The sequence below is a fragment of the Corvus cornix genome, chromosome 3 (genome assembly GCF_000738735.6).
Source record: "Corvus cornix cornix isolate S_Up_H32 chromosome 3, ASM73873v5, whole genome shotgun sequence".
NCBI lineage: Eukaryota > Metazoa > Chordata > Aves > Passeriformes > Corvidae > Corvus > Corvus cornix.
In genome coordinates this window covers 48,823,531-48,892,611 of record NC_047056.1, presented here as the reverse complement: position 1 = coordinate 48,892,611, position 69,081 = coordinate 48,823,531, and the positions used below count along the sequence as shown (strand labels likewise).

The 69,081-nt window shown below is 40.2% G+C and overlaps 1 long non-coding RNA gene across 1 annotated transcript; it reads right to left on the bottom strand.

Moving 5' to 3' along the window:
* Positions 1-29,961: 29,961 nt before the first annotated feature.
* LOC109144940 lies at positions 29,962-66,656 on the bottom strand. Its single transcript, XR_002046002.2, has 3 exons — positions 66,516-66,656; positions 31,959-32,040; positions 29,962-30,072 (listed from the first exon to the last, which is right to left on the bottom strand). It is a non-coding gene; the product is annotated as an uncharacterized LOC109144940 (long non-coding RNA).
* Positions 66,657-69,081: the final 2,425 nt, after the last annotated feature.

The window sequence follows — 69,081 nt, the reverse complement described above, 5'->3', positions numbered from 1 at the left end:
AGATAAAAATAGGCATTTAAGTAACCTGGAAAATTAGCTTTGTAGAGAGCAACTCTAGGCCATTTATAATCACAGAAAATTAAGACAGCAACAACTTCCCCAAAGACTTTGTAGGTACTGGACACGTGCAGTATTTTGTGCATTACTTATTGTACTTCATATTGCAAATCCCCTGTAACCTTTTGGGAGGCTTTCCCTACAGCCTGCCACCTATCCCACGGCAACAGAAGAGCCTGCGATGACTGTGGTGTGGAAGACGTGGTGTCGGTCAGGGCTGCTGCTGAGAAAAGGAAATCTTTTGGAGCATCCATAGAGTCTGAAGCTGGAGAATTTTGGCTGGAGGGGTTGCCTCAGACATGCAATTTACTATTTCAATCTGTTGAAAACTCATAATAAGAAGATTTAATTGCATCATTTGGAAGTACTCTTTTTGAAGAAAGGCATGTTGTCATAACAGCTTAGCTCGGAGTTGTCCAGTTCAGAGAGCTTTGGGTATCTATCAGTTCCGTAGTATCAATGACACTGACAAATGGGGGAGGGATGTCTTTCTGCCTTTCTCCCCTCCTATTTCTTTAGTTTGAAGTTAAGTCTAGGGGCAGGAATTTTATGCTACAGGCTTTATGCCCTTTAATTTTTGCTCAGCTCCTGGCAGATACTGCTACCTCTGGACACCCTTCCACTGATCTCCCATCTCCCCTTTGCTGCCTTTGATAGGACTCAGGCACCCAATTGTGGCAGCAGCTGGAAGGTGGGCAGGACAGGTACAAGGGGAGGGTTTGACAAAGGCTTCGCTGGAGGGAAAAGCAAATCTCCCCAGTTTCCACTGCCTGAAAAATCTATGCTGCTACCTCAGGTCTCCTGGGCACACCAGCACCACAGAGAAGAGCACATCAGAGTTACAGCATTCTCCTGTCCTGCCCTGCTGCCTGACAGCTATGCACACAAAGCATAACACTCCTGGATACCCTGCTACTATCACAATCGAGTTCAGACACCCCTCATGCATGCCCTTCCAAACCACCTACCCCAGCAGCCCTTGCATCCCTCTCCAATGTACTCAAAACAGGCAAAGTTTGTGTTTATCTGTGTCTTTCCATAATGCTGTTTGTGGAAGGGCAGATTAACCATAAACTGAAATTAATTGGCATCTAAAATTATTTGAAAAATGCAAATTAGTCCATCAAATCATTTGAAATGTCATGCATGGTGCAGCACAAAATTTGGCAGGGAGACGGAGTGATTATCACAGGTAGGCGAGCCAGCAGATGGCTGAGCGCTCTGAAACAGTGGCTGTGAGAAAAGGATGTTGTTCATAGCTTCTGGAGTGCCTCTTTCCATGTTAATAAACAACTTTGAATACAGTAATGAAAATGCCAATCAGCTTTTTGTTGTACTGGGGCATTAACATAACACTGATATTCTGCATAAACACAATACTACCCTGTACTTACCTCTGCAGGGTCAACTTAAACTTTAACATTTCCAAAGCTGTAAATGGGAGCTAGTAAAGGGAGGTGTGGTTTTACTGGGAGAGTAATGATGCCAGTTATTTTCCACATTTGCTATTCCTTGGTGATTCAGTGAATTAGAAAATATTTTAACTGTAAATAATATTACTGCTCCTAAGGGAATGGATGATACCTGTGTAGAAATGTGCATAGTGTCTGGTTAGAGAGATGTGGTGCTCCTATAGAGCAGGAAAAAGAGCTAAAACCAGATGGGAACAACCTCAGAAAAGAAATTGGGGCATGAAGCAGGTGGCAGATGAAGCTGCCTGTGTAAGAAAGCCCAGATGGTCAGAGCTGCAAATGTGCTGTTCTGGGGAGGCTGGACCTTCATGCCAGGACCCCTGGCACCTGTATTTCATCTTACAGTCTGCCTGAATTCAGCCTGGGTTCAGACTGCCCACAAAAGCCTTTGGTCCCCTTCTGTCCCTCCCACAGCCTGCACCAGGAGGATGGGGAGACCTTCAGAGGACAGTCGTGGGTCCGTGTGACTGCTTGAAGTAACCTCAAAAATAGGGGAGAAAAAGCCTTCTTGGGAGGAAAAATACAAAGAAAGGTTGCTGCAGTGCTGGCCCTCATGACAGCCTTCCTGCTAGCGGTGCAGTCAGTCAGCAGTCTCAGATTTGAAGGTGTCCCCATGGATCAGACCACTCTCAGAGCAGACACCGCATGGAGAAACTTTCTGGAGTCATGCCTGACTCTGATAGAGACTGCAGTACCCCAAAAGAAAAACCACTTCTGCTTGAAGGCAGGAGGATAAGGTGGAAAGTGTCCCATATGACGCTTTTATTTGAAAGGGATAGTCCTTGCATTTCCTCTGATCCATAAAGCACATATCCCACAAGTCAGACACCCAATGTGATGGTTACCACCATACTTGGAGTAACCCTCCCTGGAGTAGGGGCAATATGTAAAGTATTTTTAGGTATTCATATCCATTGATATCTGTGGAGATACTCAAAACCTGACTGGACATGGTCCTGGGCAACCTGCCCTTGGTGACTCTACTTGAACAGGGGGGTTGAATTAGGCAATCTTCCAACCTCAACCTTTCTAACTCTTAATTTAGAAGCTGACATGAGATACAGTTATAAAAAACCACCTGCATGAGGTTTGGAAAATGCTTTGAAAAACAGAGTAGATAAAGTGTCAGGTGGTCAGCATGATATTCCCACAGCCTAGATTTATGACATCATATATTTGAAATCAGACTTCTCTATGTCTGGCTAGGTGAAAAAACCAGTTCTATCATCGAGAGCACTACAAAAAGACAAATTACTTTCTAAGGCTGAGAGCACATAATCTTCAAGTTCATTTCTAAGACTGGAATCTTGCATCAAAAGAATATAAACCTCATGATTTCATCGCTTCTCAATCTGAACAAAAGAATATTGTCTAACACGCTAACACGTGAAAACTTTGAGAAATCAGGATGCTGCTAATCAGTATCTCTTTAAGCAAAAAATGTATTGTCAGGAGAGTAGCAGATTATGGAGCTAACAGAAGATATATCAATATACAATTAAATTTCAATATTATTTATACCTATACTTAAGATTTATCCTTTCACTGTGGAACATGCAATTAATAATTCTCTTTCTCTATGTGATGTCCATGTAATAAATCTTCACTGAGGTGAAAGCAACCTAAGAGACCCTGTAGGTATTTCATGTCAGTTTATGGACTGTTTTGCTATTATTTTTTTATTGATGCCTAACTTAAAAGTTTCTGTCTTCATAGGCCTTCTGTAAGTGTGCCTAGTTTTAATTATCAATACAAACAAAAGGTGGCCTTGGAGTCCTGAATTTGGTTTTGGTTTTTTGTAGTAATATTCATAACAAAAATGTGAAAAATCATAAAAAGATCAATCTGACCTGTCAGTACTGACTGTTTCTAGGTTTTTTCCAAGAAGCTTCCTTAAAAAACTTTGCACAAGTTTTGCATGCTATAAACTGCTTAATAATAAACTGCTCTTTTTTAAAGACGTCCCGTAGATCCATCAGAAGACTGTTTTCAGATAATCAGAATTTTCTCTCCCTGTGACCATTTCCATTGAAACCTCAAAAAAAAAGATAGATAAGCAGTAAATATAAATGAAAGAGACAAGAATCAGAGGTAGCTATGAGATCTCATGGCATAACAGGTTTCTTTCTTACAAGTGACAACATTCTTTATCACAACTGCTTAACCCTGAGACTCAATTAAGGCTTTCAAAGTGCTTTTAAATTATTGATTGAAAGGCAACAAGGAGCAACCAATGGTTGAATATGACTTTACTCTGCAAAAGTAACAGTAATTTAAACTGCAACCCACAAATGGATGTTTAAAAAAGGGTATTTAATGGAGTCAGGGCTTGCCAAATAGGGAGGCAACCCTCAGCCTTGCAAATTATTGATTTCTCTCTCATTTTAGATGCTTTTTATCCCCATTGCTCAGAATGACATACACGATCATTGCTGTCAGGCAGTAATGAAGTTTCTGTTCAACACACTCTTTGACATGAAAAAGTCAATGCAACAGCATTTGTCAAAGGAAATGAGATGCTACTAAATCCTTTGAGGCAGCATTTGTCCCCTTCCCTACCCAAAGAAAGTGAACAAAGGAAGCTGGTCTAAGGAAATTGGAGAAGGGACTGGTGCTGGAAAGGTCTAATGTATATACACTTAAAAAAACCCCATTTTCTACTCTGGGTATGGCTACAATTAGCATTACTTTGGGATTAAGTCTGATAAATTCAAATTATTGGGTGTTCTGTGCATTTCTGAATTCTATAAGAATTCTGATGATTATAAGAAGGCCTGTGCATATCCAGGACACTCAATTATATTCTCTTGTAGAATGTAATTTCCGTCATTGCTTTATCCTCCATTAGACAGCAGTAGTGTTTGTGATTAGTAACCAACATCTGCTGCAAATTCTTGGTTTAGGATTTAGGTCAATGTATAGTTAAAATCAGGACTGTATTTTGAGGCCTTATGTTCTATTTTATCACCAAAATTGATGCATTGTCTATAACTAAGCTTAGCTTCTATGGGTTTCAGTTAGGTAATATAAACTCTAAAAATCCCATTTTGTTATTGGAATGTTTCCAGGCTACAGAGTAAAGAGAAATGCTCATTCTGATAAGGACCCTTACTGTGTTTGTATTTCAGTGATCCTCTGGCAAGGATAGAGTTAGGATTATGGGTGGGAATATAGTTAATATTTGAAAAATCTAGATACACAAAAGACTATTATACTGTAAGATTCCAGAGATGAATATAAAAATTTTTAGTTATTGCAATCTAGTTGAAGATTTTTACCCAAGGTTACAAGTTCAGGATTGCAGTTACATTTCAGCAGTTCACGATCCCATAAAGGTCCAAAAATCAGGAGAAGAACAAATTGGGATTGGGCATTATGTTCTGTTTTACAGTAGGCTGATACACAGAGAGTAATAACATTAGTGCCAAGGATGAAATTAAGGCTGGGGTTTGTAAAATAAAAAACAGCAACCATCCATTCTGCACATTCTTAAAAGACAGAAAGAAAATAGGTACAAGATTAAGGCCAAGCCCTTAATCTCATGCATTTACATGGAGTGTCTGTATCTTAAATTCTGAGCTGGATTCTGGGTTCGGTCTTTGGAGCATGTAGCATAAAAAGCTGTACTTGTTGCTGGGTTAGTTAAAGCCTTTGGCATGGGAAAAAATAGCTCATAAATGCCAATAATATTTTTATACTAATTGATTCCCTATGCATCATCACTGACTACTAAATTGAAGATGACAAGTGAGTGAACCCAAGTATTCATCCCTAGAATTTACCTGCAACTTGTTAACTCTTTCCTTACCTGTTACAAATAAAAATCTTCAAGACAAATTTCATGTGTGATTGTAGATATAGATTACTCCATGGGGATTTTCCCAAAGGTCAGGATAGGCAGGAATGCAGAGGACAGTAAGTCTGTCTCTTTCTGCCCAAAACTGTCTCCTTAGCCTGTGTACTTATTTTCTCCTGCTTTCATTCCTGTATACACAAAACAAGACTTGCATTGCTGTTATGAAAATGCCAGCTCTAAATATTTCAGTCTCTAATCCAAGAGAGTAAGAGCTCTCAAATGAAAGACACATAGCTACACAAAATTTAATACGGGTGAAACTTTGCTACTGAAATTAGGTCTGCTGCTTAATCTCATCTGAGTCATGGGAAGCATCGAACGTTTTGAAGGAAGAATCTTGAGGGAAAGTTCCTGAAAAGTCCATCAATTTAATATAATGGCAAAAGCTGTGTGAAGATATGATAGCTTAAAGTAATTCAATTGAAAGCATGCCCTTAGAACAAGGATGAGGCTGCTAACTTACTCTTTTGGTCTAATAGCACAGAGCACCTCAGAAATGCCCAAATGCTCAAATGCCCAAAATTCAGATTCAGCAAAATCCTTCAGTGACCCAAGAAGTTTGAGATGCCCTGGAGGGCTGAGGCAGAGAAGAGAGCTGTGCACTGAACAAATTCAAAGGGGAAAAGAATAAAACCTGGACTCACAACTCCAGTGATTTAAATATAGAGGAAACACCCTGAGGTTACTTAGAAGAAGGCTAACCCAAAAATGTGACCTTCATAAGTGCCCCAAATGCAACTAAGGAAAAAAATCCTGGTATTTGCAATACCAAGGTCATTAAAAAAATAGAGAAATTCATATGGATGCCCAAGGTATTTTTCAGTGTGTGATCCTCTTTCTGCTATTCATAACGGAATGAGATACTGAAATCATGTAGATACAGCTGCAACAAAGCTGCTCCAGCAGCACTAGTTACAAAAACACCACCTTTTATAAATGCCTCACACCTGTTATTTAAATCCCACATATTTAAAACCTAATTTTTTCAAAATACCTACTCCATGAAATCTGTCTCAAATTCTGTTTCACTTGACTATAAATTATCTCTATTATGCCATACATGGAAATTGAGCAGAACTGTTCTTTGTCTGTGTGCTTGAATTAAAAAGAGCCAGAGAGTCTTTTTCAGACAGCTACCCATTTTATCACTCCACTACCCTTACTTATGGTGAAAACTCTCTGAGCCACAAGTACAGGCTGTGTACTTCATACTATATACCAAGACACACTACAGTGGGAGAAACCTCTAATTTTGCTATGATACCAGACAGCACCTCTAACACAACTTAACGATGACAGTAGTGGTTACTCAGAGGATTGATGAAAGGAATGTATTTTTCAACCTCCTGGAAGTTAGTCTCAAAACATGTGATGGAAATTTTTTATCTTCAGGTGACTGTAGGCTGTTGGTACCATACATGGCAAAGGCTGGTTTTAATCAGTTTCTGTCACACTCAATCCTCTGCTATGGTTAACATAACAGAAGAAATGCCAGGGGCCAAAGAGTTACTGAGGAGTAAGTACCCACATGCATAGAACCCAGGTTGTAGCTCTTCAATACCAAAGCTGAGCTTCTTCCAGGGACCAAAATAAAGAGTCTTCCATTTTCAGGTCCTACAGGATTGAGGTTTTGCCACTCACCAGAGTATTATGACGGCATAAGACACTAATTTGTTTTTGTGCATGGATTTTACCATGCATTTGCAGGCCTCCATGTTCACAGATGTGAATAGTTATCCTAGATCTCTGAATATGCTACCAGACCTGTACAGTTTAAGCCTTCATTGCCCATATATGTGGATATATGGCCACCTGGTTTGGTGGATAAGCAGAAAAGAAAAAAACCTGTGTGTATGTAGTCCATACTGAACAAGCAAACTAAGCACATTTTTATGATTTAGTAATAGGCTGAGCAGTGAGTTTTGCACTCATCTGAAACCTTCAGAAATGCTGAGCAAGGTGTCTAGCTCTCTAGACCATTTTATGCATTATGAAAACAGCAAAACACCCACCCACCTGCTTGCAGCTGTCTGCATGTCAGTGTGTAAAGTTCACTTCTGCTGTAAAATCAATAAAGGCTTCAAACACCTAACTTGGGATTTTTGAGATACACTGAGAAGATTAAATAAGCAAAATACATTTTTGCTTTTTTTCTAAACCGAGGAGATATTTTGCCACCTTCATTACTGCAGCTGCACTATCACCCACCTATGGGAGCTGTAGACACCCAGGGGAGGATTCCCCAGAGACATATTAATTAATTGTATTTATTTCAAATCAATAGGAGAACACATCTATAATCATAGTGCAGGAAACTCACTACTCAGAGGAAACTGATAGCAGGAGTTTTGGTGAGCATTACTCACACCCCTCATCAGCACATGTGCCAGTGGTATGCAAACATCTGAACACTCAGCTTTGCAACTACACGTTGGTGACAACAGTGTTGAATTATCTGTAAGTATTTTATCCAACCAGCTGTGCTCATAGGGAAAAACGGTCTCCAGAAGCTGTGTTCCATGCATGTGCCATTAATATGCTATGTCTGGAAGTGCATTATTAGGTTTCATACCATGCAGTCATCTCAGACATGCTCTAAAAATCCACTGATGCTAGTGATTAAGTCTTTAATGCTTAATTACATCACAGCCTTGGCTGAAGGAACTGGATAGTGCTGTGGTCAAAGTCTTGACTCAGCCATGTGAGGTTAATTGCATAGGACTATAAAATATAAGAGTCTAACAAAGAAGTATCGTAGTTTAAATGCATAGTTGTTTTTTTTCAAGTTGCAGTTCAACAAGGTTGGCTGCAATATATTCTTTTCCCTCTTTATTGGAACAGAAAAGATTCAAGAGACCCAGGCACTGTGTCAGTTGAGTATCAGGCTACCTGGATCCTGCCTCGAAAGCATTTGACCACAGAAAGCAAACAGAAGCTGACAGTGCCAAATTTAACAATTTATGAAGCTTCCTGCACAGAAGCAGGCGATGCACTGTCACGTGCACGTTTGCTGTCCCCCTCGGGAGCTCAGCATCCCCTGCCACCTGTGTGGGCTGAGAGGGCTCCTGCCTACAAGAGCTCTTTCCAGAGACCTGTTTCTGTGAGATTTGTTACGCATATGTAAAGAAAACATTTCGATTATATGCATGGTTAGAGTACAGAGAGCCATTCCCTTAGGAGTCTTGATTTGTCTGTGTTTATAAAGAATCTGGAAATCCTCAGAGAAAAATTGTAAGAAGCAGTGCAAGATAATTCTTGTAAGCATCAGCGGAGGAAGGGGAGTCGCATTACCCTGGTTTCTGTCAGTTCACACTTCAGAATATTCTGATTATTCACACTTGGTTCAGTGTTGTATTGTAAAAACATAACACTTGGAATATTTAATCCTTTTTTTCCCCCTGAGACACATTTCAGCAGACTTAAATTCAATGCATAGTTTTCTGTCTCTGAAAGGAAATATTGCTGTATCTTTTAACATATTAACTTCACTAAACCCAGTTATGTCTAAGAAAGTATTCAAAATGCAGAGAGTGTCAGATTTATCAGTGCAGGAGGCACTTGATTCAAAGATTTTTTTAAAAATAAAATTATATTAAAAGTACGGAATAAATCACCTAGTGGAGCTATCTTATTATGGGAGAGGCTAAATAGGGTGTTGGTAGGTAGTGATAAATTGGAACTTCATTTTGGGCTTGTATTACCTACAGAAAAAAACATCAGAACTTCTGAGTCTTATTGCACTCATTCACTAATCCTGGCTCCCTGCTTAACTGCAGTGAAAAATATAAGCCTTGGGGGACAGGATCTGATCACATTTTAAGTACATTTCTATATACTCTACTCTAGGAAAGGCAGAAGTAATACAGTTACCCCAAAATGCGCTGTGCTTCTGCAATAGCATAATCACTAAGTGTAATTTAATTCTACTTCTGATCTGTTTTTCCTTGCCATCCAGTTCAGATGATGTTTCCTAAGAAAAAAACATGGTTTCCCTGGCATGTCTATTAACGTGGGACAATGTTAGAGACTTCTTCCTCTGCAGATGACCAGAACCTGGTCTTTTCTCTGGAGCCACAGAACATATTGTCCTCCCCCACCTACCCCCATAAAACATGAAAATACTTGGGGAAAAAAAAAAAAGAAAAAGGAGAAAAATAATAAAGGCACATTATTTCCTGAAATCACGTGTTTTAGGTAATTCTTCAGAGTGTATGTGTCTGACATACACATCCGAAATTGGCAAGAAATAACAAGAAAGCAAACTCAAAAATAGCAGGAAGCAAAGAAACCATGAAGGAAAGTGGGGGTTTCCTTCATTTCTCTTTCTGAAGTACAAACAGCTAAAGTTGTTTGTGATGGAAGACAGGACAAAATACTTGTTTCTTTTCCTAATACAACTAAAATTATCAAATTGTAAATAAAACCAATATTACTGCTAAACCATTGGAGACCAATATATTATATTTTAAAAGTCTAGTCACTCTGTGTGATTAGTATTTCCCAGAACAACTACACTACACTGTTACTGGCAATGGAAGGATGTCTTTGTAGGGAGCCTAAAATTATCTTCTCTCCAGGTAATCTTATGTGAACTTTTTGCACTCCAAATAAAAAACTTCATTCTTCAGGATTTATCAGTGAGTTCAGAGAGAAAAGCAGACTGACACTAAAAAGAAAAAAAAAAAAACCACTGTACACAGAAGGACAGTCAAATTAGAAAAGTAGAAAAATCACCTTTGATTTCTCCTTTAATTTGACTGTTGAATTTTGACAGAAAGTTCCCGAGAGCTGCCAAGAATATAGTTCAATCCAATCAGAAAGCAACAATTTTTTGCTTTGCTAGCAAAATACTTGTGAATGGTTCAGCTGAAATGATACATTCACAAGGAAAATTTCAGGGTTGTAGGAACTATATTTTCTGCCCCCTTAAAAACCCAAAAAAGTGACAATGCTAGGGCTTTGGTCCAAAAGTGTATCAGGTACCAGTGTAACAATATTATAGTATGGATGACTGAATTACAGCCTCTAGGAGTCTTCCTTTTTCAATTACTGGTATAGATACAGCCAAAATGTCCAATGGTTGTTCACATCTAAGCTCAATGTTCTGTGACTACAGTTATTACAAGGCTGACTTGCTCTGCTAGCATATTACAGGGAAATAATTCGTTTGAGTTAAGCACATCTCTGTTTCTCTTTGTAAACAGGCTCAGTAAACTACTAATGCCATATAATCCTACTCATGGCAAAAAATTTTGACTTGCTCAAAATTAAAGACTTACTCCTTTTCAGAGATACATATGTAGTTCTAAAAAGTCATGATTTTTCCCCAGTCCTCTTTTAGATAATGAGATGAGATTTGCTCTGGGTGATTTTTCCAGTGTAATGGATTCTGACATTCTAATATCCTAAAGCTGTAAAATATTCCTTGCTAACATTCATTCATCTGAGTCTTGCTGAATTTCATCCCATTTCTTTTAGATGGGCACAGTTTGAATCATTCTTCCTGAAATATGGTGTTTATAATCTTCAAACACTTGATCTTTATTCCTTCTAGTAACTGACTTCTTGGTGTGTGCTTATGTAAAAGTTCCTTATTGTGCCACTATAAAAGAATGATTTTGTTGCTTCTCTCCAAAATTGAAATGCCTCCAAATTATTTAAGTATTTCTGGTGTTATCCTAATTAATATTGTTCCTTAAGTGGTGACTAGACTTAGATATCTGAAAGAAAAAATTTAGTTTTCATGGGTAATGAAAAACTGTTTCTGGGAAAGTCACCAATTTCTCCTTGGCTGCAATTCTGCTATGTTATTTGACATCTTTCCTGGATAACCAAAGATGCCAAATATTTCCATTCTTCTGAATTTTGAAGCTTTCATAGTGTCTTAAAGTGTTCAGCAGAGGTGTTTTTCTAATTTTGTCACAGTTTTATTAGACAAAAAAGTGTAATTTCTTGTCACACTAAGATCAATAATGTAAAGTTTCCACATGTTCCTTAGAAGATGCTATTTTAGAGTAAGGCAACATATATACACTGATTACACAACTGTGGTTTGGATAAATTTTTTCATAACTAGGTTTATTTTTTCCTCCATTCTATTGCACTAATCTGCTTTAAAATAAAAACACAGCCATCTGTAAAAGATAAAAAAGAGGTAAACATACCCTCTCAGAATACCTTTTTTTTTCTTCTTCTGGGTGTGGGGGGGTTTTAGTGACAGATGCCTTTTACATTCCTGACTATCCCACAAGAAAGAACAGCAAACTAATCCTACAGTGCTCGAAGTTGTGACGTTCACAACTCATCTGACTTCTATCAGGCTATTTTTATCAAAGATTGCAACTCAGTCTTCCTTACTCACAGTATCCAGTGAGTTCTAGTGCACACCAGTCAGAAAGAACACTGATGGTCAATGCAAGGGCCAGCCATCCCATCGTGTCAATGAATCACAGAATTACAGAATATGCTGAGTTGGAAGGGACCCATCAGGATCATGGAGTCCAACCCCCAGCCCTGTGCAGCAGCATCCCCAAGAGTCACACCATGTGCCTGAGAGTGTTTTCCAAATGCTTCTTGAGCTCTGTCAAGCTCGCTGCTGTGACCACTGCCCTGGGCAGTTTGTTCCAGTCCCCAGACACCTTCTGGGTGAAGAATCTTTTTCTAATAGCCAACCTAAATCTCCCCTGACACAACTTCAGGCCATTCCCTCAGGTCTTATCACTAAACTGAACTCAATTATACAATTAGACAAAAAAACCTGCTGTGAAGGACAGAGAGAACAAACAGCAAAAAAAGCTGGTACCATTCCCCTTGTTTTGCAATTCCCCCACCCCTTCTAAGTTTCTCAGAGTGTCCTGAAGAAGTAACCAAGGGGTAGCTGGCAACCCAGATGCAATAAAGCTGGGAGTGAAAAAACAGAAGAGATATCAAATATGTAAACAGTGGGTTTATATTTCTTGAGATGTAAATATCATTTCTAAAACTTGCCCAGAAGTTCAAAATCTAGCAAAGGACAGTAATGAACATCTTCAACACTGAACCACTTAATTAAATATGACATTAATGGGAACCATTTAATGTATTTCAGATCTGCTTTGAAGGCCATTTTAATTAGATTGTTGATCTGCTGCTGACAGCATCAGAAAACCAAGGCTTGAAATACAGACCCTCATCAGATGTTGCTGGATCTCAATTGCCATGTATAATTAATGAGACAAGTTTTTCTCTGGACACCACTTGTAGGAGGGTAATTTGATTCACATGTCAGGCACATGGGTATTCACTGGCAGCTCTCCAGACTGTGACCTGAGCACAAGGGCCTTTTCCTCTGATGGGCTCCAGTAGTGGGCTGCTGCAACTGCTGTGACAGCCTCTCCCTGTTTACAGGGCTAATAGGTAACTGGTGTGATTCAAAAGTTTGTTGTTTATCACTGCATGTGTAGAAAGAAGGTTAGATGAATTCTAATGGAAAGAAGAGTAAAGGTTACAAATACCTCTCCTAAACAATCAAAATTCCAGCAGAACTAAAACCTTCTACGAGAAATAGTACCCTACCCATTTTGATTTCATACATAGGATGCCATCTTCCTCTGTCTTTCCAGAGACCTAAGGAAATTGAAGGTCAGACTCTTTTGAACTCAAAAGAAAAAAAGGAAGGAGAGTAATTTTTCTAGGACTGTATTAGATGGATACTTCTGAATGACTTTGAAATGGTAGGAAAAATAAACCTTAAAAGCCTTAATACCTTGAATGGGAAACTATGCCATAATCTCATCATTTCAAGTACATGGCTGGTCACTAACCTTTAGAAATGCACACACATATTTCAATTTATAATGTAACATTTGACTGTCAAAAAGTTTTAAAGTCGGCCTGTCTGCAAAAGTTGAGGCATTGAGCAGACAGAATTTGTGCTACCATACTCTGTTACCTAGAAAATTCTGGCAGTCCAATGGCTTTTACTGCAAAGTTCCACTACTGCAATAGGCGTGATTTAAGGAACTCTATCTTCCTTTTCTAGGAGAGCAAAGATCAGCTCAGTAATAAATAAGAATGAGACTGAAAACAAAGTAAGTAATTTCAAAGGGTCATTTATACCTTCAGTACTGTGCCTTGTACTTGTCATCCAGCCTCAAGAAAGGTTCAGTAGGAATTATGAGCAGAGACTTTTGGAGAATAAAGCTTTCCATGCAGTGGAGGTATTAAAAAAAATGTCCTAAATGCTATTTCATTAAAAAGATCAATGAAAATATGGCATGATCCATTTATTCAAATGAGAACCTAGTTCATAGCAAATCCATTGTAAATAGTAAGCATTTCAAACTTCCCTTCAGTATTGTCTTATGGAACATAATGGATGAAATGTTCAAAATCAGTAGCAACATAGAGAAGTTCTGGAAATCTCCATTAAAGCTCATAAATCAGAAACAAAGGCTTATGAAATTGGAAAGCTGGCAATGAGACACAGTGCAAAAAAAGATGTTGACTTGCTTTTAAATACAGTTCTTAAGCTCTGAAACTCGTTGTCATAATATACAAATAATTAATTAGGATTCAGATAAGTGAATTGAGCTTCTGTAGCTAGCTAAGGCCTTTAAGTCCCATGACATAAATCAGAATATCATGCCATATGTAAGAAAAGGAGAAAAAGCAGAATATATGTAAAATGGAATGTGGCCTGTACAATTCATAAGTCTGAGAGAGTCCATTGTTCCTTGCTCTTCAGTAAAGTCCACTGCTTGTAATAATCTCTTTCTTCTACAAACCTGAATTCAACTGTTACTATATTGTTTAGTGCTTTGTTTCAGGCCTGGAGTGCAATTCTGAAGCAAATGTCCCCATCATCCCCAGATCCCACCCTAAACACCTCCTTCTGTGGCACTAGTGACTCCAACACTCCATTTTTATGGAGTGCACTTGACAACATTTGACCGTGGCTACGGTAAACAGACTTCAGATTTTAGGAAAAGACATGATGAGGGAGTGTCTTCAGTGCAGATGGCCACAGGGTCCAGTGAGATGAAGTGCTTGGCATTGTGGGCAGCAGCTTAAAAGCATCCATAATAGGTTGAGAAAAATAACAATCCTTTGGAGAGGTACTGGGGCAGGAGCTTCAGCTTTTTCAAATCCCATATCAAAGATCCCGTGTATAAAAGGCTACACTGTCCTCTTGTTAGCAACTTGCCAGGTACCACAAGTCTGGCTATTTAGTCTATTCACCACTTTCATCTACTCTTCTTTCTTCTCTTTCCCCATTCATTGCCTTTCTTCTTGCTCATTTGCATGTTCCTCTGCCAGAAGACTCCCTCTTTTGGATTTTCTTGTCCCCTTTCCACTCACTGTGCTTCTGCAGAGGATGCAGAGATGAAGGAAATATGTGTCGTACACAGGTCACTGTAACATGACCCTCAGAAAGAAAGGGGAGGAAGTAATTGTTCCCTTCAAGAAATGAGCAATAATTATGCTGTGAGTAAAAATGAAGTAAGGGCTTGAATTGACTTGTAATCTTTAAGATTAAAGACTTTGTGCACAGCAATTGATGTTTTCTTCAGATAAAACCCCAGGTCCTCCATTTATATGTTTTTGCTTTATCTCTTCATCATATCCCCATTTAAATTTTCCTGACTTCAGGAGTGTTGGATAATTAAAATACCTATGTGAAGAACTTTATTAAGCCAACCAAATATCACCTGAACTACTGAAAGAAGTTAGTGGTGAGCAATCATCAGACTAGCAGCTGAAATCACCACTCAGTTAACAGCTGTGTACGTTATTCTATTGACATTATTTATTTGAACAAAGATCCACATTTCAACCTGCATCTCAGCCTGGAGGAGGGATGGCTGAAAGAGATGGAGCAGCATGGGAGTAGATTGCATAAATACTTCCATTATTGCAATAAAATACTTTAGATCTGAAATATTCTGTCAACCATATTTTTAAAAAGGCAGAGGAAAATGAAACACCAGGCTGCCACATACCAGGTCTTCTCAGTTTTTAACTTGGCTGTCTAAACTAAAACTTCATTATTATTTAATTTGCTCTTTTTAATTTAAATGACAGTCTTTGCCTGTAAGGGGTAGCCTATATCAGTGTTTCAGGAGATTTTGCACCTCTTGCAGCTCCTTTTTCTGGGAAGGATTTCCCTCTGTAATCTTGCTTGGGTGTCTTAACTTGTATCAACCCTATCAACAACTGAAGGGACAAGTGGCAACAAGGCAAAGGATGAAGCAAGTGCACTTGATGCTGAAGAAGGTCAGACAGTATTAATCCCAGGAAGTGCCTGACAGCCTGGGAGACTGACACGAGAGTGTTAATCCCAAAGAAAACAATTCACAACCCTGTATGAGCATGTCATTATAAAACAGGGATAAGTGCAGCTTCTATGACTGGAGGAGAATGGAAGCTGACAGTGTGAATAACTGGAAGAGGTTTTTGCAGCCTGCCGATGTGAAATAAGGATTTCAGAGGAAGCAGGCTGTACAACAGTGCACTCATGATCTGGACAACCCCCTGTGGAAAGCTCAGCAGTTATCTCTGGCTGTGCACTCCTGTTTGCAGGCAGATACTTCAGGAAAGAGGACTGAAAATTCACCTGTAGCAGAAGACTTCCACCTCCCAGCTACCTTTTTTAGCAAATGCTGACGTGCTGTAAACTATACTCCAATAATGTTTCCTGAAGGAAAACAACAGTAGGTGGCAACAGTTTGTGGGTTTTGCACTTTTAGTTTAGTTGGGTCTGTTTGGGAGCATTTACAATCGAAAAAGAAAAGTATCTATATTTGGCACCTAGCATATCACTTATCATTTAACTACAAACTTCTGCCAGGAGATGAATACCTATTGATCAATATATACATATTCTATATACCTCAAGGCAAGTTTTAGTAAGCTATTTTTTCACATTGACCTAATTAGAGGAGTCTATGAAAGCCTTGAGCTAGGAAATGTCTATCTTCTGCACATGATGCAAACCTGTGAAAAATTCAAGAAAATCATAGACTTCCCAGTTAATTATGGTGAATTATGAGCATTTCACATCTGGAAAATGCCCTTCAAGCTAAACTGTTATATAACAATTTCCCATCCAAATACCTGCTTTCTTCTGACCCAGTGTTAAGATATTGATAAATTTAATGCCCATGATTGCAAGAAACAGAGAACTATAAACACAGATGTCAGCTGTGTGGCCCTGAATATGCCTTTTTTTTGAGTAACAGTATCATCATATGAGGTTTATCATTAAATAAATAAATATGTATTTTTAATGCATGTTCAATAGCAGTACCAACAGATGCTCATCTTAAAAAAGCTGAAAAAATGCCTGTCGTTGGCAACCCCATTGGCCCAGGTAGTGACTGGTTCATTATGGCTGATAATGCACTCACAGCATAAAAAATCCTTCAGCTGGATGAATTTCTCCTGCTTCTTCACCTCTCCTTTACCTTGCACTCCCAGTGGGATCCCATCCACAGTGAGGGCATCCTAGTTTGAAGTTTCTGTTTTCTCATACTGCTGTCTTGCATAAAACCAGTGAGAGAGAAGACAAATCACTACACTGGGTTGATGGCAGCTCAGCAACCAACCAGAAAACCCCAGCTTTGGCAAAGTGGGCAGCCCAGTGGTGCCCCGAGGGTCAGTGTCAGAGTATCCTTTTTTCACTGTTTGCATTTGCTTACAAAAAACAAATGAATGGGAAAAATTGGGCAGTGACTGCCTCTACTCGTGCATGCAGCTGGTAGTAGGAAGAAGGCAATAAAATAAACAAACACATAGCTTATGATCTCTACTCCCTGCCTCAGGATAAGCCTTCCAGAAGGTTTTGTTTAATAGGGTATATGTACACTGGTATGAACTGTCCATTTTGATGACAAATTTCCTTTGAGCATCTCAGAAGAATCTACAGATATTGATTAAACTTCATAACGCCCTAAAGTACCTCAGATTTCTGTTCCTGTATAACAGATGAGTAGCCTGAAGGGCAGAGAGAAGTTTTGTCCAAGGTCATAAAATGAGATATTGACAGGATTAGAAATAGGAATCATGGTATGAGTCTTGCTTAAATACAGTGCCTTTCAAGAACAAGAGGACATATACTGCAATCATGGTTTACATTTCTCAAAGCTTTCCTGTATAAAATATACTATAACAACTGACAGAATGGAGAAGAAAATGCGCAGTATCATGCAGAAGCATTTATGAGATTGTGAGAGGGTTTCCAGTCCAATTGTTTTTATTCCTTTAAAATAAGGGAGAAAGATAAGAAGAGAAAAAAGAAAAAACATCAAGCAGTTCTCTTGCAGCTAATAAATGACAGCAAGAATTGGGAAAGGACATGTCACTTTTATCTGCCACAATTTTTCTTTTTACTTGCCAAACATCACACCTAAGGAAGACAAGGATATCCGTCTTCTGTTCATGACAGAATTACCTTAGGCAATTTTCACCTAAACTTCTAGAGCTGGTTGAAATGTTTTCCATACCAAAATTGAAAATGTTTGCAGCATATTTTTATACCTGAATAGAGAATTAAAGTGGAGGTACTGTTTTTCTCCTTGCCCCTTATACCTTTTCCAGCTCCTCTCTCCCCTTTCTACTTGCAAGCTGGATAAAGTAAAATGGATGAAGAAAGTAAGGAAGAGGAAAATTAACAGGATCTGGATAAAAAAAGGGGGGATGGGATTTTGAGCATTATAACAAGCAGTCAGGAAAAAAGCCCTACAGAAATAAAATATTACAGGACTTAAAGTCTTGAAATAATGTTTTTCATTGCATTCATATCTAAACATGGCAAAAAATGTCAGGCTATATGAATCTCAAGCCAAAAATATAAATCAGTAATGTTACAAATTTTCCTTTTCTTGGTATAAAATGTTTCCAGAAAATTAATATTTTGCTATTTCCCCCTAATTATGATTACTGGGTGTTATTTTCTTCTTAAATTTAAAAGTAAATTTTTATCCCAAAATATATATTAAAGTTTGTGAATTGAGAGAAGTTCTACCAATGCTTCTAAGGTTTTGAGAAAGATGAATGTGATTTGCCACCCCATTAAACCTCTATAACAAAGTGATGAATCAGGCCTGGTGATTTAAATAAGGCACCATTTCTGGAAACTGTAAGCAACTTGTGCAGCTCAGGTAAGTCCAGTAAGTGATTTCCACTAGTTTTAGGACATCCCAGCCTGCAGCCTCCTGCGGGACTGGATGATGCCTTTTTGAGGGACTGGATCCCCCTGCGTTCATCTTGCCATATGTCTCACAGAGCATCGGCTAGAGTCAATGCTCTGCTTCCTCCATTGCTCTCCAGCTATGTTTAGGGTATGCAAAAATGCAAGGTGCAATGGATCACAGTGCCATATTATGTTTATGTCTTCTCAGGGATAGTGCAGGGGATCAGGACTTAAAGGCTAGTGGGACACAGTGGGACACCCCTGCTTCCTCCTTGTATTTTCACACCCAGTTATGTTATCTGTGTTATTTTCTATTCAAACTTGCACAACAACACTGCAAAAACTATTACCTCTTTATCTTACTCCAACTGGAATGCAAAAATAATTTGTCTTGCATTACTTATTTACTGTATCACTTGTCATAAATGTTGTGAGGATGACAAAGAGGGAGTAGAGATTGGAGCACATGATGTCGGATCAACGACAGGAACAGCTGGGTTTTCTTACTCCAGAGAAGAGAAGACAAAGGGAGATTTAATTGCTATCCTCCCCTCCCCAAAGGGAGAATATGAAAATTCAGACTCTTCCCAGAAGTGCACAATGAAGAGAAGAGGTAACAGTCACAAGTTCCAAGGAAACTGGATATGAGGAAAAAATTCACCATGAAGGTGGTTCAATGCAAGAACAGATTGCCCAGAGAATCTGGGTATCTCTATTCTTAGAGGTTTTCAAATTTCAGCTGGGAATATCTCTGTGCAACCTGCTCTGACATTTAAGTTGGCCCTACTTTGAGCAGGGGCTGGACAAAAAGACCTTAAAATATTTCCTTTAATGTAGATTCTAATTATTTTTTGTGAATGCACCTGAGCAACATTCTGAACCTGAAAATAAGTAAAGGCAAATACTCTTTTAAAGTGTTTCCCACTTATACCAAGAATATAATTTCTTGCAAACTGCACAATAGTAAGAGAAGTTATTTTCTAAAGTGTTAGAAGGAGCAATTAAGGTTTTATATCTTCTGCATTTGCTAAGCCCAAGCATTGCCTACATGACTTTCAAAGCAGAGATTCACAAAGCAAACACTTTGCCACTTTAAAGATTCCCTAGACTACCATCACCTTTTGTTTCTAATCAACATAAGAAGCTTATCAAAATTTATCAATAAAACAGGTAATGAATCCCCATGCAAAGTATAATGCAAGCAGGGGTTAATTAGAAAAGGGAAAGGTGAAGTTGCAAAGCTGTCCTTATGTAAATACAGATCCCTGACTGCAAATGAGGGATGAGGGCTTTGGAAGCATCACCTGCAGTTTTGGCTATCAGCTAAGCTGTACGCTGCTTTTCAATTACCGTAAAGCCCAGTCAGAAAGGTTTGGAAGGCAGTGCTCAGAAAGACTTTCTGAGGAAAGACTATTTTGGAATCATGCAGGGTAGGATGAAAATTGGCATTTGGACAACTAAGCAACCATCTGTCCCAGACTGTTAAAAAAAACCACACCAAGGAACATCCACCACAGCTTTTATCTGGATGTTGATCCAAGTGCTCATAGTGAAATATTTATTCTGCTCAACGATTTTTACTCCCATTGCTGGTATCATTCCTGTAGCCAAGAGGAGTCAGGAGATATAGGACACTGACAGGGAAAAAGTGGAATGTGAGGAAACTCAGGAAAATGTGAAATAAACTGCAGGTGGGTAGTGAGAATGAGATAAACCAAAATCTTTGGCAGGGAACTTTGTCAGACTTATTACCTTATATTATTCCCAACCTTAAATAATTTTCAAATGACAGCCACTGTAGTACAAACTATCCTCCCCTCATGTGACAAACGCCTAGACTCTAAATGGATGAGAAACTAAGATTAAGTAAGTCATTTTCTAGCTCTAACTGGAGGATTCAGACACTCCTTCATTATGCATTAAGCTCATCTGTTGTATTCGCTAGTACATAAACAAGAATGTCAAGCCTAGCTCAGAGTTTCATGTAAAATGGTTTATAGGATGGAATTGGTTGAAACTGTTATCCAAAGAAACCCCAGAGACCTTCTCAGATCCAATAGAAATACATAAAATTGGGTAGCCCCAAGGGTATACATAACCTTAAGTGACCTAGTGCCTGTGTAGCTTTTCACTGACATTATCCCACACTAATGCAAATTCGTAAATGTGGATTCACTATGTGAATTCATTGGTTACATTACTGCTGATTTATTGCTCTTTATAAAAAGAGGACAGTCCCCAGTTAGACTTAAATTGCCTCTTGGAGCTTCTTATAGTGTCCTCTGCTACAGGGCAAGCAGGGTGAGACTGCACATCACCCTTGGGGTCAGTAAAAGTTGGGGGAATATATGAACTCACTTTGTTGTTCAAGCACTTGTTCTGTGTTGACAGAAAACTATGCCCAGTAATGCTTTTAATCCCCTCTTAGGTTGGTTAGGGCTTTCCATACTCATTCAAGCTGTAGGCAAGGTTTCAACATGAGAAACATTCCTCACTTGCATCAGCACATACAAATTGGAATTAAATTGTGAGCCTTTCCAGCAATTCTATATATTCAGGTGTCTTATCAAAGTTTATTGTTGGCCTCCTTCCACACACAGCACACCAATGAGATGGGCTGTTGGCAAAAAAAGTAGAAAAATGACAGTTTGAGGAAGACCTCTGTGTCAGAGATATCACAATCTAAGCAATTATGACTGAAAATTAGTATTCTTATGCCATATAAACCATTCTATTGCAAATATTTGCATATAAGTACATGAATGTGCAGACATAATGCTTGTTCATTAAAGTCACCTTCATTTTAAAGTCCTAAATCCCTGTAAAGCCTCTACACAGCTTTACTCTTTTTCCGTTCCTCTAGGTGAGAAAATAAATGGGATTTTTCTAGGGTGATATATGTCACTTCTCAATCACCTGCACACCACCAGTTGTCTCCATTTCATGGGAGATAAATAAAAGACTTTGGACTTGTCTTAAGTATCATGAATCACAGGTCTGTTCGATTCAGTGCCTTACTCATCACAGCTCTCACATTTTCTGCTCTGGACTGCAAAGTGTTTCCTTCCTAAGGAGAAGCCAGTGTTGCCGCTGTCAGTGGAAAGATTTTGCAGAGACTCTACACCTTGCACTTTAGATAAATTTTCTGAGGATTTGATCTCTTTTGATATACTTCAGACTGCCTTCTTCTGTAGCAAACACCTGCGCAGTTTAAAAATTTCTCATTGCTTTTAGGATATTAGGTGATTTCAAAGCAAAGGTGTCTTAGTAAGCTTGTGTACTCAATACACATAGTTACTACCTCTGTTTAAAATATTACAGCTGTCATTGGAAGCCACCTTTCAATCAGTGTTAGAATAAGGTGACAGAACAAGTCTGCAGACATTTATCATTCTAATTACTGCTCAGTAGTACATTATTCTCTACTCAGTCTTTTTGTACAAGAAAAAAATAAGCACTGTATAGTGTGCCTTTCCTTGGGAACTCTAATACTATAATTGATTGCTTCTTATTAAAACGTGTTAACAGTTTTTCTTTTTTCATACAAGTCTTGATGCTGAATACATATTTCCATAATGAGGTTCTTTGAAATCACATAGTGTCAGACAAAAAGCACGAGTAACATTTCTGCTACCATTTTCTATCATAGTGTTGTGACAAAACCACAAGATTCCTTAGACTTTCTGGGCTAAACTTATAGTATCTATTCTGAAACTGACTTTGTCAATCAGCTTGTGGGCTGATTTAAATATAACATTGAACCATTCAGTTCTGGTGTCTGCTGAGGAGTAGCATAATTTTCCATGGAGGATAGAAGATAGGTCTCTCGCCCAAACAAAGGACTTGCACTTAAATACGGACACATTAAAAAATTATTGATAGGAGAGGAAAAAAAAAGAGAGAGTTTAAAAACTGGACTTAAACATATAAATCATTGTGTCTACATGGAGACTTTGCCTGGTCTCCTTTCCCCTTCAAAACCTCAGTCTCTTTAGGATGAAGACCTTCCAGAGCAGTCTGTGCTCCTTTCTTTATTGAGTGCACTTAGGGAGGTGATGAAATGCCTGTAATAACCATAACAAAGGTTATGCAGAGTCTGATTCTGCAGAGTGCATCCAGCAACACCCAGACAGAAAGGGTTTTGTTTCCTTAAGTGTTCTGTGCTGCAAGGGCCTTTGTATGGATGGGATTTGCAACACCTCCTTGGACTTTCATTTTCATAACTATCAACAAAATCCGTTATCAAGAAAGCTCACATTACGTTTGATTTTTTTTCTATCTAGTACTTCATATTTTAAATATTTAAATATTTTAAATCTTTTCACAAAGATTTTTGGATCATTATGGATGGAGTGTCTTTTGGCTTATTGCAGGGAAAACAGGATCTGTTTGCTGTTTGGAGAGGAATCTCTTATAATCCTTTATTAATATTCCAGGAAAGGTTTTGACTGTCAGTGTATTCTCATCAGTCTAAAGGTCTCCTTTTTTTTCTCCTTTTGAATTAACATAACTAATGACAAGTAGCGGTAAGGCTTTGAAGACGAAAGCCACTTCAGTCCTTTATAGCTGGCAATACCTCTGCCTTCATATGCTTATGCAGGAAGTTAAAAAAAACTCAGAGCACAAAGGAAAGTTAGCATCTAGGAGGTGTGATTTATCTGCTTCTGGCTCCTGCACTCATCTGCTGTCAGGCTCAGAAGATGTTTGTAGCTGCAACTTTCAAGACACAAATCAGCTGCAAAGTCTTTACCAAAGACTCCCAGGTTAAAGGCTGGAGAGGTGGAGGGGTTGAGCAGGGGACATGGAGCAGAGGACCTGGAGAGGTAGGTGAAACCCAGCAAGAGACTAGTAGCTTTTAAATATCCCAGCTGGTTGGGGGAAATTGTAGATAACAAAATACTTTTAGAAAATTTCACTGTTCTCTCCAAGAAGCTATTGCTATAAATTTCTCATAGTCTGAAGGAGATGAAAAAAACTCTTCAGAGCTGGGCCAGATAGTCTCAGCAGGATATGTTTCTTAGTGCCTAGCTTGTAGTAAACATCAGCTATTGACAAAAATATATCCAATATGGAAAGAAATCCATCAATTGTCCCTTACAAAAAACAGAACCTCATCTAAGAGATTCATAGAAATAGTCTGGAGAAGGATTCTGTAAGAGAACAAAGACCTAGATGCTGACTGCATCTTCCTTTGCCAAAGTCTCTGGTAAGCTGCGAACGCTAGGCAAATCTCCAGGAATGTCTGCAGAAATGGCTTCTGTCACAATGCTCCCAGGGGCCACTGTGGTGAGAAACCATCACACATCAGCACAGAGCAGTGCCTGGGAGGCACTGGCTGAGCGAAATTGCTCTGGCACCAGTGTCCTCATAGTGCATTTACCAGTATTTCTCATGGCCCTCAAACATCCACTCCAAGAAAGGCCTTATGCTTCTTGTCCATGTCAGCTGTTTATCTATTACAAAATGCATGTCTACACAAGAAAAATAGATTATTTTGTATTTTTTCAATCTCCTTTGTCCATCCCTAATTTGTTTCTCTCTTACTTACATTTTAATTCTTCCTTTAGCTCTGATTATTTCCCCCAAAATTCCCATTAAGCAAGCATTCAGCATGTGGCAAGCGCTACCCTCAAAATCCCAAACACCCACACACCAGCAACCAGGTGACATTAAACCAGGGGAGGCAAGAAAAGTTATGAAAGTTTTAAACAGTGAATGCTTCCAGAGAAGTTGCAGATACTTGGATAAATCCAGACTGAATGAAAGATAAAACACAGAGTTAACAAATAAGTCAAGGAAGTAAAATCTATAAATCTGTCAAACCAGCAGAACTGAAGTTGCAACCTACATCAAGGAAATGGCTTTTAATATTTTCTCAAAGGGAAAAAAAAATTAAAGAAAATCATATTCAGAGCAAATCACTTGTCAGAAGCTACCTCCTGAACTCCTATTAAGGTAGCAATAGATTAAAATCTAAAGTGGACCAAGTACACCTTTGTATCTCAGAATGGCAGGTACTGGTGACAAGGTAGGAAAGCCTTTTTGGTAGCAGGTGGAGCCATCAATTTTTTAGAATCACTTTGAACATTTCCACTTAAAAAATTTACTTGCTGCCAAAGTGAGCTAGACATTGTCAACTCACCCTTGAACTATCCTGCTCCTTTCTTATGACACAGAATCTTTTCATGGCTGAATTGAGGTTTATAACAGAGTGCAAAAAGTACTGTCTGGCTGAATTCCTGAGAGTAAGGATGCAATATTCTGTAGACTTAGCTGGATTAAGCAGCTACTGACTCATTGGTAGTTGTGAGGGACAGGACTGGATAATCCATACTGTCTGAAATCCAGAGGAGAGAATCATGTATTGGTTTGGGAATGGCATTTTTGCCATCCTCTCTAAGGCTCCTAAATATACCACCACTGAATATATCAACATTTTATTGACTTTGTAAAGAGGGTGCCTCAGCAGAGAGGAAGCAAAGATAAAGACAAGGAACTAATGCAATACATAACTATAAATGGTTACGGTTTTTTGATGAAAGTTAAAGTTGGGATCTGTTGTATTCCCATGGATTAGCTCACAGGCCCACCAGGAAGTACAGAACTGGCAGCTGCAACTTGTGTCATCATTAAATACCTATGCTTGTTGCCCTCACAAGCTGCTTTGGGAAAGTAAACCTTCTAAAAGATTAGCAGAAAGCATTCCCTGCAATTCCAGTCTCTGACAAACAGCTCACAGAAGCTTTATTATGAGTAGTATGCCATAGTTAGACAGATAAGGCAGACTTGCTGCTGTCTGGATCTGGAAGTTATCACCTAAACACTTGGGTCCCTACATGTTTCAATCCATGAAAAGGGATTAAATCCCCAAGACTGACTGGTAATCAAACATTTTATGCTTGCTACACCACAGTTGTGAAGGAGAGTCCTATGGCTACATCTCAGCACATCAAGGATGGAACTCTAACTTCTTTTTATTTTAACGCTATAGCTATGGATCACCTGTAGAATAATTCTTATACAGAGCACGGAAACATAAAGGTTTTACAATGTATAATTATGTTTTATATAAATATATAAATATTAAAAATATGAAAACATAAATAAATAAATAAATAAATAAATTCTCCATAGTTCTCTGTAGGCTTCATTCCATGCATGTTTGAAATCTGAAGCAGGCCACTAGAGGAAGATGTGCTTTCATTGATAGATGGGCAAACAGCTCAGGGACATCCTGAACTTTAATATAAGCCCATATGCAGCCTCAGTTATTTTGGATGCTTTCCATTTTTTCCCAAGCTGTATGAAGAACTAATTTGATTTCTCTTTCATTGTTCTGGCACAGACACTTAGGCTTCTGAAAAATCAGTTAATTACTCAAAGCACTTTCCTTAAATTCTACCAGTTTCAAGTCACCATGGATATGTGGGGGCAAAGGACAAGAGGCACAGAAGAACTGGCACACTGTACACTGTGAAACATACTATTAGGCAGTATCAACCCAAGGAAAGTATCATTCTGTTCCACAGAGACACTTTTAAAAAAATTAATTCTCTCTCTCTCTCTCTTTTTAACAAGCTTCATTTCCAGTGTACTACTGTGTTTCAAATTCATTCTTTCTCTTTTCTTTTCCACAACTTTAACATGGCTGTTGCTTTCTTCATAAAACTTTTTCCCATTGGATTAATTCATCCTCTTTCTTATCTGTCGGAGTTCATTGTATCAGGTGAACAAAATATTTAATCTATTAAAAAATTGTGTGTACAGACAGAACTGATCTGTCCTTCCCCTTTTAGTGCAAAAATTCTTTGGTCCTGGGGTGACATGAAAGTTGCCACGGACTGGCAAAATTTTCCCAATATAACCCTGGAAGCTTCTAATGAGCTAACATCATTACTAAATTTCTGAATGTCCCCTCTCTGCACTGCTGTCATGTAATATGGCAGTTGAAAGAAAAAGAGAAAAAGAAATTGTAGGAAAAGGGGAAAAGAGGAAAATTAAAAAAGAAAAGGAAAAAAAGGAAAAGGAAAACAAAAAGGGGTTTTTGTGTCTAAGTAGAACAAGCATCTGCACAACTAGCCCTGGTTGAGACTACCATGAAAATAAGTCAAACAAGACCCTGACCACTCACTATCCCATCCCACAGAACCAAAACTTGGGTTTGGGAATCCAAACAGTGCTTTCTCTGTCCCTGTTACATGGACTTGTACAAACAGTTAATCCAGGAATATTACATAGATAAATGGGCCACTAAACTCTGGTATGGAAATTTGGAGTGCATCAGGGATGAGTGGGTGAACATGGAATGCACAAATGTGGTGGGATTTCTAGAAGGGGAAGAAAAGTTTAGAAATATCTACATATATGCACTTTGTGTTTCAGGAGAGAAGGATTGGTTTGTGTTCCTTTATCTCTTATATTTTTGAATATTGATAAAGAAAGATTGAGAAGATTACATCCAGCCTGAAAAAGGATGAATCGCTTACTGAGTAGCTGATCAGTGCGGTGGCTGATTGACCTGTGGCACAAGAGACAGAGAGAGTTCTTGGTAAGACAGCCTCTGGTGCCAAAGACTTAGCAGTTATGGTGAGGGAAAGGAACCTCTCCCAGGATGCCTTTTTCAGTTATGGTAATGTACCCCAGCTCTGCTTCCCCAGTTGGCTCCTGGTGTTAGCCACACCCCTGTACTTAAGCTCCAGCTGTCACATGCTGGGGGTCATTTGCCTCTAGAACCCTTCACAAGTTGTAGCAATAAACTTCTTTCTGTGGAACTCTAAGCAAGGACCCTTCTCAAATCCTTGCTGTCAGCTTAATATTACTGAAGCCATCCCTGTGTCTGTGTGCTCATGCACGTGAGCCACAGAGCCAGCAGGGAACCCAGTAATAGATGAGAGGTGATGAGAAGTGACAGTTCTCAATCTCGAGGATTGAGGAACCCAGCAGGGCACTGAATGCAGCAGCTCCACTAGAGGGAAATACTGGCCATAGAGAAAAAATGAAAGTGACTGCATAAGAGTTGATAGAAAAATTTTAAAGGCTTCTACAGATCATTGCATTCATGAAATTAAAAGCTTCAGAAGTAAAAAAATGTATTACTTATTGTTATAATGGTGATACACACTGAAACTCATCTTAATCTCTTAAAAAAAGCAACTCTCAGGGATCCAGGGAAGAATTAGTATAAATATCTAAATCCTTTCAAATGTGTGCCTGAGTGGCAGCTGCACCAGCAGCAGCCCCAGGACCCCAGTAAGGACGTGGCAGGCAGGGGCCAAATCAGTGCCTCACAGCATTGTCCCTCTGCTCTTTGGTGGCATAGTTTCTCTCTTGCTTGACTCCTAATGAGTTCCCATGAGCAGAGCATGTGATAAAGGACAAAGATTTCCAGCAACACTAAGCCCTCATGCTTAAGGTATGCTAGCTTGGAGGTCCCAGCAGAGCTGTCCTCAGAGGTAATGTGTCTTGAAAAAGAGCTTTGAAAACATCTCCCACTTGTGGGTGATTGGCTTTAGTTCTGTACTACAGCTGCAATTATTTTGTGTGCAAGGGTACATGCCAGGGTGTGAGGGAGCCCCCAAGTGCTGTTGTTAGGGGGAGAACAGCAGGATCGGAGCAGGAAGGGCTGAAGCCAAGAGCCAGGAGCTGGAAAGATGCACCGTGATGAGGACCTTGGCAAGAGCATGCTTGGGACCACAGACAAGGAATCACAGAGTTCATCATAAAAGGAAAAGTAGAGACTGTGGGCACTGGAAGAATTGTGAGGTCAGAGGGGCCAACTCTGCCCAGGGTAGGGGGGCACCAAGCAGGGTGTCCAGTCCTGGGTGCATCTGGCATCCTGCTGCCCTTGAGGATGCAGCCAGCAACCACAGGCAAGACGCATTCCTTTCCTATACCACTGCTGGGGAGAAAAGGGGAAATGTCTTGAGGTGCTGACAGAAGGACAGGAACCATCATCTGAATTTTATTGCGTTGTCTTTAGAAAGCCTCTCCATTCCTCAGTATCCTGACCTGCAGACCTGCAATGATGCTGCTTGCCTTCCTCACTGGAGAGCTGCAAAGCTCAACTCATTATTGTTTGTAGCCTGTTTTAGAACCCTTAACTGAGATGTGCTAAAGAAGCGAAACGCATTAGGTACAAAGCATGTGGATAATACTGACGCTTATAAAAAATATGCTTCAATAAAAGCTTAATAACTTACCAAGAGGCAATAAACCCAGGTGTTACCTCAAATGTATTATGCATGGGTAATTTACAATTCCTGGCATGTTTCTACCTGGGAGAGACAATCAGCACATGTTATTTCAGAAAAGGTCTTCACAGACAAGCAAAATGAATATAATCGTCTCCTTAGCTGGCAAAAATCAGCATCACTCCTGTGACTGCTGAGTCAGTTTATACCAGCTGCATAGCTGGGCCCATTTTGCTTAGAATGACCTAAATGACCAATTTTCCTCACCTGGTGGGACATTTGGGCACCGGGGCTCAGAGATGGGGCTGCTGGAGGACTGAGGTTCCCCAGACAAATTTACATACTCAATTTCTGTCAAAAAGATTATGTCACATTTGTAATCTATTTCTGAATTAAAAGAAATTCTTGGAATGGCCCTTGGGAATTGAGGGCACGGTGGTATTGTGATCGTTTGGAAAACTGCCATAATTACTTTTTATATAAAAAGAATATCCATTTCATACACTGTGGAGGACAGAATTTTTAAAAAGATGAGGAAAACTGACCTGAGTGGATTAAAGCTGAGGCACAGATTTTTAATGGAATAGGTAGGATTGGATAAAATGGTTTTTCTCTTGTTCCACTGAAATAATCATTGTAGGCAGCCCTTGTCATGCAGTGAGTTGAAAATTCTGGGTCCTAATTGTAGAGGTAGTTCCCTGGTCTCTAACTGCCTCTTAATGTGAAAAAATGATGCAAATAATGTTTGGCGTGTTCTTGCATTCTGAGAGGTCATAAATAATTAGAAGAATATTTTGTGAATTATGCTCAGCTTATCAGCAGGAAGACATCCTGGAAGTTTTTTGGCCTGCTTGAGCTAAAAAAACCAACCAACCAACCAAAAACAAACCAGAGAAAATTGTGTCAATTTTCTCTAAAGACTTTATATATTCTCTGAGGAAATACAGAAAATTGTATTTTTCTACATTTATTTTTCTTTTTCACTTTAAACTACTATTGAAATAGAGTTAAGAAAGAACACTTCAAACATTGTTCCTATACAGAATTTCGTGTATGTTCTTAAATTTCTGTGCTCTGAACAAGCCTCATGGCCTGGCTGAAACTTAAGCTCATAGGTGTGCTAAGGCTAAGAACTCTCATGCCCCTTGTCTTTCTCTCTTTTGAATAGCTGCTTTTCTATACCAAGGATCCCCAAATTCCACTTACCACATGGACTGGCTTCAAAGTCCTTCTTTTTTTGGCATCCAGCTCACTTCCCATTCCCAGCAGCTCTTCTCATGACCACACTACTCACTCCTTGCAGCAATTTGCACTCAAGCTGTGAAGCTGTTCAGAAAACTAACATAGTCAGGAGCAAGCGATTTCTCAGGTAATTTTTCAGCCACTTCAGTTCCACAGGTAGTTCACTGAATGATGGCACAAATTATTTGCCAATCCCAGAGGGAAGGGACTGAGTGGTGCAATCTCTTTGGTAGAAAATTATGCTATCCTAAGGTGGTTTTCCAGATATGCATGATACCAGTATCAAGCTATTTTCACCCTGTCAGAGTACCAGATTTTCAAGAAGGAAGAAGTGCTCTTACCCAAATGCTTGTTTCCATTACTCCTGCAGTGCTGAACAGCTTGGTCCTGGCACGTGCAGTGGCTGCAGGGGAAAGGGGCTGCCACCATACCTCCATGCTCTGGCTATTACCCCGTTCCCAATTTTCTAACAGATCTAGCAAAATTATATGCCAGCTGATATGACAGACTTTATTTTCAGGCAAATCAGCAAACTATGTATACTGTGAATTTGAATTGAGCAAAGCTCAGAAATGGAAGGACTGGGCTCACACTGCACAAGGAAGTCCATGGAAGTCACTTTGGCACCAACTCAGTGCGCAAGCTGAGCTGCATCAGTGCTATGATCCAAGAATATCCAAATGCTGTATACCCCTCTCCGAATTCTTCAGCTGAGCAATTCACTCTCTTTTCCAGAAAAACATATTTTAATCACCATAACTGATAAAATGCAGTAACACACTATGAAAAGGGAAAAAAATCATCCTCTGAATGTCATGGCACAGCAGGAAAATGAGCAGGATGGTATTTAAACTGTGAAGTAATGTGCACACCTACACTACAAATGTTCTTTATCAAGCATCATACTATCATGAAGATGATGGCAGGCAAAATATGTTATATAATCTCTTGCAAGAAGATGAGACACAAATCCCAATATAAGGAAACAAAAGTATAAGAATTACTTTTACTCTGAGCTGATTTTCTGCTCTTTCCCAGATGGCAGAGGGGAGAAGAAAAGTTCATGCAAAGGTTAAAGAAAATTTGTGGAAAATTAGAATAAGTACCACCAAATTAAATAATCAGTTAAACTCAGTGTCCTAGTCAATCAAAAGATACAACTACCATCAGCAGATGCTGGAAAGCAGTAGCAAACAGTTGTGTGGCAAGTTGTGTCTATTACAAAATAGACAAGGAAAAATAATGGGAATATCTTTACTTTTCATATTGTTATAATTTTACTCAGGTCATTTATGTCAACTCATAGTCAAGAGGGACCATAGGTAATATGACTGGTGACATTATTCACCACATTCTAGGTAAGGGGAGTTTTATTACTATTGTTATTGTTATTTTTATTGTTATTATTCTTATTATTCCTATTCTCATTCTTACTTACTTACTCTTGCTGCTATTGTTTACTACTTACCACAGATGTACCAGAAAAACAAGGGCAGTAATTTTTGGTATGTCTATGTATGACTGTCCTCCTAACAATTAAATCTTACTGCATTTTGGGTCATTTAGTAACACCAGTAGCTTTGTACACAGTAACCAAGCATGTAAAAAAGATATAAGAGAAGAATAAAAAATTATTTTATATGTTTTGTTACCAGTTATAAGTGACTCAGTAGTCAACAAATCAAAACAAAATCATCCTTCAAATTCATCCCAGTACGAAGTTCCTAATGACATTGGTGAGCAAGCTCAATAATTTGTTTAATGAACTCAGTCACAGATGAAGACTACACTGGAGACTGTTCAGAAACAATTCAAAGTCCTTCTCAAAAAGTAACTGTGTCAGGCATTTGGGGACTAAACTTCATGCAAGAATCCACTTTGAGAGGACACAGAACTGATTGCAGGTACCCGTGCCACATACAGCTGTTTGTCAAAGCAAAGGGAGCAGGGAGGGAAACAATGATTTGTACCTGAAAAAGCACCACTTCTTAATTCCTGCTGGTTTCATTCTGGGCAGGGGGAGGAAACCAATCTCTCAGGCAGTGTCTTAAACTGTGAAACAAAAGGCAGTAAATCAGCGGGGCTACAGTCCTTTTCTCTCAATAATCTAAGTTTTTCTCTATATAACCTTTTCAAAATGGACTTGTGGGGAGATGCCCACACTGAGAGTCCATCTCTCTTCCAAGCACTTTCCACAGGGGCTCTGCTTCCCACAGTATGCCAGCACAGACAGCATGCTGCTTGCAGTGGTATGGGCATTTTCTGGACTCTTGGCTCCAATTCAGGTTTAAGATTGAAATCTATAAGGCACCTGTCACGATCTGCTAATACAAGCGGGGGTCGTGATGGTTCGTTTATCGATCTCAGAGTGTAAAAGGACACAAGAGATTTCAGTTTTAATCAAAACAGTGCACCTTTATTAAGTGCCCATAACACGGTAATGCAATAGAGGAGAGAGAGAGAGAGAGATAAAGAAAAACAAAATAAAAGAGTAGAGAGGAAGAAAAAGGGGGGCAATAGCTACCAACGGATGAGACAAAGTCCTCGTGGTCTTCTGCCAATAGATTCGTGTTCTTTCCATGGGGAGATCTCAGGCTTAGTTATTTCAGAAAGTCCCTTTATAGTCCTTTTCAGAAGCGAGGGGCAACTGGCCAAGAGGTGGGGGAAATCTACAGCCATTGTTATGGGGCCCATTGCTTTGGGAAACAGGTACAGGACAGACGTACAGGACAGGTGTACAGGACAGGTCGTACGCGACAGGTCATTCCTTTTCGCTTCAGCGCAGTCCTTCCCGCCTGGGCAACAAGAACAGTGCAGTCCATTGCGACCTGCACTAATTTCCTCAGGAATGCGTACCAGCTCCCGGTGGGCACACCCGTAGGCAACACTTGGCAGATATCCCACCTCAGCCAGGCCAGGACTGCTGTGTTCAGTCTCTGTCCTCGGCGATGATCGTGAGGCAGATGAGGGACCTTCGGACCATCTCTTACAGCACCCCATCACAGGGTGGAAAAGCAGATGTCCTGGAGGGTGGAAGAATTGTTGTCTGAGTCCTCCCTTTGATGGCTAAGCTGCATGAGGAGCAGGGATGGAAACAAGGCACCAGCTGTGTTTTCTGCAGGAGCTGGTCCAATCCAGGGACAGGTTTTCAGCCACCCCCTGAGCTGCATGCTGACAGGAGTCCCACGTCCCATGCTCCATGACCTGTGCCTTGTGCCATGGTCCTGGTTGCACAGAGGATTTGGCAGAAGCCAGCCCAGCACCCTGCTGTCCCCAGTGTAGAGCTGCTGCCGTGGTGGGGACAGTTTTAGACAAGCTTGGTCACAAATTTGGATCTAAACAGCCAAAGTCTACTAACATCTCACTTCAGGCTCCTTTGCCTGATACACTGTTCTGAGCCCAGATTTTCTGAGTCCTAGTTCAGCTGTCTTTTTTAATAATTTTTAAATGAACATTTTTATTTTTGTTGTAATTATTTAGGTTTCATTTGCTCCTCACTGTTCTCCCAGAGTCTTTCACATCATTCAGTCTTTGAACAAATCTTTTTGGCAGGGAAATTGTTTTGTTTTTCTTCTTGAGCAAATGAGCTCTTCTCTTTTTTTTTTATTGATAAGGACATCCCACACATCACTGGTAATACAGGCCTGAAGTCCTGATTCAGCACAGAGAAATGGCTCCAATTCTCCATACAAGATGAGGCTTTGGGTTAAGGAACACTCCACTGAACCCACAGATGCCCCAATAAAACTCCTTTTTCTGTGATTTTGCTGCAGTGAAATAATTTTCTCCCATGAAGAATATATATATGATGAATGATCAGGTTATTTTTATTCTAAATTGTATTTTATATGAGGCAGTCATTGGGAAAGTGAGGATCCAAGAGGTTCAGTGTTTAAAGCCAGAAGGAATCATGAGATCATCCAGTCAGGCTTCTGAAATATCATAGGCCATTAAATTTCATGATGGTATCTTACATTAAATCCAAAGGCTTTAGAAAAACTAAAGATTTTCAGGCACTCAGATCTTTTGAGGAGATTAAACCACATGTTGTAGGCAGAATACCAGAGAGACCAAGCTGGTGCCAGAGGAGTAGTGGATGGCAAAGAATTGATTAGGTGCAGGATGTTCCTGGAAAATAGTGCCCTCGTCACTGAGAAAAGTAAAAAAAATAATCTGTCAATATTCCCTGGGATTTAAGCTGCATTTCTGTCCCCCAGGCTGAACATGTCATGGACAAAGTAAGCAACCTGCATCAGCAAAACGAGGGATCACAGGCAATCCAGTCCCACTGACTTGAGAAACAAGGAAGACCCCCTTGGTCGGTCTAACCACGCCGCAGAGTCTGTAGCATTTTGTTAAGACAAAGCATTAAATCCTCCTTTCTAACAAAGGATTTTAGATGATCCTTTTCTGTTCATCTGATGGGAAATCAAGTCAGCATAAAGAACGCTGACTGAAAGATTTGACTGCACTTCCTCAGTGCCAGTGGTTGGTGGGGTGTACCAGCTACAGAATTGACTGAGGCAAGTGGGTAAGTCCTCACCCAGAACCCACCAGTCCTGCTGGGTCCTCCTCTAGCTACAACTCTCCAAAAATAGTAAACTTGGAGTTAAGATCATGCTTGAAAGAAAATCTGTTTTACATTCACAGCTTTTATATTTTGACTTTTTAAAATTTAAGAAAACTGACTATATTTAACAGTCAGCAAAATCTAAGCACTCATCTGATTCAGGAGCTCTCAATGTATTTCTTAAGTGCTACTTTTCTATTATGGAGCAAGGATAAAGTAAACACTGAATGTCATTGTAGTACCAAAGACATCCTGCTGAATTATAGGTGAACAGGAGTCACTGAAGTCTGGCAGGCACCCATGGGCTGCTTAAAACGGAATATTCATTATTCTGTGAATATCCTCTTGCCTTCAAGGGATCCTCCCGCAGATTTGCAATGTGTTGTCAGCCACTTTGCTTGCTGTCTTGAAGTAGAGTGGTAACCCATACAAAAGCAAACTGCAGCAATATTTAAGTTCCTGAAAGGACAGAGGAGCAAATTTTCTGCGTGATATATTGAACATCCTGAGTCTTTAGTCAATTAATTTCTTAGAGCTGGCAGGGCATCCTTTATGCTAGGGGAAAGTGATCTTAACACCTCTTATCAATATCTCTACAAAGATCAGCTCTTGACTGGTACCTTTGGCTCATGTGTCAGCTTGGTGCATGTCAGAGGAAATGACTCTGGGAAGCTACAGGGGTGGGTGGTGGTATTGTGTGAATTCAGTCTCCAAGCTCCTCAAGCAACATGGTATACTGAAACAAGGATGTGAGTGGCATTTAGTTCAGCCTGTAAATGAATAAAAGCAAAGTGTCATCCTGTGCTTCAGAATGAAAGAAAATAATTCCTTTAGACAGACTGATCTAGTTATATCAGCATTGACTTAAGTGGCAGGCCAAGGTGAAAGTCTTTTGAAATTTTTGTGTTGGAGCAGGAGAGATTGGCCAGTCAACACAGAATAAACTCTACCCAAGATTTATCTTCTCTGACAGACCATTGGACAGTGGAATTCATAAGTGAAATTTCATGGCTTGTGATTTCCAGAAGGTCAGACTTGATGATGAAAATGGTCTGTTCTGAACCAAAAAAAAATATCCATGGCTGTTTTTACAGAATGCATTCTATTTTAATATTTATTTTAAAATTGGTGAATTGAGTGAAGGAAAGAAAGTTGCAGTAAGAGTGGAACAGTTAATTTAATCTTTGTTACTATTTCTTGGCTCTTGCCAGATTTTGTCTCTTTGCAAGAGAAGAAAAGATCACAGTCTGTTACAGTGCGGATACTGTAACACGCGTATCAGACAACAAGGCCTGTGGAAAAGAAATATCTATGGACCAATTCTTGGTAGATGTTTCAGAGATGTTTATTTCTCCAGCCGCATGGCCGGGGCTCTGCCGAGGAACTCTGAATCACAGGACCCGAGGGTCCTTGTCCGCGCAGGGAACACAAACCAACCAATGGGGAACGAGGCTGAGCAGGGGCAGGGAAACCCCGTGTCTCCCCCCCAGGGCCCCTCTCCCAGGACTACATGGCAGGGGTAAAGGGAGCCGGACATATCACCTGTTTATTTTTAACAAAAAGAGATTTAGAACTTAACATTGAAAACAACTGGATAAACATAACAAGAACAGCTTCAAAACAAAACAAGCCACCCTCCTGAGTCTTTAAATGTCCAGACAGATTCTCCGGAACATCTTTAGGCTGACAGAAGGGAGACAGGACTCTCTGAGCATGCTTTGTGGGGAAACTGAGGCAGGAGAGGGTTTAATTTCTTCCCTCCCCCTTTTCATCCCCCCCTCAGCATTGGAGAGGAGTTGTAGGGAAAGGGAATTGTATAGGGAAGCCATGGGGTGAAAAACATATTAGGAATAAACTGGGGATGGGGTAAACTTAGGAAAGGGTTCATATTGGGTATAGGGTAAAAGGGGAAAGTGGGATTAGGAAAGGGAGACTCTAGGGGGGCTTATAATGGAGATATTCTCTAACATGACTACAATTTTTTGCATATATACTGCCTTTTACAGGAACACCATCAGGCCCAGTGACCTGTGATGCTTGTAACCCTTTTCTACCTTGTATAATTTTGAATTCCACCACCTCTCCATCTCCCAAGCCTGGGATGCATTTTTCAGGGTTATTCTTTTTAATAGCAGTTCTATGAACAAATATGTCTTGCTGGTTGTCACATCTCGTTATAAAACCATGATTTTGTTTAACATTATACCATTTTACTATTTCTAAAACCTTAGCTAGGGTGATCTTTTCCTTTTTCCAAGTGGCTGCTGTTTTCTGTCTTGCTGCGTTTTTGCTTTCTCTTTCGCTTTCGCTCGCTCCCGTGTTGGAATTGTCGGGGCTGCTTGTGCCTGCGCGCTCTTCCTGGGGTTGCATTTGGGGCCGTGCGGGCCAGGCCGGGCCGTGCTGCTCAGCTGCCCACGCTCCGCTGCCTCTGCTCTCAGCTGCGCTGCCACTGCCTGGGGCCGTGCCCATGTCTTGGCCCGGCCCCTGAGCGGCGGCCCCCCCGTGCCCTGCTCCAGCACGCATCTCAGCTAGGTGCAGCTGCACTTCACCGCCATCGCCGCCAGCCGCTGCCCGCGCGCCGCCCCTCTCGGTCGGGCGCTCATGGGGCTCGCTCCACCATGCGCTGCGCGGGGCCAGGCGGGCACCGCTGGGTTGCACCGCTCCTGCCACGCCTCACTCTGCTGCCGACACCATGGCTCGCATGGCTCCGCCCATGCGCGGGAACTGCCTCGCTACTGCTCGGAGAGGGGTCAGTCCACGTGGCCTGGGCCGCACGGTCCCTGAGCCAGGCTTCCCTTCACCAAGACACAGCTGACATTGCTCAACAGTCTCGGTAATTAAATAATATTCACAAAAATATTCTTCCGTCGGCATATATTTTGACTCAAAAATTAACTGTGTCCAAACGGTATTCCAAAAGTCTTTGGAAAGAATTAAATCCCAAGAGACATAGAAAAAGTTCTTAAACAACCATGAAAGGAAATGTTTCAGTTCCTTTTGAGCTTGAATTAAGCTAAAATTTACAAATCGTTATTCAAGAATCTTTTTAAGTTTAAGATAAATGTCCATATGCGGCTCTGAGAGCCAAGAGTCTTTCCACAGTTCCTCCCTAGTTTAGATATGGAATAGCAAAACAAAAACAAGAAGAGAAATCCAAAGTTTCCAGAGTTTACTTACAAATCAGTCGCTTAGGGATCAGGGATCATTCTGCTCGCAATTCACCGCCATTTGTTACAGTGCGGATACTGTAACACGCGTATCAAACAAGAAGGCCCGTGGAAAAGAAATATATATGGACCAATTCTTGATAGCTGTTTCAGAGAGATGTTTATTTCTCCAGCCGCGTGGCCGGGGCTCTGCCAAGGAACTGCAGCAATCACGGGACCCGAGGGTCCTTGTCCGTGCAGGGGAACACAAACCAACCAATGGGGAACAAGGCTGAGCAGTGGCTAGGGAAACCCCATGTCTCCCTCCCGAGGCCACTCTCCCAGGGCTACACGGCAGGGGGGAAGGGAGCCCAACAACAGTCCTTTCCTTTCTCTCACATTTGTTCTGTTTCAAGATGAAGGAAAAAAGAGTGACCTCAGCTCTTCACAGCTGAAGCCAAGGACTGGTTTATGAGGTTTTCAACCTCATAATGAAAAGCTATTATAGTTGTAAAATATACTAAAAATAGATAGATAGATAGATAGATAGATAAAAAAGAACAGATTTGAATAACAGTTTGAACTGTAAAACATCTTGAAACCTTGTTCTATTTTTTCCCAGAATTGTTGTTCCATACCCTTCCCCTACCTTCTGAAACCAAGTCCCACACTGCAGATCTGGCTTGCCATACATGAAACTCTCCATCTTCCCTTACTGTATCCAGCCACCCTCAAATACAATTGGGCATCCCCTTAGCCTGCAGCATTCACAAAGCAGACTTCTACATCAATAACAGAGCTGGTTTAAATTATAGTTTTGTACAAGTAAACTATTTTCATGCAACTTTTTCAGAATTTCCAGGTCGTTAGCAAGCAACCTAAAACTTGAAAACTAGCAATTTTTTGTGTCAAGAAAAAAACAGTCGTTGTTTTCAGTGATACATCCTTTATGTTCCCATGTGGCAGTAAAAACCAGGGCTATAACAGCATAACTTGACTACCTCCTATCCTACAGATGGTGAGTGAAAAAATGGTTATTAAAATAGCAAGTGTAAGGCAATAGTGTATTTTCAACTTGTTCTAAGTGAGGCATTAAGAACATAAGACCAGCTCTTCACCATTCCAGGGAAGTGCACAAAAGAGTTCAGCTTACAATGGTCCACAGTATCCCTGTTCTACATTTGTCACCCTGGACACGTCAACAAATCCCAACAAACTTTGGAACTGCAAGGACAGATCAGAGGCTACCAGTAGAGTGGATCACAGGAAATCAAACCGCCTTCCCTGTTTTCATCTGCCGAAACAAGCTATGCATCAAAGCACTCCACCTCCCTCCCTCCAAGGCACAAGCCTTGAAGCAATGCGGAAGCACAACAGGCACTGCAAAGCAGGGTTTGATCCATCTAGAGACTGAGGAACACAAAGCCAGTTCTGTGAGCACAGCTCAGAAATGTTCTCAGTGAACTTTATGAGAGGCTTTTCTTGATGAAAATTGGCAGCTGGTGACAAGTTCAGTGGTTTTGAAGGGATGTATTGTGAGGGAATATGCAGACAGCATTGACAAGACCCTACTTTTTTTGTGTCTCAGTCTATAGAACAACCCTGATTAGGTAAAGATAATAACAACTGTTTTTCTTTGAAGGTGCACACCTCAGCTGTGAGTTTTACATCTTTGCAACAGCACAGAATCATTTCTTATAAGACGGTTAAGTGTCAGTGCTTTTTTCTTAAAGGCAGTATGATATAGCACTGATGCTACAACCTTAGGCTCCCACTCATTTCAAAGGATCCATTGACTTCATAAACTCACAGACAAAAGTATCTTAACACATTTCATTTTAGCTAAAGTGAAAAAAGCAGCTAAAGAAAGTAACAAATATTATGTTCCTAAAATTGGAAATTGAGTCATTTGCACAAACTGTGACACTCTTGTCTCTCTCCCCAGCAATCAGAAGACAAAATGTCAGCTATTTTCTCTAAAAAAAGAAACAATAGGCTAGATGTTAATTCTTGACCTCTACGACTCACCAGGGACTGTCTTACTGCACATCACTCACATGACAGACAATTTTTATCAGTGCTGACTCTAAGATGTCTTTCAGCAGCATATTGTCAAGGTCCATAATCAAAATCACACCCTTGCTTCTTTTTTTTTTCCCCCAGTTATTATGCATTCTCAGTGTCGTTGGAATAGCCTGCCCATACTCCATAGAAAGGCTTTGAAAACACCCAGGCAGAGCTCTCTGACAGTCCAGTTGATTTTACTGAGCACAATGCACAATGAGCTTGTTTCTCTCCTCTCCTAGTGCAAAATGAACAATGAATATTAAATAGATCCAGTTATGATGTGCCATTTTATCCTGATGAACAGAACTCTCCATGGTTTCCTAGTTCTGCATGTGGAGAAACAAGAAAAAAAGATGTAAGTAACTTCATTTGAAAACAAAGTCATGTGCTGCTTTATTGCTTTTTCTTGCCTTTCTATTCGTCACTTTACACTAATGTTGTGAGTATAAACAACTAACCTATTTTATGTGCTTTATTTTGTGCAGCCAAAATAAGATTAAGTGCATTCCACCAAGTATTGTTCCTGTTTCACACTAAATGCTGTGTGAACAATGTCATAAGCCCTTGTGAGAGCACCAGTCTGGGACCTTCGAAATTGTTGAGGTGATTAGGAGCATGTGCTCTGCTGGCTGTTACGGTTACACTTCCAGATCACTTGATACTTGTGAAAATCCCATGTAGTTTCAAGCCTAGACTAGACTGATTTTGACAATTTTAAAACATTTTCCAAACTTAAAAAAACCCCTTCCAATTACTATGCTGCTGAGAAAGACTGAAAATTCCAGGTTCAATATTGATGTTGATTCCAGCTGTGTACGCCAGTGGATTTACATTTGCCTGGCTAAGATCAGCATCTTCATTTTATCAGAGATAAAACCATTTGCCACTAATTCTCATAATGACCTCAGTAATTTTTCCTTCACATGGTTATTTAGTATGTCTCATGTACTAGAAAGAGAGCACTGCCCATAAAAATGTGCTACATTGTTCTGGTGTATTTTACATGAGCGCAGCCTGGGGGCAGAAAATCTTTGGTCAGCCTCTTTCTTCTGAGTTTACACATCATGTGTTCAGTTATCAAAATGAGAAAAAAAGCATTTATAGAAACATTTCTATTTGATTAAATTCAATAACTGCTCTAATTTCTTGATTATTAATCTTCTTCAGACATTACTGGAAACACAGATTTAGTGTGGCAACAAAAGTATGACATAAGCTCCACAGAAAGTCTAGACTGCAGTAAGCTAAAGGAAGAATTTTTGGCCTCTTTTTTCTTTGGGGAAGTGCAAGCTTCAGGCTATTTTATGTTTGGCTCTTTCCATAAATTCACTTAATACCTTTGAAACCCTTCACTCATTCTCTGCTCCTGAACCACAAACATCCCAACTCTCAATCTGGAAGTATCTTGGGCAAGATGTCACTACAGCCCTCCTGTGCTAAGCAGCTTCAATTGGGAATTCTCTTACACATTCCCATTTTTCTACTATGGAATCATCATCTGGGATGATACTTGTCTAAATTTAAAATATTTAAAAATACAAGGTAAGACTTATGTTGGCATGTAAAATTACTCCCCACAAAAATCAGAAGATTCAAAATGAGAAGGCATGGGAGCAGTAGATCCACAGCTAAATCACAGGAACTTTATCCCAGATCTTCTTATATTGCTACAAAGTCCCCTCACAAGTTTCTTCTCCAGTGAACATAGATGTCATGCAGAAAGGACAGAACAAGCCACTAGCTTGGACACAAGCATCCTGTCCACGCCACCACTCATTGCTGCTCTGGTCAGTGGTGCTCTACTGGTTCTATGACTGTGATGGCCAAGGGGAAGAAGACACCTGTGTAGGCTCAGGCAAAGCTTGAGATTAGCCTACATGAGTATTCAATTTACAGTATTAATGCTGAAGCAAACTAGGTACCCATTATGTAAACAACAAGTGACACATTAAACCATTCTACAACTTAATGAAAGCTATAACTTTTTTTTTAATGCTATAAGCCAAGTGGAAAATGCTGATGAGAGAGGAGTCCTTTCTCTGCTATTGCAGCAATTTACACTATGGGTTTTAATTAATCTCTTCCCTCGATTTCCCCTGTCTTTCATTGCAGAACTGACTTGTTTTCTCATTTGAAAAAATCCAGCTCTCTAGCAGCTCACTGGTCTCTGGAAAAGGACTAACCCATTTGAAGTCATCACTAGGGGCTTCAAGCAGGTGTCCAGAAGAGAAGATGTGAACTACTCTAAGTAATTACTTTCAGCTCTCAATTTGTCCTTCACTGGCTATTTGAAATCTAACCTTAAAGGTGTCAAATGGCACTTCACATCATCTTCACAGCACGTAAAACTCAAAGCAAGAAAAGTTACAACACAGTAACTTCTCCAGCTTTTCTTGACACCAAAGCCCTTGCAGGTGCTTGTGAGATGTAAGAGATTAGGAGAGGTGGAGGTTTTACCTGAGATATCAGAGTGCTCTTGAGAAAGGCTCTGACACAGTGGAGGAGGCTGTGCTCGACCAGAATTTGTGAACAGGGGAGCTAGCATCAGCTGGCCACAATAAGATCCAGATGACAAAGATTTTCAGGCAGTGAATCTGTATTTCCTCTCTGCCTCTAGTGGGACTATATCTCAAGTTACTGTATTTTTTAACAACAATACTTCTACTTGACAGTTGCTTTGCAACAGACTATAATCTCAGACACAGTTTCTTACTGGCAAATACATTCTCATAGTAAAAATTACAAGGGAAAGAAAGAAATTACAGCTCTGAGAAAAGTGATTACAGCAGAGGTAGACAAGAATTAGACCATCCAAAGAATGTAATTTTAAGGTTTAATGATCACAGGCTATACGCTGCAAAATGCCTGTGACAGATTATGTTCACCACCACGTGGCTGCCTGCAAGGAGCACGGCTGTCTCATCCTCCTGGCCACAGCGGGGTTCTAATCTTTTTCCACCATTAGGATGGTACATTTTTGAGAACACCTTGGAAACTGTAAAATGATATCTTGGGTTTGGGTTTTCTTATCTGATACTTTTTTAAAGCATTTTCATTGAAGAAAATGATAAAATTCTCCCTGGGGCCACAACACTAGAGTTTTACTGGGTTTTCGTCATTCCACTCTGAAGTTTTGCAGCTTATGAGAGGTCTCCTACCTTAAAATTCATGAAGTCTGTTTAAAAATCTATTTTTTGCATAGAAAAATCAGGCAGTCTTCATAAGCCTAAAGACACTTGACCAGGCTTTGTAATTTAAGGAATCTTAACTTGTTACCTTAAAAATCCCCACAATAACTCTGAATTTTGTGCTTAATGGGTTTCTCAAAATTCCTTAAGTCCTTACAACTGTGTACAATCCTAAAAAATACCCAGCTAGAATTGTCTTAAATCCAGATGCATCTGACTTTGAAGTAATTTTTTCTGAGCCCTTTTTTTATAGTTATATTTTCTAAACACTGATCCAATCAACTGAACAGCATTTGTTGAACAATCCGTGGTTTGCTCTTCTGCTCTACCTTAAGCTGACAATACAGTCTCCAGTTCCACAATCAAATACCCATGGGGAAGAAACACCAAGCAGGGCACAAGCAATGTACCTGACTTTATTGTGTGGTGACACACGTCCATGGCAATCCTCCACCACTGACCACCACAGTCATGGTTCAGCCATGGGCTCTGCCTGGACCCAATCTCACAAAAGACCCTCTGTAAAGCTTTAATGTCTCCCTCTCTCCACAGGTTTTTGAGGAAGAAGAATTTCATAGTTTTAATAACAGAAGGGGTCAGGTTGTACAACATTTGGTACTGCTGGGTGACATGTAGGTAAGGTCACTGGAAGTGGGACAGGAATTTCTGGGGTTATGGTGCTTCAACAATCAAGGCCAGATGCTTGATGGGTTTTGGATGAATTTTCAGGCAAGTGGAGAGGTTGCATTTTCAGACTGGCATGACTGTGACAGAGAGGTCTGATTCCATTTCAGAGAGAAATACTACAAACTCTTCTGGCATTATGGGAAGGCTGAATTTCCTAAATACTGGCTAAAAAATGAGCACTATCAATACCAGTACAAGGTATTCATGGATATATTACCCAGCACATTTCTTCTTCATCACAGTTACAAGCTGTCAATGAGATGTAACACTGGGATTTCAGCAAGTGTAAAGGGCATTAAAAGAGAGATGGCTAATGGACAGAATAATAGAAAGTAACTGCAGAATGATCACAAATTTATTCTGTTTATATTTAAAACCAAAGAATAAATAGGAGTAGGTCTTCAGCTAAAGATTTGGATTTCAGAAAAGCAAATTTAGACAAGCTAAAAACAGATTACAAAATCTGGTGGACTGAGATGATACAGCAGTTTGACAGTGGAAGGAGAAAGGAATTTATTGCTGTCTGAAGGGCTGAAAGTAACGGAAATCTTTAACCTCAGCCAGAAAATGGATAAAAGATAAGCCAGAAAACTTATAAAAATGGATTCCACACTTATGTAAATAAATATCTACCTTTAATAGGATATCTTAAAATAGATTATATTACTTTTTTAAAGGATATAAGCAAAAAGCTTACATGACCTAGAAAGACAAAAAGACAGTTATGTAAGTAAAGCGAAATTTCGCAGGGTAAGACATACATGGGTAAAAAACAGTAACTGAAAAAAAATAACCTGAGCTGGATCCTGCAAGCGATGAAAAATAAACAAAAAATGTCATTTGGAAATCTACAGCAGAAGAAAACAAGGAAAATAAAATTGCCTGCTAGTCCTGATGATTTGGTAACCTGTACATTAAAGATCAGTTAGGTATGCCCCCAAAAATAAAGGAACAATTTACGCAGATGTTCAATAACCAGGGATGCACAGATAGCAAAGGCAATATATACATTGGGAATGGCAATATGATAATTAATCTCAGTTCCCTGGAGAAGACAGAAAACTTGAGGAGGGTCACAAATGAGTGTAGGAGGTGAAGAAGTGGGAGTAGTCTCCACACCAGAAAGAAGGTCTTATACACAATGTAGGTGTATTTCTGAGCTGTTTTTAGGAAATACTCCAAATCCACAAATCTGGTACTTTCTAAATTGAATCTACTTACAAGAAGAAGGGAAGTGGGACGTAAGATGAGAAAACTCCAAAAAGGATCCAAACAATTATCATTCTTTGACTTCAATAATAAGGCTTTACAACACCTTTGGAAGGAAAGGAGAACACAGGCATGGAGATAAGCACAAAGCATCTTGCCAATACCCTAATCTCAGTAGGGACTACCTACTAAACATGAGTGTCTCCCACTGGTCTTCTTCCTGCTCCTGGCTCTGCTCAAGTCCATCTAACTCATGAAAAATCCAGAAACAAGGAGAGCACAGGAAGCTAAAGCGTTGAATCATGTGAAGTACGCATTCTCTATTTGCATTTATACCATAAAAGCACACACCACTGATGCCTTAGGTTTTAACTTTCATATTTTTCAAATCCTGTGCTGCCTAGTGTGTAACTCTGATGTTTCTTGTAGCCTGTTAACTTCTGCTCTCTCATGCTAGGTAGACATAACAAAGGCTCTCCAGGCCTGCTCTCCAAGGACACTCAGACTGTCGTAGGCCCAAAATGTTAAGAGGGGGGATGAGCTTGGGAAAACTACATCATTAACTGAAGCTTTAATTGGAGAATCAACCCTGATATGCAAATGAACCAAACTTATAAAAGTATGAAGATGTTGTCCATCTTGGGTTCCATCTTGGCAGTAGCCTCTGGCTCCCCAGGGTATACCTTTGAAGGCCCTTCAAATAAATACCTACCTTTATACCCTTATTCTTATCTAGTCTCTATTTTTAGGTGGCCTCTCAAGGCATCACCACAATCAGCCTTTTTTTCTCCATTTCATTAATCATTTTCTATTCTCCTACAGAGTATCTTGCTCTCTGTCTAGCTGGCCAGAATTTTTAAACATCTTCTGGGTTCAGTTCATTTTTCTTGAACTGATGACAAAACTCTTGACTGCTCTCTTTCAGAGGAGGGCTTGTCAGGACATTGTCCAGTGATATTTAAACTTCTTGAACTGGGAAATATTTTTCCCAAAGAATTCTAGGGGTATCTCTGCTATCTCTGTCTCTCTTATACGTGACAAGTGGTGAGACACCTGTCATTGACAAGTACATTCAAGTCTACCTTAATCGCTTCTCCCTGATCAGGTTACAGTGAAAGTTTATAATGGAGACTTTCTTGTCCTAAAGGATGCTTTTAATGTCCTGTACTCAAATTTTATTTTTCTGCCCCATCCACCATCCTTCTCCTGTGCTGATATTCTCATATTCTTCTGAATGATGATGCTTCTCAAATCTGTCACTGCTGCACTCATCCTGTTTGTGTGAAGGTCAGTGGAAAGAAATAGGGTTAACTCTTCTAGGAACATCCCGCTACCTCATCTCTGAAGCTATTTCCCTCACAGCAAGTTCCTGGGTGTGCTCTAGTTCCCTACAGAAATTTCCATATCTCAAATAGACTGTGGTACTCAAATCTAAAATGAATGGCAATCAAAAGAGATATGGAGCATCTAAACTGTATTGAAACTATCAGATGAATTGCAGCCTTTATCAGGATTTGTCTCTTTATCTGCTTCCAGCCCACATGAAACATCTATCATGTAAACTAATAAATGTTGTCATCGCCAGAAGGGGAATGAGGAAGATGCTTAAAATAGAGATATCTGGCTGTTTTGTAAAGGAAATCTTCTACATAAAGAGCAGTACACCTTGGTAAAGGTTGCAGAAATATAACAGAGCATACACAGGCAAACATGTAAAGAATAAGAAAAAAATTCAGGGCTTTTCACTATTTTTCTGTTGCTTTTTATATCCCAGTTTCCTGAAAATATTACTGCTTTCAGGGAAAAAAAAATCACAAACCCCCAAAACAGAAGTGCCTGGAGAAGAGTTATGTGCAAGAGTCTCTCTGTCAATATGCCTGAATAGAGGCCTGAGCATCCTGGTCTGACCTTGGCTGACCCTGCTTTAAGCACGTAAGCCCTTCTGGTGCCTCTTCCAATCTGAACTATCCAATGGTCCAGTGAGGCTAAGTTGCCTCTCTGCAGCCTTGTAGCACAAGCAGAAAGGTTGAGCTTGCTCAGCAGAGGTGTGCTGGCTGCTCAAGGGCACAAAGTGTCTCTCAGACATTCCTGTCTAATTTCCACATCTCCAGGGAAGGATGCCTTCCAGGTTTCTAAGGGGCTCTGTCACAGCCCTGTGAGACCCAATAATGCTCTGTGGAGGCCTTAAGTTACACAAAGTGAGCAGAAAGAACCATGACACCAAACAAAGACAACATCTGTCAGACACCTACTCTTTGAGTACAGAAAAGTGGCCCAGGAAAAGCAACCTTCAGGCTATTCTGACTGCAATGCAGCCCCTGACAGGCCAAAAATTAGATGTGTAAAAGTAATTTGCAGTCATTCTTCTCACTTCAGATGTGTGCTCCCTCCCTGAGCACAGAAAGGACAAGGAGGAACAGTACACTGTCTGTCTCCTGCTTAAAACTGCCTTGCTGGCCCTGCTTTAGAAACCAAGAAAAGAAAAGAAATCAAATAAACTTCAGATCACAATCTTACTGACCCCTGGGGATAATGTGCTACAACCAAACAAACCCGCAAGGACTGCTGCCAAAGTGTGTATCCTTGCCTGCTGATTCTCCAGGTTGGCTGCAAGTGACCTCATGAGAGAGTGCAAAGAGGAAACACCACTTGGGTCTGTGCAACTCCCCTCCAGTGAGTAACCCTGGGTCTGAAGCATCCTCTAACAATTCACATCGTGTTCACAAGTGTACATCGCTTAGAAAGACACTGAAAGAAAGCTGAAGAAATACTACAGTACACTCAAAAGGTTTAAAAAACCCCTGTATTCTGAAGGAGCCAGTAAATTCTGCCTCCTTCCTTAGAAAAAACTTCAGTGCATGCATTCAACAAGAGCTCTCTTGGCTGTACTTCCGAGAGCTGGGTGGTGTCCAAGATTTATAAAGTACCAAGGCTGTGTCCAAGGAATCAGGAAAAAAACAAAGACTAAGATCTTTCTGATAAAGATAAAGAAGTCCCTGACTATGTGTTCTGGGAGCTGAGTCCTGGCACAGCAAGTGTTTGTTTACCTCTTGAGGGTGGGCTGAAGCGTGGGCAAGACTGTTCTCCTGGAGCATGACAAAGGAAAGGGTAACATGCTTCGTAACTGAAGAGGAAAAAAGATTCAAGCCAATTGCTTTTCCAATGACACCTGGCTTCCACTGAGTTGAAAACTTCCTTAAGAAAATTCTGGGTTTGATTTACTATTTAAATTAGAAATAAAACCAGTAAATTTTATTCTTCCTCTACCAGAAGACCCAAATTAAATGACTTGTCTGTATGGCTTCAGCATTAATTTCTGTGGGTTTTTTCAGCTGTTCTGTGCTTTGTGGCTGCTGTTATTAGCTACTTGATGTCCCCATGGTCTCTGGACATACTGCCTAAACTATATATCTGATGTCACACTATGATAGCACAACCAGAAGCACTCATTGCTCCAAAATTGTTCAGTTCATTTAATTTCATATCACCTTTGTAATAAAAGTTTCTATTTCACCTTTAAAGGTAAAAACCAAACCCCAAAATACTGGAATTTCCTTCAGAGTAAAAAAATTCATTTTCCCATCATCTCTATTTTTAGTTGGATAAACAGAAAATGAAAGTGAAAACATCTCTCCGTTTGGCACAAAGACAGGATTGAAGGCATGCTCATTTGAGTTTATTTTATTCTTCTGTGTGAGACACTGTGGAACCACTAAGACTCTCCAGGTTCCTTTACTCAGTGGAGCTTCTCACTGGCCCAGTCAAGCAACACCTATAGCCATTGGGACAGCAGGGTCAGCCATGACTGGTGGCAGCTGTTGGGAAGTCTGAAAGCAAACAAGCTGTTCAACAAAGAAGTATCAGGTAAAAAAAAAAAAAAAAGAGAAATAGCTTGGGACCATGGCAGCAGCCCAGAGCTCATCGCTACCCCCTTTGATTAAACTGTCAAAACATATTCTTTGTGGTGTCCCAATACTACAGTGTTTGTCTAGGGCTCAGTGACACTGGGAGGAAAGGATTTAGCTGTCTGCAAAACAAATGTGGAAACAAAATCACAAAGCAATAGCAAGTGAGGCCAAAGGCACAAAACTCTCTTTTCCAATCAATAGCTCTAGAGCGCTCATAGACCTGTGCCAGAAGCCAGGCTATAAAACAGATGCCTGTGTTACCAGCAACACCTTGGGTAAGAGAATCATTCTCCTCTTGTCAACAAAAGGCTAAATTGACCCCACTGATTTCCACAGGGAGTTATTCCTATTTATGCCACTATTCATCAGAAGACAGTTGGGATCTTGATGTGCCCTGGACATCCTCTGCAGCCTGTCCTTCTCACTAAGTGTACCATGGCTATTCTCACAGACAGGAGGGGTTTTTTGGTGAAAATTTACAAGAAATTGAGTTAGAGGTACCCTTCTGACCCTTGGCATACCCCCACACTCTCCCCAGCCAGCAAGCACCCTGATCTTGAGGCTGGCATTGGAAGGCACCACAGTACTGAGAGCAGTCTCACTATATCAACACCCGTGGGGCTGAGGAAAATGGTTGAAATTGTAGGTCAGGCTGGAGTAGCTGATGTGGAGCCTGGGCAGAACACAAAGGCTAAATCCAAGCCTGTAGGAAATGTCATCAGACCTTTACTTTGTTATTAAAGTTGGGCAGCACCTTGATCCTTTGTTGTTCTGAAACGCAGATGACACATATGCATGCAGAAATGGTGGATATGCCTCTGTGTACAGTTCAGCTGAATTCACAATGAATTTTAAAACACTGTCATCTACTCACTATCACTGCCCTCCTAGAGCCCCTAATTGTGTCAATTTATGAGATTTAGAGAGGGCATTAGGCAATTATATTCCAAATTCAAGCCTTATTTCCTTTTAAAATTTACAAGCTTGCCTTAATATAAAAATATTCTGTTTAGGGTTTCTTGTCAGAATTAGAAACATAAAAAATTATTTCATAGCTGCAAGAAGGCATGCTTTCTGAGATAATACTGGTTTATGTAAAGAGATTATTCAAATATAGTGGCACTCTCTTTCAAAATACTGGAAGGTTACATTCAGGAAAGATACTAAGAGTGCTTAACATCTCCACAGTGAAGAGATAACACCACCTTCTTGAAACCCACTGCTCTCCTCAACCTTTTCAACAGTGTGCAGCTGTGGCATGGAGGAAGGTGTGAATGAAGAGAGCAGGCAGCAAGACAAGGAGCAGTCTTTCATTTTTACATTGAACCATGTTCCCCCAAAACATGTCATGGGCCAGTAAAGGTACACAACATACAGGTGGGAAAAAAGTGGAGGATGGTTAGCCATGACCTTCAGTCTGCCATCAGTTGCCCTTTCCAAGGGATTTCTATATTGCTGTAAAATGAGGGTAGGAGACACCATGCCCACGTGGATCTGCATTAGCCTCGTCTCCTCAGGGCGTGGATGACCACAGAGGCCACAGAGGAATGCAGTGCGCTGCTGGAGAGGGCCTCATGCTGCAAGCTTCTCCTGCAGATTTGTCCTCACAATACCCTATTCACACTTACCCACTTTCTAAAACTTTCTCTAGAAAATCAAACGTTGCTGTTGCCGAATGAGGCACGTGGAGCTATGGGACTGAGCTTTCTCCGAGCAGACCTGTGTGCTGCACACACACACTCACAGCGATGCCGGGAGCCTCGGGGTGCCCACAGCCAGCGCTGCCCACAGCCAGCGCTGCCCACAGTTCTGCCAAGCACAGCTGCCTCTAGATGTGGGCCCATGCCAGGAGCAGTGCACCCTCCCACCTCCTGCAGCTCTGCGCCCCAGTGTTGCTCCCTCTCTATCCCAGATGCCCACCCCAGCAGAGACGTACAAAAGAGGGCCTTGCGAAGGCCATACTGGCTGCACTGGGAGCTGGGGTGGGAGTGAGGGCCTGGGGAAGGAGACCAGCAAGAGTCAGCACAGGGCTGGCCGCTGGGATTAGATCTCCTCTGGAAAGGATTTCAAATGCCCTGACCACAGATGTGGCACTATGAATTTTGGCACAGTCATGCAGTAAAGACTATGGCAAGTAGTGATTCTGATTTGGAAGAAATTTAGCTAAGAGGATAAAACTGTGGATGGGAGAAACTCACAAAAAATCTCTGGATGGGGTAAAACCCACAGAAACATTTGCAGAAAAAGAGCCTGAGGTGATTATCATGGAACCAGAGTTAACCTGGGAAGGCTATGCTACACTAGTGCCAAACTGGTACAGCACACCATGAGCAGGATTTTAATTTTTAAATGTCTTCACTAGGTCCACTCTCCTTATTCCAGTTAGCAGAGCAGATCTGGACATTTTTCAGATTCTTCCATGAGCAAAGAAATAATGGATCCATTTTCCTAAAGTGCTTGTTCTGTTGTTGGAAAACTACAACACTTAAGGCAGCAACATGAAGTCTTATTTAGCAGAAAAGTAGAAAAAGTACAAATTTCTCTCAGTCATGTCCTGAAAAGCTACCTCTTGTTTAAACAGAAGGCACAGAAAAGCTTCAAGGGATGAAAGCTCACTAAATAATTCGTGTGCTCTGACCTGCTCTGCCAATGGCTTTCTAAGTGATATCTTTTAACTGGTCCAAAGATTTCTTTACCTGCTGACCTGGGATACATTCAAGCAGATTGGTCTCCCCACTCCTGGTTTTGGTGTGCACTATCCTTAAACTAAAGGATATCTCTGTTTGCACGTCAGCTGTGATTTTGCAGATGTCTGTGGATTAACTGGGAAACAATGTGGACGAAACAATAAGAAGGTGTTGCTTTACATCTTGAAGAGAATCATGATGGAAAGCACCAAAATACAGTACATCAGGCACACCAACATTGTTTTCCTTCTGTAGGACCACAGTTTGTCAATATCTCTACATGAGCAACTGCTGTTTGTTTAGAGCACATACCGAGAAATGTTACTTTCTGCATCCCTGTTTTAAAAAAAACTCTTACCCTTCTGCAGTTAGCAGCTTCCTGTCCTGATGTTTACAGCAAAAACATGCTCTTTCCAAGCTTTTTGAAATGGCTTTATGGCACAACCCAGAGTGAGCAAGCATAATGCTGACAGTATATGTGCAATTCAGAATGGAACAGCAGCAAATGGACTCATTATCATCCTTCAGCCCTTTGCTTCCTTTTACTTAAGTGATGCTTTGTACACGTTAAGCATGGAAATGAAGGATTGCAGATATTCTGATACAACTTTATTAAGTATTAAGTACATATTTAAGGCAAGCCCTTGGGATGTTAAAACATCTTTAGACAGAGATCCTCTAATAACTGAGAACAGATTGAACAAGTCACTAAATGACTGAACTAAAAATTGTACGATTAAAAGGAAAAAGACACAGACTTATGTCTCATTTTAATGAAATCATAGTAGTTTCTCATGGGTGTCTCTATGCAAGCTTTTTTCTTCCTGATCCTCTTGTTTTACCACTAAAATGTGACCCCTACTTTGTATGTATGGGCTTTCATGCATGGGCTTCTTCAGCAGCCTTAGTGATGTTCACTGTTGTTGTCATTTATTCCACTCTAAGCTTGTGCAACTCTGGACATGAAGTGTTTTTGTGGTGGCACAGGACTTTTAAATAAGTGGTGCGCTGTTTAAAAAACATACTTAGCTATACTGTCCAAAATATTTATTATACCTGTGTCATTACTTTTAACAGATGTTGAGGTGACTTTGTATTAATATCTGGAGGTTTTAGAAATACGAGAATAGCACATTTAAATGACAAACAGTTGTGTCAGTTTATCTAGTACCTACATTTGCAATCTAAGCTTTCTTCCTGGGGGAATGAGAGGAATACAAATACTTTTGGTATTAATTTCCTTTATAATTTTTCTTTTACTTCTAGACCTTCCTGATGCTATCATCACCTTCCACATATAAATAGATGCAGCAGTTAACATATCTGGAAGTAAGCAATTAACCTAGGTGTTTTTTCTTAATTAGGGTTGTAAAGATAATATGTTTTAAAGTTTGATGCTCATCATCCATGTGATCTTAGAAAAGCAGATAGCAGTCTAATTCTGCATTTCTGTGAAGTCTCCCGGGAAAATGAATTTCATGACGGAGTGCCAAGATCAAAGCTTATCTGAAAGCATCTGAGATTATAAAGATGCCAAGTTCATCCACATCTTGCCTAAAGCAGTTTCCACCAAAAATCTGGCCTAGCATTCCCCTTTCTTGAAAGTATAGTCAAATGGTTAATTCCTGGAGTGAGAAATATTTCTATAGATTTAAACAGTATCAAGAGATGAGACCATCTTGCTGTCAGCTCTGCAGACAGTTTAATAACCCTGTTAATGATGCAGTACTGCATGCCAGAGGCTGCTGTTGACTTTGGATGGACAGATAATCTTGGCCTGCAAAGGGAAACGAAAGCTATCCTGCTTGGCATACAGAAGAAAGATGCTGAACTTAAAGAGACAACATCAAGGCTTCCATGTGGGAGTCAAATACATCCCAAGGAAGTTAAGGGAGGTGAGTCACCTGGAAATAATCAGGGATGCAGTTTCGTTATGAACTACTAAACACTCTAAAGCTCGACAGCAACCCTGCTTTATGTTACCTTCAGGCCTTGATAAAATAACTTCTCTTATCCTGCTCGTGTCCCTCTTCTCATTTCCTCTTGCCAGTCACTTTGTCTTTCTCAAAAGGAGCAGATTCTCTTTTCTGAATTGAATGTTGAGCTGTTTACCTACCCATATTTGTTTTTTAAAAAGGAGAATCACTATGTTTTACGGGAGTGTAAATTCCTAGGCTGTATGTGTGTGTTGTATGTAATCCCATTGATTACATACAGTGCTCTTTACATAGGCGGTAAAAAATAAAAACAGCAGGTCTTTTTGGAGTTCCAAGTGTGGAAAGAAAGTGTTAGGATGCCTGATAAGAATTCTCAAAATGCAGCCAAACCACGTTTTCTATAGGCATGCCTGATGGGAAAGCAACATCACCAAAGTATTTTCACCTGGTGATGAGATACTCAAGTGACTGTTACCAAACAGCTTAGAAGGAAACATTTTCCTTTTCTGTACTGGACAATATCAGAATAGATCAATATTCAATATAGAAGTTTGCCTTGATTACTGTGGTCATTAACCAAAGTTGTTTATGAAAAATGCCTCCATGGGACAGATACTTCCTATTAAATTTTAATTCAATCATCCAAGACTGAGGGGGGAAAACTTCCCTTTTGATGATTCAGGACATTGTGGCATACAGTTCTGCCCCTACCTTGGCAGTGCCTTTTCACACTTCTTGTCAGAAGTAGAGGCTGTAGCATGGGAATCAAATAGCTTTAGTAAATTAAAGTTTAAAAAACTCTGGCTATTAACTAAGAGATATGGAAAAAATTGCTTTAATATTTTTAATGTAACTATCAAAAGATTGAAGTGCCTTTTGAGTTTACGTTGGACTAAAAAGTAGACATTGACTCTCCCTCTAAACACAGCATAAAATGCAGAGTTCACTTAGTGCACTATCCCAGCTCCAGCAGTGAAAGGGCAAACAAGGCAAGGACGACCCCCTTGCAGCTCTTGCAAACCTCTCTTGCAGAGTTTGCATCCAGGCCTTCATTTGATATAGCTGGTCAAGCAAGATGCCAAAGTTTTGCTGCTCTTGAGGTGTCATATCCACAGAGTAGCACAGCCCAGCTTTGGAAGGTTCCTCTTTGCAACTCAGTGCTGTTCATTATTCCCTTATTGTCTGCCCAGCTCTGCTTACACAAACTGCAAATAAGTAATGAGACAAAAAGATGAATTCTGGGACCAAGAAATGTTTATTTTCCCATAACTTGTGATTTTAATCCAACAGCGAGCTCTGAGGCTGCATGGTCATTGTTCCCTTGAAACTGCAACACACAGTACTTCACTCCCTGCCTGATTTACTGCCCACAAATATGAGCCTGCGTGCAGGTCTTGTCATCTGATACACTTGTTTTAGTAGTCCATATAATATGAATTGACTACCAAAAAATGCATATTTGTTTCACAGCCAAGATGAAATACAAAACATATTTCCAACTCCATCATTTGTTTTCCCCTGTTTATTAATATATGAAGCTCAATGCTATTACTCTTACTGAAGTCAGTGTGATTAGTTGGGCTAAGGAATGCTTTAATCTACATTAGGTTATCAACATGCACTTTTGTGACCAGACTAAATTTAGAAGAGAGATTTTAGCAGCAGACAGAGAGCAAAGCAAGAGATGAAAGATGACAGCAGAAGGTGATGCTGCTGGGTGGCACAGCAGCAGGAGGGGCAGAAAGCATGGGAGAGCTAAAGACCCTTGAAAACTAGCTTTCAGGTGCCTCCCTAGGCCCCTCATCACTCAGGCTTTAATGATCATCAGTTATTCTGGTCACTTCAACTACCTTTTGCTTCAGTATCCTGGTTGTAAATCAAGCATGACAACAGCAGTCCATTTTACCTGGTTGTCATGACATTAAATGTATGATGCATTCAAATAATAAGATGAGCAACCCAAGAAGTCCATGAGGAAAACAACATTTCTGCCTTTAGCACAGCACTTGTGTGGGGTGAAGGAAACAACAGAAGAAAAATATTAAGACCTTTTCTTTGGAAAATGGAGTCAAAGCCCAGGATTCAGGAGAATGTTGCATATGTATCGGGGAAACTGATCTTCAAAGGAACCATCACACCGCGGCTGTCAGAAAACATCTAAAAGTATCAGCCTAGGACTGCTCAGAGAGAACTGGGCTGGTCTAAAAGTAAACTGATCAGAGAAATGAACCCCACTCAACCACCCCAAGAGAGATTTCAGGTTGGAGTTACAATTTACTAAAGAGATTGCAGCAAATACAATGACACAGAGAATACTGATTTTAACCCACAGCATCAGAGTACAACCTGGCACCTGTTGATCAGAGCCATGGTCACAGTCCTGGGGAAGTTCTGGTCCTCCTCTGTATCTATCAAATGGTGGCATCCCCAGTCCCCAAGCCAAAGGTTTATACTTTTGCTTAGATTCAGGGCCGGGAGTTTCACAATGGATGATGTAACACATAGTCATGGGATATTTTGGGAGTCCTTGACGGTCAACTGCTTGTTCTGCTGGTGCCATTTGACTCCACCACGGCCCATTAGCAGAGATGACCCCTCAGGCTGGGTGTAACTGTGGTGGTGCTCCCCCGGAGGGGAGTTACCACAGGGGAGTTATTTGTGAAGAAAAAGAAACATTAGCCTGTCTTTCAGGGTTTGCCTCTTTTTCTTATCTCATTTAACACCCAGCTTGTAGCCTGAGGTGTTGGGTGTGCCCTGGGCAGCTCCTGCAAACGACCCATAATTTACAGTTCATCAGAAATGATGTAGAGGGGAGTAGAATACACAGTTTGGTAACACTCCACATAGTGCTACACTGGCACCCTACTCCTGTAACTAGGATAGGAACAGTCACCCTTTGCACAGACTGGTTCCCAGGGTGTCAGCATAGTCCATCTTGTCAACAGAGCCAAGTGCACATTTAAAACCTGCAGAAATTAGAGATATGATGAGGGAAGATGGCTTTAGCACAGGAAACTGATGCTGCTGACACTTGATGGTGCTTGGACTAGACATGAGTTCTTGATGGTGGTGAAACAGCAACTAGTGAGAGACAAATTGACTGCCCTCATAGTTGCTGAGTGTATTAATGCTAAAGAGATCTTTTTTCATAAACTTTGACATGCACAAAAGCAAGACAAAAAAAACCACCACCAGATCCCCTGCTGCTCAGTTCCTCTGAAGTTAAAAGCCAGTAGCTAAATTTTTTAAATCTGTTGCACCAACATCTCATCAGTAAGTGTCTCTGAGCCATTGATATGAATAACAACTTTAGCTTCAAATACCAAACTACTTTTCTATTGATTGATTTCTGGATGATAAAAGCCTGAAAGAGAGAGAGAACCAGATAACATAGATGAGCCAAGGTGCTGCTACAGCTCTGAGAACCTGAGGCTGAGATTTAGAAAAGAAAAAGAATAAGCACATATGAAAGTGAGAACACACAGGAAAATGAGAAGTCTTAGCTTTCATTTTTAAAGAATACAAGCCTTGCTTGTGGCCCCAGAATTTTTGCTTTCTTTCCTGGGACACCCAGAGGTAGCCCTGAGACAGGCAAATTGCTCTTAATTCTAGAAGGTGCCTTGCACAAGATTAAAATTTAAGTGGCCTAAATCTTTAAAAACTATTTGTGCAAAGTTTGTTCTCTTTTGGGATCTTGCTGGGGAAAAGTATCTGCCTCAGCAATCAGGAAGGATCTGTTCCAAGACATTTTTAAAGATTTTTTTTGTGTTGTATTTTTGTTGTTGTTTGTTTGTTTTTAAAATGCCAGATATCACTGACAAAATAGCAAATAACAGTAGGAAGATCCTCCTTGATTTCAGTCTTCTCAGATTTCCCTGTTTTCAGAGAGTAGAGGAACCATTTATCTCCAGGAGCCCTGTGCCCTGGCACCTATGGTTCTGGTGAGTGTAGTTTAGTGATGCAGCACAAATTATGGTGTTGGTTTGAACAAATGAATAGAGAAAAACTTAAAGTAGTTGCAAGGTGGTTGCAACTAAGAGAATTATTGCATAGAGTAAGGAATTAAATCATCCACTAGCAGTAAAAAAATTAGATGTAAAGATACAGGAAATATGGTTTTGAATATATACACATTTTAATTTAACAAGGAAAGTGTTATATATGTAGCAGAGAAATTATGCTACTTTTTTTCCAGTAAGAGAACCAAGCTCAGAGCCTACAAGAAGTTTATTTTGTGTAGAGTTTTCATACTGCTAAATATACTGTGAGAATAAGAACACTCACATTTCACAGGAGGGGTCCAAACCAGCAGGTTGGTCAAGTGTTTACACTACCTAAGTCTCTATAGTTGGGGCATGCAAATGCTATAAAAATTTGCTAGAGTTTTAAATGTCTTGCTGAATTAAAATGATAAAAGCTACAGAAAATCAAGCTCAACCCGCAAATGCTTCCCATAAACTTGCTGATAAAAGCCATTTTCTGGCAAAGCTGGAGAAAAATGTTTCTGCCTGGTTTAGGCAATCCATAGAGAATTCAACAGTGAAAGTGAACTCCAGGTATTTATTTGGGGCCCTAAATTAGCACAGAAGTAGCAAGAGAAAATATTTGAATTTCAAATTGTGTTTGAAGCACCCAAAGCGTTTTCTTGATACCTGGATGACGGACATAGCTGTCACTCTGGTGAGCTGGGAGTGACAAAGGACCATGTCCTTCTTTGTCATTGCACTGGCAAGAGTCAGGGTGATCATTTGTAGGACAAGTACTGAGAACAGGGAGCTTGGACAATTAGTTTTCTTTCTCAGGGGTCCCGACATCATCCCTCAATGCACCCACAAAGCAATCTGCAAGGATGTCCAAACTATTAATATTCAGGTAGTTTTTCAAATCTCAGATTCACCATCTTCCCCTCTCTTCCATCTTATTTCTATTGAATTTAAGGGTTTTATTCTGTCTTTCTTAGCCTTGTTCTTTTGTGTTTTTCTTTTTCCTAGTTCAAACTTAACAAAGACAGGCCAGTTATTCGTGATACCTGATTAATCCAAGCCTTCACTGGGAAAGACCTTGGGGCAGCCTGATGGAGAAGGAGTGATGAATTAAGAGCCTATGTTTTGAAAAACTTAACTGAACCTGAAACTAATGAGAGAATTTTATTTTATTTTTTAATTTGTCTATTTAACTTTCACCAGGATTCATATAGGTCTCTGGCACCAGAGGAGGGTGGAAGATGGTTGTTGTCCCTGCGACTGGATGCCCAGATCCATGAGAATATTTGGGTCTGATCTTGCACTGATCAGGTTGATCCCCTCTTGAGGTAAGGGGACAGGATTTTATTTTGTGTTCTGTTTTCTTTTTTTCCCTTTCCTTATTTTCTGGTGCAAAGAATATAATCTAATCTTTTCGCACCCCTGAAAAGTTTCCTTCTTGCTTAGTGTTCCTATCTGCTCCAGCACTATGTACTTACCTATGTTAACACCATTTTAAACCGTGGTTTCGGTTCAATGAAACGTTCAAGTGTTGAAATGCTTTCCCACACAGCAATACCTTAATGTGCTAATAGCCAAGCACTCATGTTAGAACTTCCTTTAGTGAACACTAGTAGCCAAACCAACCAAACTAGAAGAGTAATTTTTGCTTAGGCAATAAATTGCTCTTCACCTTGCTATTAAAATAAAGCTAAAAAGCAGTGGTAAAGAATTGTAATAAAATTACATTTCCCATAGTATTTCAGGAGATTTATGCTGATAAATTTTAACTCTGAAATTTCAAGATGCCTGAAAGTTTTCATTAAAGGTTAGAAGACTGACAGTACCATCCTTTCACTTGGAATGACCAAAATCCGAAAATGTTTCTGAAAGGTACTATTTAATTTATTTTCTTCTGTTCTAAAATTCCAGGTATTCTCATTTCTATGGAAAGGACTTCAATTGTCTATCTTCTTTGCTAATAATAAAAATAAAACAATCAAGAGTACAGAAAAATGCAGTCCTGCACCCTCTTGCTCAGTGGTGAGATATATGGTTTTTATTTGCCTAAGATTCTCAGCATGAATGGCTGGAGTCATTTAAAGATGGTAATCAATGAAATATTGCTTATCCACTTGGTGTTGGAAGGAATTAGGATGTGTAAATTAGAATTTAACAGAAATTTAGAACAAGAACAAAAATGAAACCTGACAAATTCCAAGTTTTATATCTCAAATTCACAAACCCACACAGAAAGAAATGCATTCACAAGGAAATTACCACGCACTGAGAAGATCAATTGTTCTCTGTTTCCAGCACACTCCCTCTCTTTCTACATTATCCTTTCTTCAGTCACTATCTCCTACTAGGTGCCACACAAATAACATCCTCCACCTTCTTTCGCAACTTCCTTCATGAAACAGAAGTAGCTTGCAATAAAATACTAAGTCAAATAGTGCTTAAAGGATTTTGAGCCACACAGGACACAAAATGAATCTCGTCTCACTTGTGTGAGTGATGCTCAAGAAATAATAGCACTCCACCAGAACAAAATAGATCCCATGGAAGAAGACACTTCGTGATCCCCCTTTATCCTGCTCTTGCTGTTCATCAGCTAGTGATACAGCCCCTGGCTCCCATTTCTCTGCACCCCTTTCAAGAGGGACACAAATCTAAAGATGCTCTTGAGAGGTGTTACTAGCTCTGCTTCAAAAGAAATGCAGATGAATGTTTGGGGTCATTCTTGTTTGATTTATTAAATAGTTTGATTTTTTCCTTACACTGAATTTTTTGAAGGGTGCAAAAGCATATGCTTTCAATTGCTCCCTTTTCCAAGCAGAGCAACTGAATTCATTCACAGTCCACTCACTTAAAGCAAAAGCCAGGTTCTTTTCATAGTTCTTTGTCTTGTTTTAAAGCCAATTGTTTACTTCTGCCAACTCTTAATTGCACAGGAAACTTGATGTCTGTGAGTGTGAAAGGAGGTTTTCTATCATTATGTCTGATGGCTGTTCTGCTCTGTTGGTGATTATTCATTTAACTCAGATGTTTGTGGCTCTTGGCGGCAGCTGCTACGTAACTTGCAGCAGTTCGGTGTTACTTCCTTTTTGTCATTCACAGAATCATTTGTTTTCTGTTCTAGGAAAACATCAACATCTTAATGCAATTTATTCTTCTGATTAATGAGAGACATAAACCCATACATTTTTCTAGTTTACACTCATTTTATTCAATAAGCTGCAGTTGTATGTATTCAAGAATATTTGAATTGAAAGCACACCATGAAATTTTAATCCTTGTGTGGAGAAGAAAACATTTTAGCTGATTAGTCTCACTTTTTCCTATCATCTGCTACAGGAAACAGAGATATTAGGGAAATGAATTTTGCAATAATCAAGTAAGCTTGGCAAAGCAATATTTGGTTTCTATGTGCTCACTGTGACCCATGAGGGGGCAGCTGGCTTTTATCTGACATGAACAATAGGTCTGTTATTGGGGAATATAAATCTCAATGTCCTCTTTCTGAATCCCAAGACTATGCCCAAAACACCATCAACCACTTCAGAGACTAAAATTCACATTTCCTAACTAGTCCATTCTAAAAGTCCATTTAGTCAAATAGTCCTTATTTCTATAAAGGCTTTGGAGTTAAATTATTTCTTAGTTAAGTGTGAAACAGGTCAGAATCAGTCCTGGTATTTACTGAGGCAGTGCCATGGACATCAGTGGATAGATAAGTATTTACAGAATATTAATTTGATCCAATCAGTACTGGTGAAAGGTATGAGTCTGCATTTTAACTGGCATCCTGACACCCTGTGAACTTGGATGATGGTCTGAAGCTGTGAGAGGCACCCATCACCCCACCCTTGGTTTTAGCAGACAGTTTTTCACTTAAAAGGAAGACAATTTCTGTAAGCTTGAAGACAGTGCTTTTTGCTGGAATTTTTAGCACGAAGAACTTAACTTCCTCTTACTGGATAAGTAATGATTCAATATATCTTAATCAGAGTATATGTCCTTCAGAGACTGAAGGTCTTGGGAAATTTCACCTGCAGCCCACTTGTAACACCAGTTTGACAAAGTTCAGCACTTGTTTAGTACAATAAAAAATGCAGATGCATTTCATCATCATCTCCTTTGTGTTTTCTTTGAAGGACATAAAGTTACCAGCCCAGACCTTTCTGGTAAAGATAGGTATCAAATGTATAATTTCTCATAGCAGTTATTATTTACCACTCCTTTTCTTACATGGTCTGCTATGGTATGGGAATGGATTTAAACTGTCTTCCTGTACAATTTACAGACCTTGGCATCCTTGACCCCATTTTTCCATGACAATGGGAATACCCATTCAAGTGCAAACTCTACTGCAAAGTTTTTAGAATTAATGGTTGAAAGATAACTCAGTTTGAAACTGAAAGATAAGTGAAAGTGGTTGAAAGATAACTTGTTTTGCTGTGAGTGGCAGAAGATGTCAGCGTACCATGGATATGGTCACCATCAACTTCTGAGTCCAAAGTGATGCAATAGAATCAGAGCTCAGCAGCCCAAAACTTTCGAAAAATAGCCAGTTCTGTACAGTGAACAAAAAGCCTTGAGCTTCAGCTGGGGAGAGTAATTGATTTGCTTCTGGGTGAAAATTTTCATCCTGTAAAATGTCCCCCGGGACTAATTCTGTGGGTATGAATAAGAGGCTTAGAAAGACAAATTTTGCCATGCAAGTGAATAATCTATCACTGGCCTTCCAGCAGTTTTACTGCTCTTAGTGGGCCTCATATGGGTCTTGCTGATATGCAATGTAAGGTTCTGGTAACTTTGAGTATATTTTCCTAAAAGGCTAGAAAATTTTGTGCAATCATTAACCACCTCTTGCTGCTTGGCATGCTGAAATAATGAGGATAATTGAATATCACACTTCTGGGTGTATGCTAATTGCCTACAGGGCTCTGGAAGGATGTTTCCTCCCTGTACACCACACAGCATAACTGGATAGGTAATGGGCATTATGGGAGCCTTCCACCTTCCTCAAGAATATGGGTCCAGAAGGCAAAATGTCAAGTTAGATGAACAAATTATTTAATACAGTCTGGGAAGCTCTCTGCTCCTATGGTTCCGTGGTGAGCAACTGATTGCAGGATATGCACCTGCCATTGTGTAATGAGGTCCTGAGCATCCCAGGTCACTATTTTTAACCTGAAATGCCAGCAAAAGCCCCAAACTTAAAATATGCTCATTTCAATGGCAATCTCCATATAAAGTATTGTTCAGTTGTGAATTATAATGTATTTATGCTTAAATGAGAATCAGGTGTGACTATTTGTGGTTTTATAAACACACCATCCCCTGAATCCCTTTAATCTTCTCTGTGTGCTGCTGAATGTCAGGTAATGGAGAGGCACAGTGTGAGCTCAATTAGTTTAAAACCTTATCATTGTAATTGGGCAGGATGAGCTGTATTATCTTGCCAAATAGGACTCAACACTTTGAGGCTATTTACTCATTTTTTTATATTCTTCCAAATGAAATTAATTGCATAACCATTAGAAGGTAATATTAATTAATTATCAGGGTTCCTACATAGTTGGATGTGATAGACATGCCCAAATGAGTCCTTTGAGATGACTGGAAGGTAGGGAGGGGGATTGCTACCATGAATACCAAATCTCCTTGGCAGACTGGTTCACCTATAAATGATGTTCAGGTAAGATTAGAAAAATGGCACATGCTAAAGATAACTCTAGAGCATGCACTGCCACACACATGACCTTAGCTTAGAGAAGCAGCATATCATTAAATCAGAGTAACTTTGGTGAAATCAGGACTCTCAAAAAGCTGTCTACAAGAATGACCTCACTACTTTCATCTGCCTTAAAGAGCATTTCACTGACTTCAACAAATTTCCATCTTAAAACTCTTTTTTTACCAGCTAAATGTTATTCCCTACAGTTTCAGCTAACTGGGGCCAAAAACTTTCCATGTAACAAGTTATTTCCTCTGTGGTTGTTCACCAAGGACCCCTGCCCATGCTTGCCAGCACTCTGCTACTCTGCTTTCTTCCGTTCACCACCAAAATAGCCTCTTCCCAACAAAAGTAGGGACACTGAAGTGATGCTCTGGGCTGCTGTACTGGCTGCCCTGTTTTCTTGCAGATGACAATGTGGAAGCCACACAAAATTATATCACTGACCATCCAGTTGCTGAATTGAAGTCCCAGAGCACTGTTGCTATTCTGCCATTAGAAGAGCCACTGTTATAGCAGCTGTAAACCCTGAAGGCCTGTGCTTACCTCAGGTGCTGAACTGCCTTAGTAGCTAGAACAGGCTGTAATGATCCTGACCAATGTTCCGACATTTTGTTCATTGTGCATTAACAGGGTACTGCTGTTATGATCAAACTTTTCTGGAGCAGGAATTCATTCAACATTCCTGACCTGGGCTGTCCAGGGAGCCTGTGTTTCAGCAGGATGAGTATGTGAACAGGGCTCCATCAATAGCCACTGATTTTTTGCAAAGACATTGAGCACCTCTGAGAGTCAGAAAGCATGTACTACCTAAACAAATTCAGAAGAAATTTGTGGGTTTTGATCAAAATACTAGGTCTAGGGTATGACAGGCAGATCAGATACCTTCCACATGATACCTGTAATACAAGCAGGTTTGAACCAGGTAAGGGATGAGATGAAGTGAAATTTATTGTCATAAAATTATTTAAGTTGAATATTCATTTTTAGCTACACTTTTATGTGAAGGTTCCCCGCTGTTTCTGCTGGATTCTGCTTTGTTTCTGTCCTTCACTATGGGACAGTGTTGTTATACACAATTAAACACATATCCAATTTGTGCTCCAGAGACTGTGGCAGCTGTACCTCAACAGAGGGTGAAGACAGAGCAGATGGATAGAATGTGAAGTGCTGTCAGTCCATCGGGATTGAGGATGCCACAAAAATGCAAACGGGACCTATAGTTTATAAGAGAAAATAATGTCTTGACAGCCTGATGAAAGACTAACTCAGAAACCCTCATTCCCCAAAAATTAAGATCAGCTAAGATTGATATGGCTGCACTGTCAAATGCTTCATCTTTTTTATCCTTTTTTATCTTTTTTTTTTTTTTTTAATGAGAAACCAGACCAATCTAATCTGAATGAGGAAAGTCACCTTCCCTGGTGCTCCATTTCATTTTCCTCAAGCAATAGAAATGAAAATGAAAATTCCATTTTAAAAACATGAAAAGGGGAATATTCTCATGAAGGTAGGAAAAAACCCCTTCAACAGCCCCACAAGAAAAACTTTAAAACTGTCACTCACATCCCTAAAAAATGAAGCCCTACAAAACAGGATGTTCAAACCCATCTGTGGGTGCTGCATTTTTTTCCTCAAGGACCAATAGAAACTGAAGTGACTTAAAAATTCAATTAATGCATAGCAAGGGAACACTTGAGAAGGGAAGGAGAGAGGGAAGATAGAGATGGAGTCAAGTTAATTTGGAAGAACTTTCAGAAAAGAGTATGAACACTGTTCTGGAACTCCCAGTTCCGCACATCAGTCAGTAACGAAAGAAGGTGCTGATGTGCAGATCAAGATTTAAAGCCATAACACTTTTGGCAAAGCGCTGGTTTTAGCTTTATTCTTTACTTCTTGTTTTTCACACTGTACCTATTTCACATGCATGTGTCCCTATTTCTTATAGGTCAGATGTTGCACATCTGAAGCAGTGCCAAGTCCCGTGAGATCAATGAAACTTTTAACCTTAACCAGAAAGCAGGATATCAGTGTGTTTTCATGTGTTAATCTTTCTGATCCTGAGCAAAGCAGTCACCTGTGGCAGGGTATGAATTTCCCAAACCCAGTGGAAGTAATTCACCTCACCAGTTCTGGCCCAGCTAGAAGCAATGAATTGTGCATCTACTCCCCTGTCAGTTTACTGATCTGCCCTTTGTGTATATATTACAGCAAAGATTTCCAGTCAGCCAGCTTGACATTTTTCTATGAACTGACCATGAAATGATACAGCTAAAGGGCAGTATGCCAAGGAATGACCAATTCAAGCGTGGCAAATACCGACTGAAACAGAATATTTCAGAGTATGAGGGGCTCGCTTGGATTTTTCCATAAGCACCTCAGACATACTCAGCATTTGCATTCTCAAAATTTCCACCTGCTTTACAGCCATGCCTCCAGACCCAGCAGCAAGAGGAGTTCATAGCACTGTCTGCTCTGTAGACAGAGAGCTGAAAAAATTGAACTTGCCCAAAATCGTTTAAAAAAAAATTGTGCTTCTAAGGTACATGTTTTTACCCAGTAAAAGAGAAGTAAAAGAAACAATGGAAATAAATCCTGCATTTCTGAGGCCAGTGACCTGAAATCTCCCGGGAGAGAGGATGAGCAAGGACAGAGGAAGCCTGCTCTCACACCACGAGGTGCCCTGAGGACATGTAGCACTGGCACGGTCTGCTGCACTGTCAAGTGAGATCAAGATAAAGGCACTTCTAGGTGGGTCTCTCAGGAGCTGGCATCTTCCACAGCGAAATGTTTTCCCTGCAAAGCGTTATCAGAGCTCCCCGAGGTCTATTGTCAAGATGTCCCCGTTAGAGGGTTAATCACAGAAATTATGGGATATATGAGAAAAACTGTAGGGGAGGTTTGTCCTTCCTCCATTTCACACTAACTTATAGACATTATAATGTTAAATACTAGCATAAGAGAATGCATTTTTCCTTTGGAGTATCTTGTGGGGAAGTAGAAGAAAATGTAGTTGAAGAAAATTTGCAGTTACAATATGGCTAGGTGCAGGATAAATGCCTGCTCTTTACCAAGTGCAAAAGCATTAGGATACAGGATAGAAGGACAGGCCCACAGCAAAGGCAAATAAATCCCCACAGAAGGTAGTATTAAAGGATCTTCTGTGTATTCCTATAATTCCATACATATTTCATGTGTGTTTTTTTAGTCAGCAAGACACAGAACAAAATAAAACTCAAGAAACAGCAATCTTTGTTCGAGCCCATGTGTAGACAGGAGATTTTGAGGAGTATGTGGAGGACAGATTTTTTAATTAGGATCCTACAAACATCAGGATCTGTAAATACAAAACCTTTTTTCCTCCCACTTTCTTGGCAATGAGGGAACATTTTGACAGAGTAACTAAACCACACACACACTCACCTGGGTGATCTCTCATAGTTTCTTCTCCTGGTGTATTTTGCCTCATTTCCCAGGTCTCTCATTTCCTTTCCAACCTGGTTTCTCCAGCTGTCCTGTTTTTATACTATTAAATAGCAGCTTATCTTTGTGTTTTGCTCTGCCTGCCAGCCCAGACAGGCAGTAGGGCAGTGTGATGGGCAGGCAGGAGGCGTGGGCTCTCCGCTGCCCTCTGAAACACGCTGCCAGGAGGATGAGCAGGATTTCAGCACAATGTCCCAAACACATTTTGTGACGACTCTCAAAACCGTGCTCATATAAGGAGGCTATTGTGTGGCTTTTTTAAGCATGAGTCTGTTTTTGTGCCCAGCTGCAAGGCTGACATTTCCACAAACTCTGCCGAAGGCTAATCCCCACAAGCCATGCTGCCCTGAGACAGGGGACCCTACCATGGCTTTGCTCTGCTTTTCTCCCTTCCATTCTCTCTGAGGGGCAGAGGTGCCCCAGGCCAGGAGTCTGGACTTCCAGTGTCTACACCACCACTGTGATGGGCACTTGCCAGCCGGGGCCCAAGGTGCTTAAAATTGTCCCTAGCTCTGAGGTAGAGGGGCCGGTCTCTGCTGTGAGGCTGCCCTCAAACCTGATCCTCTGGCACATGGGCACTTCTCTGCAGTAGGGCACGACCTGTCTGTGCACAGCAGAGCTCTCCCAGATTGCACTGAACTCCCACAGCAACCAAAAAGTCATTCCTCACCTTGACACCCACTTTCAGGTCATGATTTTGTATGTCCTATTTTTCACAAATATTTTTCCTGAGGGAATTCAGCCTAGTTCAGAATTCCCCCACAGTGGGACAAGCTGTTTCAGAGCGGCAGGTGAACACTGTTGGAATGGCTGCAAAGGCAGCTTTCCTTTCTCTTTCCCTTTCTTTTTCCCCCATATAGCTATCCTTGCTAGGAAACCACCAGTAAACTGGTGTTTTCTATGACTGCTCTCCAACTTGAGAGATAGCTTTTTCCTTTAAATTATTATTTAAATGTTTTGGTCATTTGGGGAAAAGAAGAAAAAGACAACAGGAAAATCAAATTCTTTACATTATAAACCTAAAGTATTTCTCCATTCTGAATACAGCTTTTGCTGGCAGTATACGGGTATTTTATATGGGCTAAGAATAAGAAGAAATTTAACATTTCTCATTTGATGAGGCAGGACCCAAATTTTCCTCTTCTTTTTTTCACTAGAAAATGTTGGAAGTTGTTGAATAAAATAGAGATTGCACATACATACTTTTTTGCCACTTACAGTGGATGATAGGCTCAGAAGAAGTTGAGATCAAAAAAACTCCCTTAGGTTCTGGGGTGATGGTGGTGCCAGTGTACAGCACTTGCAGACCTTGTATACATCAGCTACCACTGCTGGGATTTACAACATTGCAGATCCCTTAGTGAATCTCAGAGCACAAATATCACTTACTGGTTGTGGGTATCTTGATGCTGATGTGAACCTGTGCTACCACTTATCTCATTTCCTCTGAAACACCAGAGATTATGTTGGTATTTTTGGCATAATAGCTTCCTTCTAAGAATGCTGGCTTTTGAGGTGAGCATAAAATCTGCAAATTCCTTTACCAATATGTTCTAGGCCAGGCTGCAGCATGGTGGGATCAAGTCACCCAATTCCCCCCAGCATCATGCCAGAACTGTGCCAGAATGCAGAACAGAATACAAGTTTCATTGGCCAGAGAGGGAAAGCATAACAGAGATGCTGATGGTGGGATCTGGAGACCAGGAGGCTCATGGTTGACAAGGAGCCTGATAGTGTCCTTTCTGCTCTCCAGGATGTTTTTGGCTTGTTAAGGCTCTTTAACATAAATTTCTTTCACATGCTATACAGCTCAGCATCTAGGGCCACATCCTGGGAGACACAGTTGTGAAACATTGTGGGTGGAATTTTCTAGGCCAGTATTTCAAGCCCTGAATAATTGCAATGAGCACTACAGCTATCACCCATGTCCCACCACCCTGATAAACAAGCAGGACTCAGCAACTTCATAACAAGAGGTGTCTCCTCCAGGGATGATGCTATGCCTCATATCCTGGGCAGGTTGAAGTGTTTATCAGAAGTTCTCCCCAGCTAGGGACAGGTACCAAATTTGCCTCTGACCTTTGATTTTCTATTCAGTTATCTCCAGGTGACTCCTCTGTCAATATGCAGATGGCATATAGGGGCTAGGGACACCAAACAATATAGCTTCAGCTGGTCCCTAAAAGCCCTAAAACCTACGTGGTTTGATGAAGTTTTTTGCTGGTAATTTAAAAAATTGATTATGAAACTTCTTGCTGTCTGCTCTGTGGCTGGGCTATTACAACTGCAGGTCATGCAGAAATAAAGCTTTGGGGAAAGGGATGGGGACAAGGACTTTATAAGGCATTAGCCATAAACATGAGAACCTTTATTCCTTTAAGTTATCCTCCATTACTTCTAGGTCTTTTATCTGTGCATTTATGCATCAGAATTTTTACAAATAAAATAAATTACCAGAATTACATTAGTACAGGAACCCAGCAGAGCCACACAAGCAATGCTAATG